The following is a 71,879-nucleotide window of genomic DNA, read 5'->3' on the forward strand; positions in this document are numbered from 1 at the left end:
CATTGTCCATTTTATCAGCTCCACTTACTATATAGGTGCACTTTGTAGTTCTACAGTTACAGACTGTAGTCCATCTGTTTCTCTGATACTTTGTTAGCCCCCTTTTACCCTGTTCTTCAGTGGTCAGGACCCCCAAGGACCCTCACAGAGCAGGTGGTGGATCATTCTCAGCCCTGCAGTAACACTGACGTGGTGTTGTTGGTGGTAGTGTGTTAGTTTGTGTTGTGCCGGTACGAGTGGATCAGACAAAGCAGCACAGCAGCAGCATATTCTGGCCCATAGGTCCACCATATAAGTGTACAGTGACAGAGTGTAGCCTGCATCTGTTGTTGTACCCAAATTATCAGCCATCCTCTCATGGTGATCTCAAGGCTCTAATACTATACTGAATATGTACACATTCAAATGCCTTTATCAGTCAGCCAACTATTCAGTTATTCCTTTGTGGCTTGTCATTACCGATATCTGATTAAACCTGGCAATAAAAGGTGGACACTGGCGAGGGTGTCTTTTGAGAGGAACTGCGACGAGGAGAGGTGAGTGAAACTGATCCCTACTCTTTCATATCCATAGTGCACAAGCTATTAGAAGAGTTATATTTCTTTTCTTAAAAAGAGTACAACTTGTTTTACGTTTGATTTTAACATGCAAGTCATACACGAGTGATTTCTTGAGGACTGGGACAAAATACATCTGGCAGAAAACTGTCATTATCATATGGTTTGATATGATAAAAGAGTTGTGTGACAATAAAACAGTGATGAACAATAAAACATTATGACATTCAAACAATAAGACAATAAAATAATAAAACAGGTCTTGGTGGTTGCTGTGGGGGCCAAGGTGGTTTCTAGATTGTCATGCTTGTAGGTTATGTGTTACCATGGTGTGTCTGGTGATTGCTAGGTGGTTATTATGGTATCAAACGCAGTTGCTATGGTGTTGCTAGGGTGTTGGTAGGTGGTTACTGTGGTGTTGCAGGTGATCACTAGACTGTGGTCATTTGGTTGTGTTTGCTATTTTCAAGTGTTTATGCTATCCCAGGTGGCTGCTAGGCGGTTTTAATGATATCCCTTTGGGGGTTGCTAGGTTGTTGTTATGGTCTTCCAGGTGTTTGAAACCCATTCCATGAAGCTCTCTACACTGTTCTTGAGCTAATCTGAAGGCCACATGAAGTTTGGAGGTCTGTAGTGATTGACTCTGCAGAAAGTTGGCGACCTCTGCGCACTATGCGCCTCAGCATCCGCTGACCCCGCTCTGTCATTTTACGTGGCCGACCACTTCGTGGCTGAGTTGCTGTCGTTCCCAATCGCTTCCACTTTGTTATAATACCACTGACAGTCGACTGTGGAATATTTAGTAGTGAGGAAATTTCACGATTGGACTTGTTGCACAGGTGGCATCCTATCACGGTACCACGCTGGAACTCACTGAGCTCCTGAGAGCGACACATTCTTTCACTAATGTCTGTAGAAGCAGTCTGCAGGCCTAGGGTGCTCGGTTTTATACACCTGTGGCCATGGAAGTGATTGGAACACCTGAATTCAATGATTTGGATGGTTGAGTGAATACTTTTGGAAATATAGTGTATGTGTGACAATGATAACACACTGAACAATTGCTGATTTAAAAACTTACAAAAATTTTCTCCAAATGACCAAAGATGCACAAGTGGTGTACAAAATAATGGAAACGCCACATAACACACTTATTTGCCATTTTTATCAGAAACAGTTGCAAACTGTACAATTCAACAAAATGCACAATTCATCAGTCTCTCAATGCCTCGTTCGTCACTGGAATAGAACTATCATGGGACCACCTGATATCATTTGGTTGGTGGATCATTCTCAGCACATCAGGGACACCAAAACGGTCATGGTGTGTTGGAGTGTGTGGTGCTTGTATGAGTGTATCAGACACGTCGGTTTTGGATGGTGGTCCATTCTCAAGCAAAGCAAGTTAATTTAAATAGCACGTTTCATTCATAATTCAAACCGCTAAATAAAAAACATAAAGACAAAGTACTTAAATGTTATTAGAATAAAATCTTAATAAACATAATAATAGCAACGACACTGACGTGTGTAAACACTGCTTGTACCAGCAACACACATACTACCACGTCAGTGTCACTGCTGGGCTGAGAATAATCCACCACCCAAATAACATCTGGACAACATTGGTCGTGTGGTCAGAAACTGACCAATGATGGATAGAGCAGAGGGGGCTGATGTGCACCCATATTGTTGCCATCGAAACAAAACCTTGTATCTCCAAAATGGTAACTTTAAAAAAGAAGGAAATATTACAAAAACAGTATAACCTGGTTTCTGTTGATCTATTAATCACAAAATTCAAAATTGTACATTTTTTAAGAGGTTTTTTTTTTGTGAAGAATGATTTGTCAGTTCAAAAATACCTTCATGTGGTAACAAGGAACTGAACTAGTTTTATTCAACTCAAAGAAATACTTTTGTTTTGAAACAACTGTTCATTCAAAGTATTTATTTAGCTTTTGTGAGTTCAGACCATTCCTTCAACATGATGGTGGTGGTGGTGGTAGTATGAGGGCAGACTGATTGAGGGCAGGGGGAAGACCTGACAACTTGGGCTGGAGTTCTGGGCAGCTTCTGCCTATAGTTAGAAGGCTGGACCCCCTCATAGCTGTAGTAGGACTGATGTAGGACCGAGGAACGGGGAGGAGATGGGGTGGCGGAGGGGATTGTGAACACGTCGTCACGGGAATGGAAGGTGAGGATGTGAATTTATAGGGCGTTAGATTGTAAGAAGGAGGGGTTTCAGCCATGCTCCTCCCCCCAAACTTCAGTTATAACATAACTACATTAAATAAAACTAGTTAGTCTAATTGTTACCACATTTTTTTTTACCTACCGGCCTGTCAGCTTTGTCAGCTTTATTCTGTTCCAATAGTGTTTTACATTTAAAATATTGCATTTTTTCTCACATACATCTTGTTGAATGGACTTTATGTATACATTATTTCATTGCTAGGTTTAAATACAAAAGTGGACAAAAAATACATATTGTGGTCAATATAAAGACATTTAAGTTACAAAGATAACTGACTAAAGAGATATCTGACAATGTTGCTAAAGAACACATTTCATTTATTATGGAGACTATTCTAAAACCAATGTTATAATTGGGAAGTTGAAGTGACTTGATAGCCAAAACCTTGCATTACAAAAGATTTTTTTGGAAATTGATCCATTGTAGTTGGATAACTGATCTTAACATTTTTCTGCAACAACATCACACTAAAATAATTTTAGCAAACAAAGTAAGCCGGATGAAGTTAAGCTTACCTTAAATTCAGGGTGAGTCTGTCAATAGTTTCTTAATAGCCATGGGGTCTTCCGCAGAATTGAATTCAAAACTTGTTCAGGTTCAAGAACGAAATAAAAACAGCTCCATCCTCCAGGTAATCACGACAGCATGTGTCAGCCATTATACACCTTTCCACCTTTTCTTACTCTTAATAATTCTGACTAATTTACTGCCACCGCTGTTTTCACAGAAGGCTTGTTCTGAGGAGTCCTTCCTGCACCTGACAGAAGAAGAAACACACTGAGACGATTGTGACTGGCTGAGAGGTGTGTTTAATCACAAATAATAAAGTCCACATGCTTGTTAATATTGAGTAAATACATTTTGTTTCTAGATCAGACAGAATATTTGCAGTGTGGTTAGGGGGAAGAAAACATAATACATTGTGAAGGGCAGGGGTATTCCAGCAGCAGTGCTGGAAAACAACAGCAGATGGCAACAATGAGCAGGTCAGTTTAGCAGAAAATGTTTATCATTTAAAAAAATCCATTAACATACACTATATGGCCAAAAGTGTGTGGACAACTGATGATCACCCCTTTATGAACCCCCCACCTTTGTGGCTCTAACAGCATCCACTCTTCTAGGAATGCTAGGAAGATCAAGCTTGTCTATGGGAATTTGTGCCCATTCAGTCAAAAGAGCATTTCTGAGGTCAGGCACTGATGTTGGACGAGAGGGCCTGGCTCACAATCTCCGTTCTAGTTCATCCCAAAGGTGTTTAGCGGGGTTGTGGTCAGGGCTCTGTGCAGGCCACTGGAGTTCCTCCACACCAAACTGGTCACTCCATGAATGGGCTCATTCATGCTGGAACAGGAAAGGGTCTTCCCCAAACTGCTGACAAAGCTGGAAGCATATAACAGTCTAAAATGTCTTTGTGTGCTGTAGCATCAACATCACCCTTCAGTGGAACTAAGAGGCCCAAACCCTGAAAAACAGCCTCAATCCATTTTCCCTATGATCCATCACTCCAGAGAACACGTCTCCACAGTCCATTGGCGCAGCAATCTGAGTGGCTGCTCTGTCATGGAAACCCATTTTATGAAGCTCCAGATGCACAGATCTTGTGCTGATGTTGCCTCCAGAATAGCAGCTTGGAGCTCTGTAGTGAGTGATGAAACAGAGGAACAGCATTTTTTATGCGCTACACCCTTCAGCACTCAGTGAGTTTGTATCGTCTACCTCTTCATGGCTGAGCTGTTGTTGCGCTGAGACACTTCCATTTCACAATCATAGCATTTACAGTTGTCTGGGGCAGATTTAGCAGGACAGAAACTTCACAAACTGACTTGTGGCAGAGATGACATCCTATGACAGTGTCACAATTTAAAGTCACTGAGCTCTTCAATCTGATCCAGTCTACTGCCAGTGGTTGTCTATCAGTGTTTTGATGATTTTATATACCTGTTATCAATGAGTGTGGCTGAAACACCTGAACTCAATAATTAGGAAGGGTGTCCCAATACTTTTGGCCATATTGTGTGTCGAACGTTAGTGATGTTCTGCTTTATTCATATATACATATATATAATAATGCCAAATTTTCAATTGGCTTTATTTCGTCTTAAACCAATAAATTTTTTTTTGTGTGGTTTCGATTAAGTGTTCAAACTTGGATTCAGTCTGGCAGTCGTCCACTAGCAAATCAAACCAGCTGCTAAAGACTCCTGTCGCACTGCACAAAATTCGACTAAATAAAGTCATGAGTATTATTTAGTGAAACTGTTCAAGCAATTTGTTTATTTTAACAAGTTGTGTAATTTTACAGGACTCACCATGAAATGGAAAACCATCCTCTGCTGCTTTTTCCTCTGTTTCACCTGGGACGAGAACGTCGCATCTCCCAGAATATTTAAGAGTATTGCAGAGTTGAAGAATGTTGCTGATTCCTTTTGCTATCCACGACATGGATGCAAACTCCTGTACTTTGCAGCCCATAAAATCTTCGAGAAAAATCTCCACTTGTACAAGAATGTCGACCCTCGCCGAGGTGATTATGGCTTTCATTCCTTTAAAAATCATGAGAAGATTCTCCCTGATCCCAGCAGTGGTTATTTCTCTATGGGTAATTTAAATTCAAAAGGGAGTTCTCAGCTGGATCCATATGTGATGCATGATTTTTACCAGATAACTGATCCACGCAGAAATATGGACAGGCTCATTGTCTCTCTCTCTAGAGACAGTGAACTAAGCCGCATGTTTCTTACTGCACACCATTTAAAGAAAAACACCTTTGATCCTGATCAGACCATTGAGATTGCTCCTAAACTGATACAGGAGATCCAGGAGATTCATGATCTTCTACAATATCTAACAGAGCTTGGCTATAAATTTGGTGATGGAGAAATTGACTGTATAATCCGTAACTTTTCAGGCAGACCCAAGCGCACGGCTGTTAATCTTGAAACCAAATGTAATTTATACACAGAGGTAAAACTAGACATAAAATCGACAGAAAAAGGTTATGCAAAAATAACCTGGGAGGGAATACCTGATAAAATCTTGAACACAATTGCCTACATAGGTCTTTATAAAAACGCTGACTCGGAGAATGCTCTTGTGAAGGTAAATTCACCGGTTCCTAAATCCGGAGCATCGCCGACTACAATTCCTCTGAATCCCGGGCTTCAGCTTCGGCTCGTAAAGTACGATACCGTTAATGGCATTAATCGCCACACTCCCTTCTTAAATGGCTCGGAGTTCGATGAGGCCAACAGAGTTCTACCCACTGAAATAAAGGGCTACAGTGCTAGTCTGCAACTTTATACCAAAGATGGTTACGCTTGTGCTCGGCTCTACATTGAAAAGTCTTTCACGGGTTGGAAAAAAGAGTTTGGCGCCTCATGGGTGGGATTCTACACCAGTAACCAAGATAACTTTGACAAGCACAAGCAACGTGAGTTGTGTACAAAATTCACCCTGATTTTAAACAAAGAAGAAGATTATGCCATAGATTATGATATTTATGAGTACCAGTCAAAACTGTCCATTGGTCCTGGAGTACAGGCTCGATTCATGCTAAATGATGACAAAGGTAGCGAGAAAGCTCGCACTGTGTCTTGGGAAGCACCCTAAACTGAAAAAGTTACTCATGTTAAATCACATTAGTACAACTATGCTGAAAAAGGTCTCAATCAGAATCTGACATTAAGAATTACGAATTAGGAATTGCATTGTATGACAACATACATGTTGTTGTTGTTGTTGTTGTTGTTGTTGTTGTTGTTGTTGTTGTTATTACATACATGGAAAGAGATACTGTTGCAAATATAAGCTTATTAATGTAACTGGATATCAGCTGTTCAATAAAATTTTGGCAAACTGGTCTGCTTCTTCCCGTTTCCCATGCATTTCTTTCTGTAGCATAAAGAACGGAATAAATATGTGCATGTATGTATGTATGTATGTATGCATGTAAGGGTTTTTTCACGATTATGTAGGGTGAAGCATAGGTCTCCTCTTTCATTCTGTGTCAAAATATATTGTATTATTATTATAATTATTATTATTATATATTAGGAAAAAAAACACATTGCAAGTCCTGCAGCTATTTAAGTGTCAGACATCTGCTTCCATTTTTAGTTGAAAATCTCATAAGAAGTTGGTGTGTGTGTGGTGTGTGATAGAGATGGATTGAAGCGTTAGTCAAAACAGTTGAATAATATATATATATATATATATATATATATATATATATATATATATATATATATATATATAATGTATATATAACCATAGATATCTGTACTTTCTATTGGAAGATGTCTCAAATTCCAACCTCTAACGAAATTCAATATTGTTTTCACAAAGATCTTTTTGATTTCTTTTAAAGTGAAGTTGAAAGATTCCAATTTGTCATGAGTTTTAATTTAATTCCATTTAATAAACTTAGATTACATTTGAAACTTTTTCCTCCATGTCACTACTGAAATACAAAGTGTTTTAGTCAGTAGGCAGTGCCTTATTTTAGCCACACCCCTACATTTTAGAGCAGGAAGTGAGGCTGGATCCCTGTCCCTCATGGCCACATGGTGAGCAGTTAGATCTCATTGTTTTGAAGTAAATGTGTCCCAAAATCTGAAAATCAGTGTGGAACATTAAGAATTGTCACTACCGAAACACAGATTTTCTGCAATTAGGTAATATTTTTTGTGTTTTAATAAAAAGATTATTTTATGTGTGTTTTGACTGTTCAAAACTGGTCCTGTACTGGCTAGCGTTCTTGACTTCAACACTCACTACTGAAACATTTGATGAAGTTTCGGTAGCGTTATGATTGTTAGTGACAAAATGGAATGTTCAATCAATCATTTCCATTAACATAATTAAGGAATAGGGTCACTCAAAGCAAAAGGATTTTAGGAGCTGGGTGACATCACAGCTGTCCTGGAGAGGGGGAGCAGAGCCGGCGTAAACCTGGAGAGAGAAAAGAAAAGCTATAGTTAAATGTGAATGTTCTTATTGTATTGAAATGGAAAATGACCATGTAAATATTGCTGATATTGCTTGTGCATATATTATTGGTTAATAGTAACTCAGTGGTGTATTGTTAGGCCTATCATCTGTATTGGTATGTTCCAGCCTCAGTAAGGGCAGGGCTTAGAGTATAAAGCCAGACCATAGGGGTTACTTGGGGGGAGTCAAGGAGTACTCACTTAGTGCGGAAGGCAGCTGTCTAAGTAGGCAGCATTCTAAGGCAGCATTTGCCTGCTCCCGAGACAAGTGCTGTCCCATTCAGGAGGGCAGCATAAGGCAGCTGCCTTCTAAGTTGCCTTATTTTGACCAAATCTGAAGGCAGCATCGCATGTATCCTTCTCAGCGAAGGCAATCCCACAATACCGTTCACCTGCTGAGAGTTCCATCACGCCGGTCTGATAAACATGGCGGACCTTTTGAGTTTAGAAATGTAAGTTATTTCTTCACTTCTGTCCGTACTGTTTTGAATGGTTGTTGTATTTGTGTGAAGTAGTTAACATATTTGTGTTTGTAGGTCTCTAGATATTGTTCCTGTGGTGAAGTTCTGGCAGTTCGCGTGTCTAAGGCGAATTGACCGGCTGCGTTTGTAGCTCGGTAAAGCCAGCATTAATTAGCTTAGCTACCGGGCTAACTGAGTAAACGCGCCAGCTCTTCAAAACGAGAGAGTCCAGTTTAAAATAGTGGCTGTTCACTGTTTAGTAGCGTTCAGTTTAGTTTAGCGTCAGTGCTTAAGGATTTTTTTCTGTCCTCAGGAATGACCGTTACAGTGGCGGAGAGATGCTGTCTGAGGGGCTGAGGAAGAGGAGCGGTCACTGGCAGAAAACTGCGCTGAATGACCGAAAGCAGCTGGACTTCCGAGCGTATTTGGGGGAAACACAGCGGGACCAGCGCTACAGACTGACGATCTCCCTGAATGACGAAAAATACTTTAACTGATGTAGAAGCTCAGAAATAAAATGTTTTTTAAATAAATTCTACAGATGCTTATTTTTGCTGCTCCGCTTGTCTTGTATTGCTATACTTACCACAGTCACAGAAGTGTGAGGTGAATGTTGACGGCTAAATTTCAGACTCGGAGCTCATAAATCAGATGAGAATGTATAAAATAAAATGCATATTAGCTGCTTATCAGATTGCGTGGGATCCCTTTTTCTGAGTGCATTTTGTACAAAATGAAATGTAACAAATGGCCATGAGTCTGATTGGTGTTTGTGCTGCTTACTGTGAGCTAATGTACAATGTATAATCTCATGCACATAAGCACAAGAACACTCAGGCAAGCTATAAATGTTACATGCATGTGTATATCTGTAGTAATTTAGGGGTTAAACCAGTGGCCCCCACCTCTAGTGGATCAGAATAAGGCCTTTCCTGGATGCTCAACTTTGTTGCAGGCTGCAATTTCAGAATGAGCCAATGTTTATAATATAACGATGTTGATAAGGTTAAACATTGCATCTCATCATTGTGCTGTTTGATTTCATACAAGTCAAAATAGATTAACAAATCACTGCACTGCTTTCTGTTTTTATTTGCATTGTACCTACTGTCGAAACTTTTTTGAAATTGGGATTATCATTTATCAGTTTTCCCATTTGCCTTGTTTTAAAGACGTCTTACCATAAACCTTTTAAGAGGTGATACTGATAGTGATCCCAATGCAGAACGATGGATATATATACACAGCAGGCAGCTTATACTCACTTCAGTTACCGCTGAACCCCCAAGTCCCAAGTTTAATTTTGGAGGTCTCAGAAAATAGAGTAGACTGATAAATCATTGTGATCAGTTATTAATCTCAGTGAGATCCGAGCTCTGCTAAAGCCTGAGGTTTACTGAAGTTATCTTTCTACTAAAATGCAAGTCAGTCGGTATGTCCAGTTAAGGTGTACTGGCCATTTGCTATGAGTGATGTGTAATTTAGTAAGAATCACAATTTAATTGATTGAGTTAGCTTTAATACTCAAGTGCTAATACATGTGATAGACAAGCACAGGATAATGCAATATAAATTAAATTTTATTGACTGATTTCATTTGTTACAAGCATCATGATACAGCTTTCTAAATGTTATATAAATTGCATGTCTAGATATATATGCAAAAAAGCAATTTCAGCTAATTTACACTTATACATGTGTGTGGACGCCCATCCTGATTGGATTCGGGTGTTTCAGCCACGGCTATCGCTAACAGGTGTACAAAATCAAGTGCTCAGCCATGCAGTCTCCATAGACAAACACTGGCAGTAGAATGGGTCATACTGAAGAGCTCAGTGACTTTAAACTTGGCTCTATCTTAAGATGGATGACACCTTTTGTGAGTTCATTAAATTTCTGTCCTGCTAGATCTGCCCTAGACAACTGTAAGTGCTATTATTGTTAAATAGAAGCATCTAGGAGCAACAGCAACCCAGCCACAAAGAGGTAGACCAAGAAAACGCACAGACAGGGCCACCGATATCGGTGCCTCACCAGGAGGCCCTATGTTAATGCAAAAGTGTATTTTATCTTCACCAGCAAGCCTTAATGTTGAAACTGTTTGAGGGAAAATCTGGCAGGAATTATTTGTGCTCTTCTTGACTGAAATGGCACCAAAAACAAGCTTGATCAGATTTCTGACAGCTGCCATAATTTCATTTTTAATACAGCTCAGCTACATTTTGGTAAGCAAGTTAGCTACATGCAATAATTCATCTAACGTATCATCTAAAATATTAATAGAATTAAAATATTAATACAATTAATACTGTGGTTAAAAGTAAATGATATGAAAGGCAACAAATACTTTGATAGTCTACCTGATTTTCGTCTTGTTTGTTAAATAGGTGAAACTTCCTGGACAGAGATGAGACTTCAGAGATCTATAAATCAAGGTTCTGCAACCTAAAGGGTCAGTTTTCTGGACCTTTCCTGGAAGGCCTGAGTTCTGTACCAAATCTGCTAATTACACTAATAAAGATCTTAAGCCAACTGTGATCAATGCAAGAAATATTTATGAAAAAATGAGTCCTAATCTACAGTCTGATAGATTCAGAGAATAGCTGTTAAATGACAGCTGGGGATTCATTGTGCCTTGAATAACTTCATCACTGAGACTCTTATGATGCAGTGTTTGCTAACAAGGATAACAGCAGTGTTTTCATGGTATGCAGAGGAAAGAATTCTAGCAAACAAGTCCAGTGTGCATGGCTGTTTGTTCAGGCAGCTGTTTTCTATTTGGTTTTACTCCTGCCAAGTGAACCAGCCTAAAACCCTGTCCCTGCAACAGAAACTCTCAAAGCAATGTTTAGAATAAGCATACATTTAAAGCACAACCCCAAGTTTGGATTAGTGTACAAAGTGAAAAAGTTTTTTAAATATGCCAGTTAGAAAATTACGTGCTTCAATATCACAGGGCATGTACTGCATTTCAAAACTGTGTATAAAACAATCATATTTTGTCATGAAGGTTTGCCCTAGCAGGTTCTATATTATATTTTAAGTACTGAAGTTAACTGTGTATGGAACAATTAACCTTTTTAAACCAGGTACAAATATGACCTACTTTAAGATTTTAAAAAGTCAAAAATACATCTGCAAATACATACATTTTTTTTTTTAGTCAGTTTTCAAAATGTAGGTTTCATATATTCCTAATTAATGATCAATCCAATGGTAGCACTTTACAGCACAGCAATAAGTAGGAAATGATGTGGTAACATTATGGTACCAAGTTGTACTAACCTAAAAATGACATTTTCTAGTTGTTAATAAATAATAAGTTACTGAATGTAGCAATAACAAGTCCACTAAATTGGTAATGTTATGGTAAAAATGTGTACTAACCAAGAAATCAGATGATCATTTTGTAGTTATTAAAAAAGAAGTTGTTATTTGCAGCAGTAACTAGTTGGTAAAAAAGGTAAAATAATGGTAACAAACTCTAATTACTACCATAAATATAATGTTCTTCTTGGACTCCAGACAATGGCTGGGATGACTGTAGCATCATCAGGGATTGAACTCATGATCTCCTGATGCTCCAACGTTTAGACAGTGGTGACACTCTGGAGCCCACAAGTCGGCCATCTTTTACGCAATGAAACTTCATATTTATCCTGGCAATCAGAACCTGCTGGGCCAAACTGTACAACACCATAGCTAAAAACTATTCAGGGCCCAGCTCTGAAGTTGTATAAAGATGTTTTAGGGAAAACCATAATGGGACCTGCCAGGCCCTCAGTGAGCTGGTGTGGAATAACCTTCACTTTCTTTACACAGCTTATTGACGGACAGTTGTATGACCAAGGACCATCAAGTTTCCCAATAGTAAATCCTAGACCAGTGGTCACCAACCCTGGTCCTGGAGATCTACCTGCCTGTAGAGCCTACTTAAACCCACACCTGCTCCAACTAATTAACTTCTTCAGAAGTCATTGACTGCATGGATCAGATGCATTAGTGGTAGGTGAGGAGGTGCAGCATGTTAGAAGCAGATTGGAACTAAACTCTGCAGTAAAGTAGATCTCCAGGACCAGGTTGGTGATCACTGGTTTAGACTAAAGATTTTTAAATTGTAAATTGTTGATGTGTACCATTTAGTCCAAGAGCAGGCCTGAGGTTGAAGGAAATAACATAAGGTGAAGCAAGAGAAGCACGCTAACCAAGGATTTTAAGACAAAACATGAAGACATGGAGTATATCTATCCCTAGACACATAGTAAAATGTGATGTAAGGCATAGGCATCTAAGAAATCTAGTCACTTTGAGAATAAAGCCATATAGACTGAGATCTAGAGAAAGTTGTCCTAAAGTTGTCCTAGGACAATCTAGCTACTGTTTGAAGGTTGAACGTTCCTCCCAGGGGACAGTACGGGCTTTCTCACTGGCAATATGGTTTGTCAGCATGAGTCGAGCCTGGACTCCAGGACCAATATCTAGACTGGACTCACTCTCGTAGATGTCGAAATCCGAAGGGCAGTCTTCTTCTGACCTCTTCTCAAAGTTTACAACCCACTCGTACTTGCTGTACTTGTCATTATCATCTGATGACCTAGCGTAGAATCCCACCCATGAGTTGTCGAAGACATTTCTCCAATTGATGAAGGACTTCTTAACGTAGAGTCGAGCACATGCGTAGCCATCTTTAGTGTAAAGCTGCAGACTCATATCATAACCTCGGACTCTAGTTGGAAGAATCCCATTGGCTTCGTCAAACTCTGGGCCTTTCCAGATGCTTGTGTAGTGTGTGGTGCTGAAAAGAAGGTAGTGCAAAGTCTTTTCGCTCCGTAGTAGATGTACCTGAAGGCCAGGGTTCAGGGGAACCGTAGTGTCTATGGATCCAAATGTTCTTCCATTCAGTGGACACTCTTTCAAAGGTTCCTCTTTGGTACCATCTTCATAAAGACCTACGTTTATGTCTATCCTGGCGATACTTTCCGGTATTCCGCTCCATGTGATCCTTGCAAACCCTGTTGATGTGGATTTCACCTCTAGCTTTATCCTGTGGTGCACAAAACACTGTCTTTCATTGTCTTCAGTTGAAAGTGGGTAGTAGTTGCTATTGGAGATGTTTGTTGAGCAGAAGAGAGTTGAAAATTTATCAGACCTTTGGTCGATGTTGTAACCAGCCAGAGTCAGAAACCAGGCGAGACCTGGTGCCTTGGGATACATCATCTCTATTTTTGCAGCTTTTTGTTGATGATTCAAGAATTCACATGGGCTAAAGTCCAGTCTAGGGTCATCTGCATTACATGCAATGTTCTTCCGAAGCGCTCGAATTTGGATCAGGAGTTGAGCGCTAATCTCATAGGTCTTGCTTGGGTCAAAGCCGGTTCCTTGGCTTTTCTGAGTTATGTACACTTTGTCGACTCTTTGTGGACTGTCGTTCTGGACTTTGATCAGAACCCTGTCTATGTTTCCGTATTGAGATCCCTTCGAATTATGGAAATCCTGCATTACATAAAACGGCAACATTCGAGCTCTTCCACAGCTGAGATCACCCAAAGAGTAATAACGACTTTCAGACCTAGAAGGTGCTCTTCCTTTAACATTTTGATCAGGCATCATATTTCTGTAGAGATGTAGTCCATAGCTGCCCTGTCCTGGATCAAAGCTAAGCTGTATCGCACCATTTCCATCAATTACTACAATGTTGGCGAACCAGTGTAGGAGCATGAGACCATGTCGTGGCAATTCCTTGACAAAGTTTGTGTGTTTCTTCAGGTACTTAATGTTTTTCAGCGTCTTGATGGCACCAACACTGGTCAAGACCAGAGAGAAGGAGAGACAGAAAAGGAGTGCTGTCCTCGCCATCTTAAAACCTGAGGAAAAAGGAAAGGCAAATATTTACTTGCAGAAAATCTAATACATTTTGTATACAGATTATCTTCATCTTTCAACTGTGAAATTAGCAACAGCGTTGTTAACTAGTGCTTGATTTTAGGTTTTTAGATGCTTAAGTGAACCTATTTTGAACCTAAATCTGATTTAATTAAAGAAAATCAGATTTTGACAGTAATCTGATCAACTACTACATCTACATGCACCTGAGTAATCAGATAATGGGGAAACTCCAGGTCTACATGAGTCAGGCAGTAATCAGAGTTCTGCTTTGAAACCAACCAATAAACTCACAGCAGAAGACGTGATGTAAATGCAACTTAAACTCAAAATTCGTGCTGCAGCATCGCACCACTTTACCTGAAAATATGAACATACATCATGTACAAGATGAAGAATATTTAAATACTTCATTTCTTAAAGCATTTAGATGGTTTCAGCATCACTCAAAGTGTTTTGTTGTGTCTCGCGGTGACGCTTCTCGCTTATTACTGGTACCACCGTCTGTTTTCACACATGCGCAGACTGAGAAATCCGAAAGAAATCAGAGTAAGAGTTCACATGCACTGAGAAATCGGATTACTGAGCTAAAATCCAGCCTCTTTATCAGATTTCTTAATCGGAATCAGACCTTACTCTGATTTAAGAAATCAGAGTGTGCTGTTTACATGACCATTTGAATAATCAGATAACTACAGAAATCTGATTATGATCTGATTATTGAGTGCATGTAAACACACTAAATGACTCAGTTGCTTATTATTCTAGGATGTTCCTTAACTTTTCCCATCCCCATTTATAATGTTGCTTATTAAAATGCTCTTGATCTTGTCAAACTCTCCTTTAAAGGCACTTCCATATAACAAGATACTCATATGTTTCCTATCAAAATGCTCTGTTATCTATGTCACTACTTTCCACTACTGCAGCAACATCAGCAGCTGTAAACTCTGCACGCCATTTCACATGTGTCTTCAATGTGGACTGAATGAAGAATGAAGGGTTTCCGGCATGATGGGTCAGTGCTTAGTGATTTTCTGAGTGTCCATTTGTTTACCTCTGACTGTCAGACGCTGGAAATTGGTATATTACCGTAATACAGCTGTCAGTACCTCTTAAACCACAGCATGTTTTGCAAATAAGGCCGCAAGGTGTCCGCTCTGGTGTCCATGCTAAGCTAAGGCTAACCCCAGAAGTCCAGCCATTCCTTTATATGTCCAAAACAAAGTGGACAGCAGGAGGTGATTGAGGGTCTGGTGCGTTTTCATTTGAAACATGACTGAAACACCTCTTACTCAGCCACTCAGCTCAACAAGCTCAACAATTTCAACAGGTATACTGGCAACAACTAGGTTTGTGCCCACTTCAAAAAGCGGCAAGAAAATCAACTAGATGTCGAAATTGGCTGAGACCAAATAAAACACAAGTAAACCGATTAGACCAAATAAGAAACAATGGAGTGGCAGAGTTGCAAGGCTACCTTTCCTATTGCCAGAGAGTCTGATAGATTTCCATGCTCTATGTGAACAAGAACTGCCTACTTTGACAGAAAAAGGGCAACTTGACTGACATGCCAACCACAGTTAGACCACAGGTTGTTGTTTTTTAGTGTGACGTGGAGGGGTAGGTGATTTGTGAAAAAAGTGCTATGAAGACAGAAAGACAGATCTGCCTGATACTGAAAGGCTGACATGAACTTTTGTCAATTGAAATTGTTCTTGCTCTGAAATCCTTACTGTTGTCACATTGTGCAGAGCTGGCAACTGCTTGATATGATGACTGTCTAGCTTTGCACATTCACCCAGTCTCCATGGTAATGACTGTCAGTCATGTTTGGAACATGAAACTCTGCAACCAGTAATAAAAGCAGTGTTATTTGTTATTTGATGATTTATGTGATGTTGTTTTTTTGCTGAAAATTTCAGTCAATGGGTTCAGTTTAAAATGTACTTAATGCAACTTGAATATAAGGTGGTGTAAAAACTTTTACCCAACTATAAGGTGACCTGATTTCTGAAATGAAAACTGGACACGTCCAGTTTGGCAGTCAATAAATCATTAAAATATCCAAGGTTTTATCTATGTAATGAAAAATGGGGGACAGTTCCAGTTTCTTATTTTGACAATGTTAACTGTTTAACTGTAATAAACCGTGGTGAACGTTGACTGATAAAACTGTGTACTAACTAAGTAACTTTGTAAACTTTGTAAACAGTGTCAGAAAATCATACAGTAGCAGCTCAGGCAGGAATGAGGCAGAGATACGTTTACCACAAAAGATTCAGTGGTTGTATTAGCCCATAATGCATATTCATATGAAATATTTTGTCAGTAAAAAGAGACCCGTGGCTGCAGAAGAAAGACCCATGGCTGTAGCCCAGTAGCCGACCCTAAACACACCCCGAAGCAGCCCCAGTTCTGCTTTAATCCATGGGTGACCTTATGTCTTAAAGACATTTGTGATGATGTTGTGGACTCAACATTTGCGAGCTTTTGGTCAAGTTTTGTAGACGGCGGCAGCAGCAGCAGCAACAACATCCTCTGCTACCAGGTCTTTCTTGCGATTTTCTGGTGTGTTTTTAAGTCATAGCTACATGATGGGGACATTTCTGGGGACAGGTCCAGCCAGTGACAGGCCACCAAAAACAGGGACTGTTCTTGAAAAATGGGGACATCTGGTCATCCTACCCAACTAGCTACCCTACTAATATAAGCCATTCATTGTGAATTAGGTACATAAATATGAACATGTCTAATGTAGAAGTAACTGGACAGTGAACGTATAATGATTGTTTTGCCAAGTGTCTGACAATTTGCTTTGTAGTCTCTGCCTTGGTGAAAAGCTTGTTTGCATTCCTGCATGTTGTCACTAGTTAACAGAAGTGTCAACCAAAGTGCTTTTAAATTTTAGGAGCTGTTTTTTATATTGCTAAATGTGTGTGTGGGGTGTTAACGTTGGACCCCAAGTATTGCCAGTTTTACAGTTGAAAGTCCAATAATTAATTAATCAAAACAAACACCAAATGTTATCAGAGTAGTCTGCTAGCCTGTTAGCTGTCTGCCAGGCTGTTCACATTAGATCAACTGCTTCAACAACCTGAGCTATATTTGTCCTGTCTATCTCATTCTGGGGAGGCTCACTTGGACTGTCTCTGGCTCCACCCACTCTCCTCCTGTCTCACACACCTGCTGCTCATTTCAAGGACATAAAGACTCCCATTTAAAGCCCTTTGCTTTTCTGTTGTTGTGAAGTCTCTGTGTTTCTACCTGAGTTACTGAGCCTTTTTCCTTTTGTGTTATTTCCCTATTTTCAAACTTCGCTTTGTGTGTGTGTGTGTGTTGACTTCTGCCTGTTATATGGACAAAAAGATTTGTTACAATATTTAGTCAGGACCCCCATGGACCCCCCTATGTTACAATATTTAGTCTGTTATGAGTCATTTATTTTATATACTTACAGTCTGTAACTGCAAACATACCTGCATTAGTGAGTTCCCGCTGATGTGTTTTTTGTTTTATTTCAGTGATGCACACAAAAGCTACTTGTGTGATAATAGCGCCCCCTTTTGGGAAGAATCTGCACTCTGTCTACCATTGAGTGAGTGTGTGAGTTACAAGCCAGTTCCCTGAGGTGCTTTATATATAGTTTTACTTAGAGAGAAAGAGAACGGTTTTTGTTTTGCACACATTTTTAAACTAAACCACTTCACTTAGAAGTTGAAATATAACCCTGGTTTTTAAAAATGTTGAAAGTGTGGTGCAACAGGACTAACAGTCAAACCTTGATTTAATCCAAGCTTAAGCTAAATCCTTGTTGGGGCAACTTGCCCTAAGTGAAATTAACATTGTAACCCAGTATATTTCAAAAGTATTGTTCAGGTAACCATGAAATGCCATGTAGGCCAACAAATTTAAGCTGATTTTTTACAGTGTGGAGACATCATGAGTTACCATGAAAATACCTAATTCCCTACTCAGTGTATTGTGTGCAAAAATTTGAACACCGCTGGTCACTTTGTGTGTTTTGTCGATTTTCTAAGTGAAAATAAGCTGTAGATCAAGAGTCGCAACCCAAATCTTAAGAAGAGCCATTTTGTCCTTTTAACAAAAATCTAACCACAACATTCTATGTCCATTTTACCATCTTGGCTGTAAATATGTCTCAGTATGTGCAAATCTACTAGTATAGACTAAAATGTATAACATGAACAAAAACGTAGGCTTACTTTGTTCTGCTTTAAGCTTTAGCTCAGCAATCGCTGCTTTTCTCGTATCTCCGGCAGGAAAACTTTCATTACCTACTAGATAGGTGGAATTGTCTGTGCTGCTATGGTGACCAGCAGTCTGCAGTAAAAGAGCCGCATGCTTAAATATTTTAAGTATTAGTGCACAATTACTATTTTTTTGCTGAGTTTAACATAGGAAATTTATTAAATATAAAATATGCCATCACTTTTGCCCAGGCCATAGTTTGTTTTATTTTGCATTAAAGTGGGCAGAAGTGTCAGCAGTCCATTGTTGCTTGGCAGTGATACCATACTCTAAAGAAACTACGTTTCTTGGTGGAATACTTGTTTATGTTGATTATTATTAATAACAACAACTTCAATTTCTTTCTGAAAAAATTTGTTTTTTTTTATCATAATTTTTGTTGGCTGCCATTTTATAATGGCAATAAGCCACTTGAAGCTGTGCATTACAGTGATTTCATCACAGCGAGCATCTAAACATAGGATAGATATAGATAGAACATAGGATATAAACAGCTTCTTCTTATACTCACTTCAGTTACTGTTGAACTCCGTCCCAAGTTTAATTACGGAGGTCTCAGGGAATCTCATCCATGGATTTTGTGTCTCACTTGAAAAACAAATGCTAAAAGTAGCCTAGAAGCAAGACTGTCTTATGCAAGCAGGCTCCAGGAAGCAACGTCACATGATTAGAAAAAAGCTGCAGTCCCACAGTAAATCTAAAAAAAGTGTTCAGAAATGAGATTCACAGTGATTATGTTATGATCTATTTAAACTCAATGCAATGTATTAATAGAGACATTGTGAAAATACTTCTTTGTAGTTTTTTAAAAATATTGTACTAATTTTCCTCGAAAGGTGATTAGATTTATTTATTTAGATTTATAGTTTAAAGTTTTAATATTTTAAATAAAAAAAAACTGTCCAAAAAATGCTGTGCCACATTTTCATGTCTCTACCGAAACATAGAATTTTAGCCTGTAAGTGGAGCCTTATTTTAGCCACGCCCCTGCATTTTTCAGCAGGAAGTGAGGCTGCATCCCTGTCCCTCATGGCCGCATGGTGAACAGTTAGATCCCATTGTTTTGAAGTAAATGTGCCCCAAAGTCTGAAAATCTGTGTGGAACATTAAGAATTTTCCCTACCGAAACACAGATTTTCTGCAAGTAAGTACTTTTTTCTTGTTTAAATAAAAATCATAATAATTTTATGTGTGTACAGCTGTTAAAAGCTGCGTTTGCTAGTCATGTACTGGCTAGAGTTTTTGCTCAAAATGAGCTAAAATTGTCAATACCGAAACAGACACTACTGAAACATTTGGTAAAGTTTCTTTTCAATGTTATTCAACGGTCAGGAGCCCCACAGAGCAGGTATTATTTGGGTGGTGGGTCATTCTCAGCACTGCAGTGACACTGACATGGTGGGTTTGTTGTGCTGGTGTGAGTGGATCAGACACAGCAGTGCTGCTGGAGTTTTTAAACACCTCAGTGTCACTGCTGGACTGAGAATCGTCCACCAACCAAGAATATCCAGGCAACAGCGTCCTGTGACCACTGATGAAGGACTAGAGGATGACCAACACAAACTGTGCAGCAGCAGATGAGCTATCGTCTCTGACTTTACATCTACAAGGTGGACCGACAAGGTAGGAGTGTCTAATAGAGTGAACAGTGAGTGGACACAGTGTTTAAAAACTCCAGCAGCACTGCTGTGTCTGATCCACTCAGACTAACGCAACACACATTAACAGACCACCACCACGTCAGTGTTACTGCAGTGCTGACAATGATCCACCACTCAAATAATACCTACTCTGTGAGGGTCCATGGGGGTCCTGACCACTGAAGAACAGGGTAACAAAGTATCAGAGAAACAGATGGACTACAGTCTGTAACTGTAGAACTACAAAGTGCACCTATATAGTAAGTGGAGCTGATAAAATGGACAATGAGTGTAGAAACAAGGCAGTGGTCATGTTATGATCGGTGTATTTTGCCATCTATTGCTTGATTGTGGCACAATATGACTCATTCTGTTTGATGTAAATTCTAAAAAATTCAAGTCACATGCATGCTGGTTAAAATTTCAGCCTCCCACCTTTCTCATGTCCCTGGCACTTAATATCATAATAATAATTTATTGTTGTTCACGTAGTACTTTGCATGCACTGTATAATTTATGATTGTGTATATAAAAAAAGTAATTTTAGAACCATGTCATGTGCATCATTGGTTTTAGAGCAAAACCTCATTAAAATTACAACTTTAAAGGAGAAAAAAAAACATAACTTTCAAGCTCCAAGTTTTATTACAATCTTCTATAACCTAAGAAGAGCTCAACCAGTGTGCATTGGAGTCCCTGTAGTTACTGAATAATAAGCCTTAGAATGCAATAAGATGGCAATTTTAAGGGGATAAACTATAAATTTTATTCCAAGCAGTTTTGGACTGTTTCTGTTGCTCTGTTCATTATGAAATTTCCACACTGTGTACGTGGCAGCTGGTATTTTCAAATGAGGTGAAAACATAAAGAAATGGATACATAAGGTTTTGTGTATATGACACATACAGTCATGTGTTGACTTGGAATCGATTATTATAGTGAAGTCAACACATCCTCATTTGACCAGGGGTGGTTAAACTATAAATCACATACTTATCAAACACTATAATATAAATTGCATTATATGTAAATGACAATGCAATCAATGCAAAAAGTGAAAGGAGGGAAACCATTTCTCTTTGCAGATTTTTATTGAAAGTCTGTTTGTAGTAGGTCAGAATGCCCAGTTACAGGAAAAACGTTCACGTCTAATTAGGATGCCTCACACAACCACGCTAGGAATTATATCCACATATTTTGTAACATTCAAAACATCTAAAAGCTTCCTTTCCTTACAAAAAACATGATGCAACATAGATTATCAAGTGGTGGTGAAGTTATTTAGTAGCGAACTGCTACTCATTATTTTGCCTAGTTATTGTCTATTATTTTGGGCACCTCTTGCAAATATATAGTATGTTTGGGGAACAAGGCAATCATAACATATCTTATAATAAACCACATTGATTCTTACATTGAAATCAAGTATTTTCTGTCATTTTGAGCCTCTAAAACTATTCAAGATTCAGAAAAAAGGCTTACAAGTGAATCTGCTAAATACACTCTTTAAAAAGGTTCTCAAAGGGTTTTTTAGTAAAGAACATGTTTGTATATAGAGCCATGAACACTCAAAGAACTCTTTGCATGATTAAAGGGTGAAAGCGTTCTCCAGATTGATGGAGGACGTGTTGTAGATGGTTCTATATAAAACCCTTTTCAAAAAGAGTTCTATATAGCACCACAAACGGATCTACTATTGTTCCAGGCCAAAGACCCTTTTTTGCTAATATATAAAACCCTTTTTTGCTAAGAGTGTACTGTATGTATCCCCAAATCCTTCTTTCAGAGTTACCTTTATTTTTTTATTTTTTACCGTAACTAACTCTGAGCGTCAGGATTGATGACACCTTCCCAGGGTTCAGTGCGAGCTTTCTCATTAAGGTAGCCTTTGTTTTTCAGGAATCGTAGCTGTACTCCAGGTTGAATTGCCAGACCCGACTTATATTCAAAGATGTCATAATCGTCCGAGAAATCCTGGCCGGAGTTCTTCTCAAACTTTCTAACCCATTGATATTTTTTATATGAACGATTTTCATCTAGTGAACTTTTGTAGAATCCAACCCAAGAGTTCTCAAAGACAACCTGCCAGTTTTTTACGCAGGACTTCTTAATGAAAAGTCGGGCACAAGCATAGCCGTCTTTGGTAAACAGCTGCAGACTGGCATTATGACCTTGAATATTGGTAGGAAGAACCCCGTTGGCATCGTTAAACTCTGGGCCCATCCAGGCGACTCTGTCATGAATAATGAGCTTTACTTGAAGGCCAGGATTCACAACCCAGTTAGTGTCAATGGCTCCATATGGTCTTCTATCAAGAGGGTAAACATTGTCTTTAGAAAGACCAACACTGCTTTCCATTTTCAGGATGTACTCTGGTATCCCACTCCATGAGATCCTTGCATATCCATTTGAGGTCGATTTCATTTCTAATTTTATCCTATTATGTTGCTTACATTTGGGCTTTGTGTCACGTGAATGACTGTTACCGTGAATCTTACTGGTTGAGCAGAAAAAGGATTGTGAAAACCGAGTGAGTCTATCAGTAACGTTATAACCTGCCAGGCTCATAAACCATCCCAAACCTCTTGTGGGTGGATGTACGCTCTGCAACTCGCTAACTCGTTTTTGGTGCTTCCAGTATTCCAATGCAGAAAGCGATGCTCTAGGATCATTTTGGTTACATGTTTCAGTATGACTGAGGCCCTGAATTTGCTTCAGGAGAAATGGATCGACTCTGAAGGTGTTTTGTGGGTCATACCTAATGCCTAGATTTCTGTCCTTGGAATGCTGCGAAATATAGACTTCATCTACTATATATGGGTCATTCTTGTGAACCCTGATTACAAGCCTGTCTGTGTTTCCTAGAGGATGTCCCTGTGAGTTGTCATGATCCTGTCTGACATACCAGGGCAACTGGGAAGCATGATTGAGGTTGCCCAAAGTATAGTACGATCTGTTCATGTTGTGGGACAATTCGGGAAATGTTGGTTTCCTAGCGTTTGCATTAGAGATGTCATTGACATATTCATGGAAGCCATAATCTCCTCGAGTCAGACTGATCTTTTGATTAAGGTGGATTTCTTCCCTTTGAATTACTGCAGTATGGCTGGCAAACCAGTGCAGAAGCATCAGACCATGTCGTGGGAATTGTTTACCAAAACTGGCAAATTCTTTCAGTTCCTTTATATTTTTCAGGGCCTTGATGGTGGACCCTCTGACCATGACCAGACACAGAGCGAAACAGCAAAGGAGTGCTCCCCTCTTCATCTTAAACCCTGTAGAGAAGAGGAGAAGGTATATTATTAACCATAGAATAAATGTGATGATTTTCAGTTGGGTTCAACGACAAAGGCCCTGTACAGATGGATTACCACAGTACAGTATCCTCATTTTTCTTGTTTTCCATTATTTAAAACAATTGATTATGATCAATGGACCAATAGATACGAACAAATATTTTTTCCATTAACTTCCATAAAAAAATTAACTGTCTTTTTCTATCTCCTGTAAAGTTACCTTTTTGGAGATATTGGAGATACAAGGTTTTGTTTCAACAGCATTTATGTACAAATATTATGTATCATGCACAGGCCAGTGATGCATAAACCAACACACAGTTATGCCTTCTCCTGTAAAGTTACTATTTTGGATATACAGTTAGTATTTTGGCTAGGCACAAACAAATATGAATAGAATATTTTAAACTGTATATACAAGTGTGTATTCACTTGATTAGGTTTCATTATATTTGTATCAATTTGATAAGATTTCATTAGATAATTCCATGGCAAAGTATTTGTACCAATGTATGTAAAAATGTAAAATGTTTGGAATTGCTGTTGAAGAGTTCTAAATCAGCATTTTCAATAAAATAAAACCTGAATGGTTGCAAACAAGTTAATCTCATGAAACCCCAGGCTTATTACATACTGAGGCTTATTATTCAGTAACTACAGAGACTACAATGCAAACTGGCTGAGCTATTCTTAGGTTGTAGAAGAAGAGGAAAAGAGAGAGTAGTATGGAATAGTTGAGATTCAATCTCGGTATTGGATGGTAGCCATGAATTCTGGGCTTCCTTGAAGAGAATTTTTGGAAAACACACTCTTAAAACACAAAATCTTACTGGGTTGTTCATTTGTGTGTTTGTATCTATTCTAACATCTAAAAAAATATTTATTTATATAAAATATAAATAGATAAGTATAAATATATATTACTGCCCAGATTTTGGAATGGGATGTTCAACAAGCTCATGTAGGTGTGATGGTCAGGTGTCCACAGACTTTTGGCCCTATAGTGTAGTTCAAGACTAGGCCTCTTTTTGAACAGGGTTGGGGACAATATAGGATCCATTCAAGTATTTAATTTAGTAAATGGATTCTAATAATAATTCTGCTAGCTACTTGCGCTATATAAATTCTAAATGTTTTAGTTTTTGCATTGCTGGTTGAATGTTTGTATAAACCTTTATGCGCTCTGTGTATAAAAAGGCAGATGTGAGGAAGTTTAGCAGACTTACCAGGTGAGTTTCACAGGAGTTGATGATGGTGAGTTGCTGGTCCTAATAAAGCTGTTAGAACCTGTTGGAGAAACGTACAGCTCCCTTTAATGATAGCAGTAGCACTGACTTCAAGCTTCAATCTAAAATGTCCAATAATGCTCCATTTCCATTGCTCTATTATTCTCCATGTTACTCTAATATGAATGGAAATCTGACAACTCACTGCTTTCTCTTTCTAATCTCATTCTCTTTCCACCAGCTTCAATTCGTTACCAATTCCTCTGTGAAGCAAAACTGAGCTGATAAAAGCAAATCATGGATTGTAAAATGGATAGTTCTGGTCCTAAAGTCTGATTGGCTGAGCCGTGTTCAAAGCCACTGTAAAATCCACGATATAAGCACCGTCATATAAGCATATGACGCTTCAGGGTGACTGAACTCTGTATCACTGCGCCACAGCACGGAAATACCCTTGTGCTGTTAATGGAATAATCTTTGACTTTAAAGATGTGTGCATGGAGCACCGAGTGTACTGATGAAGTAAGAACCTGTTCTTATTTAAACTGAAGGGCTGACAGCTTACTTTCTTCACTAGAACTAGGCTGGTCAGCTAGCTAACAGGCTTAAAGAGCCTAAAAAACTCCATCATTAATATCACAGACTTGAATTAAAGCACTTACAGTACGATTAACTGTGAAACGTAACTATAAAAGTCTAAAAATGTCACTTGAATGTAAAAATGAACTCTCACAATGCATTCTATGCAATACAGGAGAGATAACATAGATGCTCCAGTGCGATGCATCCTGTTTGTGGTGACCTATAGACAGTTGCACCACTCAGGAGCTCTACGTAACATAATTGAAAATTACCATCTCACACAAAAAGGGAGCTATTTTTGCTATGTCTATTCATCATGGAGGCCTCACTATATTTAAGGTTATTCTTTTCAAAATGGAAGTGAGAACAATAACAAAATCAGAAAGCCGAAAACCAGAAGATATCTTTTTTTTTGTACAAAGTTGATGATTCTTTCAATATTTAATAGTTATTTAGTAAAATGACTGTATTAAGATAATAAGAATTAAAACTATACATTGACAAAAATGCATCAAGAATTTATATTCCACAGAGAGTAAAATAACTCATTATACTAATTGTTGCTTACAGTCTGTGTAGTTGGTCAAAATATGTATTTTAATACACAGTCAGTTGACATTTATACAACTGTTATATTGCCCACCCATTGCTTCACCCTTACACCAAAAGATTCCCTCACCCAGTAAGAAACCACCCTGCTGTTCTTACAGTGGTCCTTTAATTCAAGTATGCTACAAATTCTATTAAAAGACTCTAAGTGAACAACATTTTCGCATTGCATTATTTCTTATACTCACGCAGATGTGTTTAAGGCGTCTTGTTGTCTTAGGAAGGTCAGCTGAAGCTCTCTGTGGTCTGTAAAAATGAACTCAGTGTCTGGAAAATCAGCCAGATATTTATATTTGATCTTAGGGGAGGGTTAAGCTCCCCCTCCCTAATATCTGTTTCTGTGTTTTGCTATGAATGCAATTCTAGAGTTCGTAGAAAACATCTTCCTCTTTTTCAGTCTAGTCATTGCTCAAGTCCACTTCTGAGTTTCCAGAAGTGTCATAGCAAGTAATATGTATCAAAAAAAGCCATGGTAATGTAAGTGTTCCTTTATAGGCTTTGTGCATATGCCAGCTTAGAGAAAATGTTAGTGTGGACAACAGGTTGGAGCATTCCTCGTTAAAAATGTAGCAAACTTATCAAGCAGTACAACCATTTTATCATGTATGCTTACTACATGAGTCCACTATGTCGGTGTACAGTTATAGACTGTAGCCCACTGTAGCACGGCATGTGCTACCCTGGGCTCAAGGAGGACGCTGGAGGCAGGGTTCAGTGTCGCAGCAGCCATATTTCTTTTATTCACACCACAAAATAAACACAACTCAAACAACCAAACTATGCTGGCCACTTTTCAGTGGCCTAAGCAGGCTAGACTTTTCAGTCCTTTATCCTCAGCTTTCCAGCTCCTCAGTCTCTTGTTGCTGCTGCTTGTCCCTCTCTCTCTGTTCCCTCTCAGCTCTTTTAAAAGGCGCTCACGCAAGGCGAGCACCTGAGCCGAGAGGGAACGAGAGCTCGCTGCTCCGCCTCCTCGTCATCGCCCCCAGCTGGCAGCTCAGCCGCCCGGGTCGAACGTGAGGTGTAATGTAGCGGCCTCGCTGCGTAACAGGGGGCGGGGCCCAGGCGGCGGAGCTCGGGACTCGCTCCTTCCCCTGGTGCCTCTCGTTGCCGGCACCGTCGTCGTCTTCCTCCTCCCGCCGCCGTCACTCGGGTTACTCGGAGGAGCTCGGGCTTTGCGCTCCGCCCCCTCCACACTCGCGGCTCTCTTCCTGCCGCCCTGGCCGAGGTTCGTCGCCGCTGGGTGTTCGGGCCCCGCCTTCCTGCCGGCTCTCGCGGCCGTCATCGTCGGGGCCCGGGGGGCGGGCGCATGCCACACCCACCTATTGCTGCGTAATTTGTCAGCCCACTCTACTCTGTGCAAAGCTGGAAAGGCACCACTGACTAGAAATCATGAGCTGACGATAATTTTCAACTGTTGCAATTATCAATCGAACTGGATGATTAGATGTCTGAAAACACATCGTTCATGGCCTTAAGATGCACAAAAATTGTATTTGTCTCAGTTATTTTCTTTAACAAGTTTCCTTTTAATCTGTAACATTATTCTTAGTCCTGAATCAGCCCTGATATGTTGTCTAACAACAGAACATTATGTAGAAGTGCTTGTTAAACTGATAAAGCTGTGCAAAAAAACTTTCACACAGAACAGCTTCCCTTACAAAACATGAACAAGAGCATAAAAGAAATTTACCTTGTGATTGCAACATCTATTAAAATGAAATAGAAAACGCATAGCTACGGCAACAGTGGCCTTTAGAAATACTTAACATGCTTTTAGGCATTTTAGTATTTTAACAAGAAAGCAGACAATAGGCTGGTAAGACCAAATTTATTGAATGTATGGCAAAACAACCAAACCAATACCAAAAACAACCCAATCATACAAACAGACATAAATTTACAAAATACAGCCAAACCCTACCCAAAACAGCCAAACCATGCCAAAAATAACCAAACCATACCAAAAATAACCAAACCATTCCAAAACAGTCAAAAATTTACAAAAACCATCCCAAGACTAAACAAATCACACCCAAAGCATAAAACACAAACTGAACCATACCAACAACAACTAAACCATATAAAAATTGCCAAACCATACCAAAAATATAATGAACTATGCCAAGAACTGACAAACCATAAGGAAAAATACTGAAACAATACCAAGAACATCCAAATCATACCAAAATCATATCAAAAACAAACCAATACATACCCAAAACAACCAAACTATAACTAAAACAATCCAACCATTCCCAAAACAACCAAATCAAAAATAAGCAAACGAAATTAAAAGCAGGAAAACATCAAAAAACAGTCAAAACCAGACCAAGAACAGCTAAATATTTACAAAAAACAGTCAAAACCAGACCAAAAACAAATGGAACCATACCTAAAATAATCAATCATACCAAATACTGCCAAACCATACCAAAAATATTCAAGCCATGCCAAGAGAATCCATATCATACCAAAAACTACCAAAACCATAGCAAGAACAGCCAAACCATTCCACAACAGCTTAAAATGTACAAAAAGCAACCAAACATACCAAAAACAACCAAAAATGTATAAAACCTACCAAATCATATCAAAAACTACCAAAGCCATACCAAGCATAACCAAACCACACCAAAAAAGCCATAAATATACAAAAACATTACAAAACCATACCAAAAACAGCTAAAAAATTACAAAAACCACCAAATCATAGCAAAAATAGCCAAACTATACCCAGATTAACCAATCCACATCAAGATCAAACTGAACTGGTAAATCACTAATGACCTGTCTCAAAGTTCAGGGTTTGCGTACCTCTGTACGTTAATGCACTGTAACAAAAAATCTGTAATTTCTACAGTAATGTACTGTGTTTAAGCCAGTACGATACTTTTATATGTGTTTTACCATTTTATACGGCAATTTTATACAGCACTCGTGTTAAATTCTAGAAAACATTACAGTACAAGATCTACAGTATAACTAGGTGCTAAAGGGACTTTTCTGAAGCAGCAAATGATGATTGCCTTCACTGAAATCTATTTCTGTTTTTCACTTTTCCTTTGTTTAAATGTTAAAAGAACTGCATCGATGTCTGAGTAAATGTAACAAGTTTATATTTAACTAGTGGTAAAGTTAGTGAACATCAGCATTAGCTTGCTGGCTATCTAATAATATGCTAAGTTACCAAGCACAACTTGTACCAACATATTCAAGTGCATGTATTTTTTGTCATGTGTGTCTTTAAATAGTAGAATTTAAGATTTCAGTACTCCATGTGTTGCCTATATAACATTCTATTCAGCTTTATCAACTTAAAAACTACAGAACTACTTGGAAAACAACTGAGCCAGTCAGTTTCCTGAAAGTCAGTTTCGTGCAATTTACAGTGTATAAAAAACCAATAGAAATGTGATTGAAAATAAAATGGTGTAGTGAATACAGCTCACGCCAGTTGATGCTGTTGGTCATACATTCTAAGAAAATATTCAGCTGGCATTAATGATCTTTCTTCTATTTTGGGAGAGATGCTGTGAGAATTGCTCCACTGAAACTACCTGTTTCCACTTTTCATTTCACACTTCCCTTTTTCTTTAAAAACTGGGTGTTCCTGAAATCAAGGCAGGATGCTTTATTAGCGTGCACTGGGCTTTGTCCCTGCATGACCTCTCAAGTGGTCAAAAACCACAAAGTTAAAGCATGTGCTGAATATATAATAATGCTATGAAAATGGTGTGATGTGATACAGAAACTTAGAATGAGTCTGTAAGTTAAAACAGTAACGGGTGATAGCAGTGCAGATCATTTCAATGAGGACACACTGTGTAAAAGCCCTGGCCATCGGTACAAAGGAGATTCTTAAATGGCTGAGCGAGCATCACTCTAAAAACTCTCTCTACCAGTTAAAATCATCTTAACACTTTTGGGAAACCCAGATCTGGTCAGTAAAACAGCAACGACTCTATAGCTGTGGTTCTCAAAGCAGCCCTACAGATGGGCCATGTTTTCCTCGAACCTGGCTTCCAGTAAACCTGGACCAGGTATTCAGTGATCTACTGGCTGAACTCAGGTGTGTGTTTCATTTAGAGTTCTAGATATTAACCAGGTAAGTGTGACATACAAGCTCTAAATACTAGTTGTTTTGGACATGATGATGGGGAGTTCAAAGACTGTTAAATAATTACACTGAAATGGCAAAGAGGTTCTGGGTAATACCTGTGTAAGTATTTGAGGTAAAATGGTAGGTAACCAGACACTTTTACCGAATTACTTAATAGGTTCTGGCCATTACGCTGAGCAATAACATAAACAAAATACCTCATGGATTTCATTGGATAATTATTGGGGGTTACAAGGTGGTAAGTACAAACAAACTCAAACTGAAAAACAGACTGAAACCCTATTCGTATGAGATTAGCTGTACCTGAGAAGGTGGGCTACTGTAATTTTTACTGGTGTTTCTCTAAAGTTAGTCATTTGCCCTCTATCATCAATAAAGATTCTGGGACCTTTTATCTTCTTTAAAACAAACAGAAGAAATAAGCTCATGTTACACTGATCATGTATGGTAATGTATGTACGACATGTTGGTAAAAATGCTATCATATTCTGCAGAAAAGAGTTTCTTAAGTGTAGAGACTTGAGACGGCATGAAATTGAAGCCCAATTCTGACATTTAGCCTCTGACTATTGACCCCGACCCAACCAAGCCTGACTGGTACTGCTACATTCCAAAACCTTTCTTGCATACTGCAAAATGCCCACAAGTTGTGTAGTTTGAGGCGGCAACATCACACCAGCAACAATTGGAGATTTTACCATTTGCCTGCTGAAAAAATCTCAAAAAACACCCATGTGCATTTCAAAAAATTCACATCATTTATTCCACTTCTTGAGATTAATATATTTGAGGAGCATTTATGCTCTTTTTATCTATGCTAAAAATGTGCTGCTTACCTAGTACCAGTGCTATCTGCTTAAAAAGTTACAGCTGTAAGATGTACAGCCCAGCTACTTATATAAAAATTAATTAGAACACAAACCCCAGCCTAACAGGAGAGTATATGAAAAAATCAACTCGATCCCAGCTCAAAACCAGATGCCGTTAGGCTCGGGCTGAATAGCAGACTTTTATTTACACTCTCAAAAAAAAGTTGTACTAAACTGTCACTGGTGGCGGTACCACCAAGGGTTCAGTTAGGAAACATAATTGTCCCATTATCCATTGTAGTTATCCTTTTTAAACTGCATTGACATACACCTTGTCTTCCCTCCAAGATTTCTATTTGATTGTTCCATTTTAATATGAAAAGTTACAAATGGATACTTTTCCCTTGGGAAAAACATTAAAGATACACAGTTGGATCGGAAAACCCTTGCTTTACCCACCATAGCAACCAGCCAGCAACACCCTAGCAAGCACCTGGCAACATGCTGCCAACCACCTGGAATACCACAGAAACCACCTAGAAAGACCCTGATGACCATGTAAAATACTTTGCATGTTCTGACTGAGATTCTCTTGTAACCTGCCGACTGCTGACGGTGTGGTTTTACTGAGGAATGAAAGAACCACGCAAAGTAAAAAGTAGAACAGATAGTTTCAGTGGATTAATGCTCACGAGAGGCCTACCAAAATAGAAGAAAGGCCCAGAAATCGAGAACGCTTTCTTAGAATGTATGACCAACATTGTAAACTGGCGTGAGCTGTATTCACAACCACATTTTATCATTTTATTTTGTTCTTCTTCTTCTTTTTTTCTTCCTCTTTTTCTTCTTATTATTATTCGTCGCCTTCTTTTTCTGCTGGATTTTTGTCCACTGACTCATCCTGCAGTTTCTGAGATACTGACACTGGTCCAATCAGGAACGTTGAGGCTGCATACAGCTTTTCAATAAGACTTATGGTTTAGAAACAATGACCGTTAAATGACAGTTCTTCCCTAAGGAATGAATGGAGGGCAAAGGTTTGTGCACCCAACTTGTATTATAATGATACAAGTCCATTAGCAACACCCCATGAACCATATGGGATACTAGCGCAACCACCTAGTAAACTGTCTACCAGCCCACAAGAATCTATCTGGCATATTATTAAAACCACCCTGCAATCATCTGGAATAGCACAAAAAACACCTGAGATGGAATAGCGACCATCCAGCAACACCCTAGCAACCACCTAGCCACAGTCTAGCGACCACCTGGAATATCATAGCAACCACCTAACAACATCCTAGCAACCACCTAGCCACTGTCTAGCACCCACCTGGAATATCATATCAACCTGGGATACCATAGCAACTACCTAGCAACTATGTAAAATGCCATAGTAACCATAATGCAACACCTTAGCAACTGCCTTGGAACTGCTTGACTGTGCAGTCACTCTGCATTTTCTTCAGCAAATGCACATTTCTAGATGTCAGTTACATTTTAGTTTTTCCACATGAAAATGTGCATATCAGCAAATAAGGAACATAAGATGCAAAGAAAGCTTCAATTATTGTGTTTTTTTTTTAATTAAGTTTGGAATAGCATTTAGCACTTAATCACAGTAACTATTTAATTAATAAATAAAACTGACATTGCAAATTATTCTATTTTATTGTCATTTTTTGTCAGACCTCATTATATTTAAGTGGACAAACTGACGGAAGCCTCAGTTTCATTTTAATATATATATATATATATATATATATATATATATATATATATATATATATATATATATATATATTTGTTTGTACTAATTTCTTAAAAATGCAAAAGATAGAAATACTACATAGTTATGTAACTACACAGTTATTAGAGAAAGTTTATATAAGGTGTGATCTAATAAACTTTGAAGACTCTTTATGAACTGAATGAATGCTCAGATACTTGAGTCATTTCTAATTGGAAACACTACAACCTGTTTTCCACATTAACATTTTCGCTAATCCAGCACATGCAGATGTCGCCTTTACAGTAACACCTGCCTCCCCACCATCATTTTATACATATTGCCTGCTACGACAAAGAAGGATGTTGAAACTTCAGAAATAAACTTGAGCAATGGCCGAGATGGAAAACAGAGGAAGTTTCCTTCTATGAACTCTGGAGGAAGTTAATAGCAAAAGAGAGAAACGGATAGTAGGGAGGGGGGCGTCTTTACCCTCCCATAAGATCAAATATAAATATCAGACTTATGGTTTAGAAACAATGACCGTTAAATGACAGTTCTTCCCTAAGGAATGAATGGAGGGCAAAGGTTTGTGCACCCACTTGTATTATAATGATACAAGTCCATTAGCAACACCCCATGAACCATATGGGATACTAGCGCAACCACCTAGTAAACTGTCTACCAGCCCACAAGAATCTATCTGGCATATTATTAAAACCACCCTGCAATCATCTGGAATAGCACAAAAAACACCTGAGATGGAATAGCGACCATCCAGCAACACCCTAGCAACCACCTAGCCACAGTCTAGCGACCACCTGGAATATCATAGCAGCCACCCAACATTACCTGAGCAACCACCTAGCCAGAGTCTAGCACCCACCTGGAATATCATATCAACCTGGGATACCATAGCAACTACCTAGCAACTATGTAAAATGCCATAGTAACCACAATGCAACACCTTAGCAACTGCCTTGGAACTGCTTGACTGTGCAGTCACTCTGCATTTTCTTCAGCAAATGCACATTTCTAGATGTCAGTTACATTTTAGTTTTTCCACATGAAAATGTGCATATCAGCAAATAAGGAACATAAGATGCAAAGAAAGCTTCAATTATTGTGTTTTTTTTTAATTAAGTTTGGAATAGCATTAGCACTTAATCACAGTAACTATTTAATTAATAAATAAAACTGACATTGCAAATTATTCTATTTTATTGTCATTTTTTGTCAGACCTCATTATATTTAAGTGGACAAACTGACGGAAGCCTCAGTTTTCATTTATATATATATATATATATATATATATATTTGTTTGTACTAATTTCTTAAAAATGCAAAAGATAGAAATACTACATAGTTATGTAACTACACAGTTATTAGAGAAAGTTTATATAAGGTGTGATCTAATAAACTTTGAAGACTCTTTATGAACTGAATGAATGCTCAGATACTTGAGTCATTTCTAATTGGAAACACTACAACCTGTTTTCCACATTAACATTTTCGCTAATCCAGCACATGCAGATGTCGCCTTTACAGTAACACCTGCCTCCCCACCATCATTTTATACATATTGCCTGCTACGACAAAGAAGGATGTTGAAACTTCAGAAATAAACTTGAGCAATGGCCGAGATGGAAAACAGAGGAAGTTTCCTTCTATGAACTCTGGAGGAAGTTAATAGCAAAAGAGAGAAACGGATAGTAGGGAGGTGGGCGTCTTTACCCTCCCATAAGATCAAATATAAATATCAGACTTATGGTTTAGAAACAATGACCGTTAAATGACAGTTCTTCCCTAAGGAATGAATGGAGGGCAAAGGTTTGTGCACCCAACTTGTATTATAATGATACAAGTCCATTAGCAACACCCCATGAACCATATGGGATACTAGCGCAACCACCTAGTAAACTGTCTACCAGCCCTCAAGAATCTATCTGGCATATTATTAAAACCACCCTGCAATCATCTGGAATAGCACAAAAAACACCTGAGATGGAATAGCGACCATCCAGCAACACCCTAGCAACCACCTAGCCACAGTCTAGCGACCACCTGGAATATCATAGCAGCCACCCAACATTACCTGAGCAACCACCTAGCCAGAGTCTAGTGACCACCTGGAATATCATAGCAACCACCTAACAACATCCTAGCAACCACCTAGCCACTGTCTAGCACCCACCTGGAATATCATATCAACCTGGGATACCATAGCAACTACCTAGCAACTATGTAAAATGCCATAGTAACCACAATGCAACACCTTAGCAACTGCCTTGGAACTGCTTGACTGTGCAGTCACTCTGCATTTTCTTCAGCAAATGCACATTTCTAGATGTCAGTTACATTTTAGTTTTTCCACATGAAAATGTGCATATCAGCAAATAAGGAACATAAGATGCAAAGAAAGCTTCAATTATTGTGTTTTTTTTTTAATTAAGTTTGGAATAGCATTTAGCACTTAATCACAGTAACTATTTAATTAATAAATAAAACTGACATTGCAAATTATTCTATTTTATTGTCATTTTTTGTCAGACCTCATTATATTTAAGTGGACAAACTGACGGAAGCCTCAGTTTCATTTTAAAATATATATATATATATTTGTTTGTACTAATTTCTTAAAAATGCAAAAGATAGAAATACTACATAGTTATGTAACTACACAGTTATTAGAGAAAGTTTATATAAGGTGTGATCTAATAAACTTTGAAGACTCTTTATGAACTGAATGAATGCTCAGATACTTGAGTCATTTCTAATTGGAAACACTACAACCTGTTTTCCACATTAACATTTTCGCTAATCCAGCACATGCAGATGTCGCCTTTACAGTAACACCTGCCTCCCCACCATCATTTTATACATATTGCCTGCTACGACAAAGAAGGATGTTGAAACTTCAGAAATAAACTTGAGCAATGGCCGAGATGGAAAACAGAGGAAGTTTCCTTCTATGAACTCTGGAGGAAGTTAATAGCAAAAGAGAGAAACGGATAGTAGGGAGGGGGGCGTCTTTACCCTCCCATAAGATCAAATATAAATATCAGGATGATCGTCAGGACATTAAGTTCATTGTGAACCACAGAGAACTTCAACCGCCTGAGACCTCAGAGAACAAGACCCCCGAAACACATCAGTGTGAGTATTAGAAATAACACTTGTCAAAAATATTGTTTATTGAGCGCAGTGTGATGCAGGGTGACCTCTTACTCATAATGGGTGCTACCTTTTTAATTATTAACCATGTTTTTATTGACATCATACTTCATAAGTAGACTTCATACATGTCTTAAATTTACATGTAATAAGTAATATTGAATGAAAAAATTACATAAATTCATTCTTTCACTTTGAACACTTTTGTTTTAAAGCGTGAAGTTCAGGATTTTGTTAGAACCTTAAGTAAGGATTTAGGTTGCAGCTTGGGCTTTGGCTTTCAGGCAGATGGTAGAAGTTTGAGTTTTAGGTTGAAGCTTGATGTTTGGGTTTTTGGATGACGCTTGAAGTTTGAGTCTTAGGTTGAAGCTTGACGTTTCAGTTTTTTCGATTGAAGTTTTAGGTAATTTTATATTTGGGTTTCAGTTTGATGCTCTAAGTTGTTTTAGATTGAAGTTTGAAGTTTGCATCTTAGGTTGAAGCCTGAAGCTTAAAGTTTGGATCTGAATCAGTGATAGTATATTACAAGACACTCTGTGTTTCTCCAACAGGTTCCAACAGATTCATTTTGACCAGCAAGGCACAAACATCATCATCTGTGAAAATCAGCTTGTAAGTGTACTATAGTTCCAACTAATTAGATTTTTGAATTCAGGCTACATTATATTTTCGCTATTTCTGTATGTTTTATTACTTTGCTCAAACTGAATGTAATGCAGTACTGCAGTTGATTCCATTTCAGTTTACTGCTACCACCTGAGATTATCAATACCTACTTGTGGGATAACACCAAATATTATCTAGCATTTCATAAAATGTGTTATCTTCACTTTTCCAGGTCTTAAGATGAAGAGGGGAGTGCTCCTTTGCTGTTTCTCTCTGTGCCTGGTCATGGGCACAGAGATTAGGGTCCTGAAAGACATTAAGGACCTAAAAGAACGCACCAATTTTGGCAAGCAATTCCCACGACATGGTCTCATGCTTCTGCACTGGTTTGCCAGCCAAACTGACATTAATGGAAATGAAGAATTTCTTCATTTTAATCCCACTAGAGGACATTATGGCTTTCATGAATATGGATCTAAGCAAAACTCTATAAGTAAAGTCCTTCCAGAGTTGTCAGCCAAGTTAAACAGATCGTATTATGTTTTGGGCGATCTCAGTAATGCCTGCCAGTTGCCTTTGTATGTCAAACAGGACCATTACAATTCACAGAGACATCCACTGAGAAACATAGAAAGGGTTGTAATTAGACTTAAAAAGGACCATCCAGAAACAGTTGACGAAGTCTATATTACACAGCATTACGAGGATAGAGAACAAGGGACTGAGTATGACCAAGACAGCACTTTCAGGGTCAGTCCATTTCTCCTGAAGCAAATTCAGGCCCTTATGAGATCCCCAATGGAAGACCCACGTAACAGAACTGACCCTAGACTATCACTTATTGCATGTGACAGCTTGAACTACCAAGAAAGAATTGAAGATTTACAGAGTGTATATCCACCCACTCCAGGCTTAACATGGTTTCTGGTCCTGGCAGGTTATAAGACTGATGAAAGGGTCACTCATTTTTCACAGTCCTTATTCTGCTTGACCAATAACCGTAATCGATATGCGCATGACGCAATGTCCACATGTGATGTACACAATAAGATAAAACTAGAAGTGAAAACTACATCAAAAGGATATGCAAGGATCTCATGGAGTGGGATACCAGAGTACATACTGAAAAAGAACAGCAAAGCAGGTCTTTATAAAGACCACAAATTGCTGCAGGCTTACCCTCTTGATGGAATAATGTATGGAACAATAGACACTTCCTGGCCCCTAAATCCTGGCTTTCAAGTAAAGCTCACTGTTCGTGACAAAATTATCTGGGCAGGCCCAAAGCTTAACGAAGCCAATGGGGTTCTTCCTACCAATGTTAGAGGTTACAGTGCACGTCTGCAGCTTTATGCCAAAGACGGCTATGCCTGTGCTCGACTCTTTGTTAAAAAAAGCTGCGAAAAAAACTGGAAAACTGGAATCTTTTCCAACACTTGGGTGGGATTCTATAGAAGTAAATCAGATGGTAATAAAGCATATAAAACATATCAGTGGAGTACAAATTTTGAGAAGATCTCTGATGAAGATTTGTCTGAGGAGTATGTCATCTTTGAATATAAGTCGAGTCTGGCCATTGCTCCTGGAGTACAGCTTAGATTCCAGCAAGACGAAGGCTACATAAATGAGAAAGCTCGCACTGAACCCTGGGAGGATGTAATCAATCCAGATGAGCAGGGTTAGTTACAGGAAAAGGACAGTAAAAATTCCTATACAAACCTCTGAAATAAAAGAATACATAAATAATGCATATGCATGTAAGGAACCATTTGCCTGCACACTTGTTGGACGAGTTTTTAGAACCTTGATTAGTTTTATAATGTTACTTGACTGTGATTGCAATATGTAATTGGGGTTTTTGCTTACTGTTACTTTTGGAAACCAGCAGAGGTCTTGAATTCAATTTCTAGTCCTGGATTTTGGAATCACTGGTAGATAGTTGAACTGTTTATGTAACTATTTAGCCACATAGTGCCATTACTGCAGAATCCAGGAAGCTGGATTAAGTTTCAAGGTTGAACACCTCTCTCCTGAAAGGCCTATAGGCATCCAAACTAAGAATTAAATGGGTTTTAAAAACGGAATAAAAGAATATCATGGTCATTGGAAACAAAAATTATAATTGCAAAAAAAAAGTAATTTTACAGAAAAAGGAAAAAACTTTAGGTGGAAGCTAACCCCTTGTTATGGAATGTGTAAAAAACTTTGGGCCCTCCGGCAAGCCCAGGCCTTTTTTGGGGTTAATGTAAATAGATATTATTCCAAATCATGCTTTACCATTCATCATGTCATGTTTTCAATGTGTGTAAAAACATAAAAACCTGACAATAACAAAGATTTTGTTCTCACAGCGACAAAACATTACAGAATGTGTGTCATTGTAAACTAGATACTATAAAGTTACTATATGACATACACATTATAAACATATTATAATTAAAATGTGATGGATTTGAAGATCGTTCTTGTAACTGAACATTCTGGCTGTTTTTTTTTTTAAACTAAAATCCGAATAAATGTAACAAAACACAATGCAAAGCAATTTTGTCTTCCTGTTTCTTCTACAGCTTTGAAATATATTTTAAGCATGTTCTGGTATAATCTACAACAGTAATGTCAAACTGAGTTCCTTTCAGGCCACCACTCTGCAAATATTAGTGTTCTTCCCTGTCTAATGCTCTGAAAATAACAAAGGGATATTTGATTTAAAACAATGTATGGCACTGGGTAACCATAAATAAGATTTAAGTTACATAACTAAAGGGGTACCAAAAGGCTCAATCCTGGGCCCAGTTTTATTTAACAGATATATTAATGATCTCACTGCCTCCGCCTCAGACTGCAGTGCACTTGTACGCAAATAACATGATTTTACAATTTGTACAAGCACAAATAGGTTTAAATGCCAAGAAAACTAAGTTTACACTGTTCTCCAGATCTTCAAGTACTGTGAATATTACTACCCCGAGAGGACCCAGCATTGAGTGAGCCACAGAGTATAAGTAAAATATGGCTGATGTCTTATATTAATAAACTAGTCCGAAAGTGCAGACAGAGTCTCGGATTTCTTTATCAAAACAAATCCTGTCTGCCTGTGTCCGCCGGAAAAAGAGTCATGGAGGTGACCTTAATATCAGCACTGGACTATAGTGATGTAGCCTATAGACATGCGTCCACCAGTACCCTCAAATCACTGGACTCAGTCAATTAATCTGCCTTGTGATTCATTTCTGGCAAACGTTAAACACTCACCACCTTCTAAATAGAACCATTAGCACTCAAAGAACCTTTTGCATGATTAAATGGTTCTTTGCATCATGAAAGCGTTCTTCAGATTGATGGAGAATGTGTTGTATATGGTTCTGTATAGCACCAAAAGGGTTCTTCTATTGTTATGATGTCAAGCTTGTAACAATAGAAGAACTCTTTTGGGTTCTATATAGAAGGCTTTTCAAAACGCTTCTATACAGAACCATCTGTAGCACATTTTCCATCAATCTGAAGAACACTTTCATGATCCAAAGAACCCTGAAATCTTGCAAAAGGTTGATTTGATTGATTTGGGAGGCCTAGGATTAAACACTATTACAAGAGAATTTTGCCTGCTTTACTTTTTAATTGTAATTACTACGATTACTGCTTAATTAGAATAATTGTAACAGAGATGACTAAACTGTGAGAGACTTAATTTGCAACAACCAGTTCAAAGTTCCTCAACTCAAGCATTTTTTCACTCTGTATTTTCAATATATTGTTGCCATTGCAAAACCTTTTTGTTTTTGTCATTTTTTACTGTGATGCATAATTTGAAAACCAAATTTATCTTATGCTAAATTTCATAAGGAATGGACCAACATAAATGCTCCGTAATTACTTCCAGAAAAATCTGGTTCCATTAACTTCCATTACAGTTTAAGACGGTTTTTCCTTCTCCTGTAAACGTCCATTTCAGAGATGTTTTCTGTTCTTCAGTCCCTATTTATAATGAAACAATTCCATCATACATATCAGCACCATCCTCATTATAGAAAATACAATATTACACAAATGATAAACACACCTTTTGCTTCAGTATTACAAATTCGGTATTTCATCGACCATCTGGAGGTCACAATAATTCTTTAATATGTTTCTTCAGATGGCTTTTTATATTTTGTAGCCATCTACAAGTTTTAATAAAGTCAGGTATAAACATACAGCTCAGTTCTTTACAACAACTCTCACATCTTGAATTACTGGATAGTCATTTGCAGTTAGGCCTCCACTGCCTGATTCCACCAGCATATTATAACACAGTAATGTAATAACCAACCCAGGTGTTTGTAAATAATACTGCTGAGACCGTAGAGGGCACCAAAGTGACACAAATGACATCACACTAGAGGAGAGTAACATCATTTTGTAGTTTCTGATCACCGCCTAGTTAATACAATGTGTTTATCACCTCAACACATCACTACATTTGATACATACTTTAATCATACAAAGGTTTTTTTGAATGTTCATGGTTCGATATAAAACAGTTCTCTTTACTAAAGAACCCTTGAAGAACCATCTTTTTAAAATATTTTAGCCAATAAAGGGAACACTATGATATTACTGGACAAATCTGTTGGAAAAACTCATGGCTCCGTATGATGTCTGTAATTACATGTTTATAGCATGGTTATGTCAATGTTCTATAGTAGGATTTGTGTTACCAAATTAAGTTTAGATCAGATTTTCCATAACAAGCAGAAGCAAAAGACAGTCTGCACTGAAAAGCAAAGAAGATTGTTTATCATTTATTCATGATTTAAGTGTTTATTTGGGCAACAATTAGGTCTACATGAAACAGCCAACCTTTTAAGCATGCAGTAAATTAGTACAATATGTGCATAACTATATGAGCATGAGTTCACTCGCTTGGCATAAAACTTTTCTAAGCATTAAAACAATCAAAACATTGATGATATTTAAGGCTTATATGAAAAAATGCTTCATTAAATGAATGGAACATTTAAAAACATCGACATTTCAATGCATTAGGGTTTCCTTGAGGCATTTTCCTTCATTTGTTCCCCATATGGTTAGGTTTTCACTTTCTCCCAGGGAACAGTGCGGGCTTTCATGGTTGGAGTGTACCATCTGAGAAGAATGTAAGTGCGGACAGTTTCTTCAGAAAACAGAAAGCGAGCTTGGACTCCAGGGACCGATACTCATAGATGACTGATACTGATAGACGAGATACTCTTTAGTGTCATCGTCTTCTTCACCAACCTTCTCAAAGTTGGAGACCCACTGGTAGTGCTGATATGTGTGGTCAGGATCTTGTTCGCTTGCGTAGAATCCCACCCATGAGTTGTAGAACTCATCTTTCCAATTGGTGAAGGAGTTCTTGATGTAGAGGCGAGCGCATGCGTAGCCATCTTTGGTGTAGAGTTGAAGACTTGCATTGTAGCCACTAATTTCAGTAGGAATGACCCTGTTAGCAGCATCAAACTGCGGCCCTCTCCAATAGACCGTGTAATGAAGCCCAATGAAACCGCGTCCACTTCCGAACTTGTACGTAACGAGACGTGGATGAAGTCCATGTTTCAGCACCACAAAAGTGTCTGCAGATCCTGATGTTTGCCTTTGAAGAGATTCGAAAGTCTCAAGACTGGTGGAGGTGTCACTTCCGAAAAGGACAATAATTGGATCCTTTTCTATGATGTTGTTGGGAATCCCACTCCACGTGAGCCTGGCGTAGCCATACGGTGTTGATTTCACCTCTATCTTCACTGGGATGTTGGCTTCGCAAGTCGTCTCAAGATTGGATTCCTTGTGTTGGGCTGGCTCGTCTGTTGAGCAGAGCCAAGTTTGCTTATGGACGTCATATCTGGCCTCTACGTCGTATCCTGCCAGACTCAGAAGCCACCTCACATCTAGTTGCTCAAAAATGCCCTTGAGGTATTTTTCGACGTTTTGCAGGTGAGTCCTGAATTCACCTTTGGTGAGTGCGAGTCTAGGATCATCTGACCGTGTTATACTAGGGTCCCAACTGTCTGATAGTAAAGTTAGTAATATATTAACAGGCTTTTGCAAAGCTTGAACTTGCCTCAAGAGCTTAGAACTGATCTCATGGGTTTTATTTTGGTCATCATCGCAACCTCGTATGCTCGTAATGTACACTTTGTCCGCTATCGTTGGACTGCTCTTTTGTACTCGAACAATAATCAGGTCAAGGTCTCTGTTGGGGTTATCAAGGGAATTGTAGTAGTCTTGGGTCACGTATGGAGGCAGCTGGGTTCGGACTGCCTCCGAACTGAGGCTGCCCAAAGAGTAGTACTCCCTGTCCAGTGTGTCGTTCCAGTGTGGAAGACCAAATTCCTCGGTACATTGGGGATTTTCATAGTGCTGGAAGCCGTAGTCCTGCCGCACAGGGTCGAAATGAAGCAGGTAGTCTTCTGCTTGATTGATGGTGACATGTCTGGCCAACCAGTGCAGCAGCAGAAGACCATGGCGAGGATACTCATGTCCAAATTCAATGCCTTTCAGATCCTTAATGTCATGTAAGGTCTGAATGTCAGCAATACTGGCACCAATGAAAAGGAGAGCGAAGCACCAGAGGAGCTTCCTCAACTCCATCACGACTGTATAGAACACAGTGACAAAAGGTTTTGTGTAGTTAATATGTACCCAAGGGAACACATGCCAATCATATTCATTCCCACTGTTACATTAGTTACAAACATTCAAACTACTATACTTTCGCTGAATCCTGCCATGAATACATTGCACCATCATAAAACAATGGATTGTTTAGAATCAGAAAATGAATGTACTGATCTCAGTCTCTTCTTACCTGAGAGTGTTGAAGCAGTTTATCAAACCTTGGTCAGTCTCGTACGCCTCTCAAACACATCTGTACTGATTTTACGCTGTTCACTAACTCTATCCCCTTCGCCGAATGTTCGTAAATGTTTAACTATGTCCAGCTTCTTTGTTTACTCTCACCTTAGCCCAGATGTTCCTCATACAGAAATCTAGCAAACTCCACAGTCAGGGATTCCAAATAAAAGTTTGGAACAGAGCAAAAACGTGGACTGCCTTGAGCTTCGGAAGGGGCAGGACCAGATTCTGGATTTCTGCCTCAATCTCAGAGGCAGGGTTTGGCTGGCTAGCCCTAGAGGCCATATTGTATAGATTATCTCTAATGGCAAAAAACATGTTTCTCCATAGACTTCCTTTAACAGAGACCTAATAAACAAACTGCTTTTTTTCTTGCCAGTTCACATATATGTGCACTTATCATTGTACAAACTCAATTTCAGAAAAGTTGGGACAGAATGTAAAATGCAAATAAAAACAGAAAGCAGTGATTCATAATCTACTTTGATGCAATGCTTTACCATATCAGCATCATTGTTTTTTTTATAAATATATATCATGACTGTCCTAAGAGAAAAAAGTATCTCCAAAACAGTAACTTTACAGGAGAGGGCAAAACTTTCTTTACTTTCAAAGTAAGTTAATGTAAAGATATTTTGTTCAAAGCAATTTTGGAGCATTTCTATGTCCAATCATCATGAAATTCTCACATAAGGGACAGCTGCTGAGCTCAAATTATGCAGAAAACTAAAACTCCCAAAAAAAGATACTTGTTTTTTTGGACAGTGATGATATGCTCATTCTGAAATTGATGCCTGCAACACATACCGAAAAACAGGGAAAACATCTGATGTATCCCAAAAAAACTAGTCCTTTATGAGCAAGGATGGTCAAGGCTCACTACTTTGCCAAAAATGCATCAGCTAAAAATCCAACAGTTTAAAAATAACATTCCTCTGCTAGGATTCACAAGGATTTTAAGTATTATACCCTCTACAGTACATAATAACATCAAAAGATTCAGGGATTTCTGAGAAATGCCTGTGAGTTTTAACCCATAAGAGCACACTGAACACTGTCTGTCACTGCATCCACAAATGCAAGGTAAGGCTATACTATGCACAGTGGAAGTCAAATGCCAACAGTGTCCAGAAACACTGCCAACTTCTCTGGGCTCGAGCTCATCTGAAATGGTCTGATGCTCAGTGGAAACGTGTATTGTGGTGTGACGAGTCCACCTTTCAGTTTTATTTATGAAAGTAATGGATTTCGTGTTCTCTGAGCCAAAGAGGAAAAGTACCATTGTTACCAGCTTAAATTTCAAAAGCCAGCATCTGTCCTGGTATAGGAGGGTATTAGCAGGTAACCTGCACATCTGTGAAAGCACCTTTAGCGTTAAATACATTTTGGAGCAACATATGCTGCCTTTTAGACACAATCTTTTTCAGGGATGTTCTTGCTTCTTTCAACATGACAAGGCCAAGAAACATTCTGTACATGTTATAATAGCATGGCTGCGTATTTAGAGAGTACAGGTTCTAGACTGGTTACATGGTAAAACATCAAATATTGTATTTTTGTACCATTTTAATACAGGTAATTCAATAATTTATTGACCTTATTCTTTATTTTATTACATAAAATAAAGGGAAAATAAAAATGGAGATGTTTTTCTTTGGACATTTTTTCTTTGGACAGTGATGATATGTTACTTAAATGTCTGTTACCTGCATCATATTTATGCAAGTGATCTAAAAAGCTGCTATAAAATGCCAAAATCCACCACCGTTAGCTTGATGCTAAAATAACAGGCAAATTATTAGGTTATAGCCTGGCTAGTGGAAATTAGCACTATCTTAGCAGGGCAAACAAAAGCTACTTTTAAAGTGTATCACAAGGTTTCTGCTTTAAAACTGTTGCGTAGTGTCATGTTTTGCTGGCATATGCTCATGATATTGTGACTGTATCTGGTCTTGTAGTCTTGTAGTGTAAACAAGCTTATAAATTAAGGTGATATTTTATTTTATACTCATCACAGTTTTCTTGCAAACAGCACTGCGAACTATATTCTTCACAAAGGAATTTAGAAAATGACAGAAGTAGGAGATCAGCTCCATGAGGTGCTGGTTATCTAAAAAGAACCTGTGAATTAACGGTGGCCATTAGTTTTCACACAGTAATGGTCAAGTTAATCTATAACATGTCTTCTAAACTAACTAGCAAATCAATTTCAAATTTAGAAACTCATGTCGAATTTTGATGCTGGGTGAAAGAAAGATGACAGGGTCCAGGACATGTACTTCCAGGGGTACATGCCCTACTGAGCACATAAAAAACAGAAGCAAATTGAAATGAATAGGCTGAATGAATAATGCCTGGAATTGGTTCAGGTACTTTGGCCTTGCGACTGTGTATTTAGTCAAGTGTCCTTTGGGAGGCAAAAGATGAATTCAACATAAAAGTAGACTTTAGGTGTAGAACATCCCAAGAAATCATTGTGATCTTCTTCCTTTTTGCCAATAACTTACTGTATCAAATCGATGACATACAATCATTCAGTTTCCTACAAGCTGGGCTTTATGTAGTAAACTCTATTTGTTTTATGTGTCTGTTGATGTAAGTTTGTTACTTTACTCTGCAAGTTTGTTAGCAATCTAAGGGCTACACCAGAGATGAATACAAAATCTGGGACCTGGAAACTGGATTCAAAGTCTGGAGTTGAAGACCTCTGGGCTACACAGTTAGTACCACAAAAAAGGCCAATACACCATGCTTAAACCAGACAAAGACAGTTATTCACAAAGTTTATATATGCTATGCACTGAGTCCTCAAAACACGGTTGGTGTTACAATGTTGTCAGCTAGCTAATTAGTTCGCCAAGGCTATCCTAGCTAGTGCATTCCTTTTTGAACATCTACTCCTGTATGACCTTAACTGAGCTAGAACCTTATTTATGACTTCAGGAACCCATTCATAGGCATCCTTAATGTATCATATTGAGGTATGATGTATCACGCTGTGGCATTAGAACATGCCTCGGTTCTTGATTTAGTTCCAAAGACTGTTCAAAAAGGTCCTAATGCTAGACGTTTTTTGTAACCCTCCTCATGCATGGTTGTTTGTTCCACTCTTAAGTTGAAGGGTGGGGATTAGTGTTCTTATGAGGGTTGTTGACAGGAATTTTACTGAGCCTGGTGGCTCAAAGGAGCTTTAAGGCTAGGCCCCTGAGAACATAGCTCCCTGGGAACTTAGGACCCTAGCGAAACAGGATTCTGGGAACGCAGGTCTGCTTCCTACTTCAGTTAAATAATCATAAGGCAGTTAACAGTAATGAAGCCATTTCTCATTTTCTTTGCAGACTCTTAAAGTTACATTTTTTACTTTGTAGTAAGTCGCAGACAGTAGAGGGCCGTATGATACAGCGCAAACCCGAACATTTATTTCCAAAAAGTTTCTATTTCTATTTCTGGGAATGACCCTGTCTGCAGTGTCAAACTGTGGCTCTCTCCAGAGCACAGGGCTATGAATGCCAATCAAACTCTGACAATATACACGATTTAGTGCCACATGAGTGTCTGTGGATCCTGATGTCTTGCCTGGAACAGATTCATAAGCGAGATGACTGATAGGTGTGTCACTTCTATAAAGAACAAGCTATTTAAACTTCTTTTTCTCTCGTTTTTGGCCTAAATGTTTAGATCCTGAATTTTCGGTGCATCCACAGTTTTCATTTTCACAGTGTAATGGGCCAGTTTTTCTACTTGTGGTTGAGTTGTGAGTCAGTTCTAGCAGTGATGGTATAAAGGTGACGAGGTTCTGGAAACCACACCCAACCCTTTGTTGTGCATTTCATTCAGTGCAGTATGTGGGCCTTATCAAATTTGCTATAGCAGCTGACTCTGAAACAATTCCAGTGCCAAGCCGTTCCAAGTCTAGACCCTAGCTTCTGGTCAATTTGTTGTCCAGTTGTGTTTCATTTTTGGTTCTAATCTGGTTTTAATGTGGCCTGAGCATGGCAACAAGGAGTGGACCTACAAAGTGCCATCCATTCATGTGGTGAGTGGGCCAGATGAAAATGGGGGATGTGGGCCTGACCAGACCAGAATAACTTTGCTATCTGGGAATGTTTTGATATGAAAAGGTGCATTTTAGAGAAACTTACAGACTCAGATATCTTTACAGTGGTGGTTACAGGAACCAGGGGTCACCGTGAATATAACACAGATATAGTCATTTTATTTACTATGCAAAGTGACCTTGTCTTTTGAGGCTAAACAGGGACCAGGCTAGAAATGTTGGGTACTGTTTGGGCAAAATCTGACTGAGCTGTTGCTCCCTTGCTAAAGTAGATATTTTGAGCTGTGTAATGGTTAACAGGTTTGGTTATTTTCCACATAGTTACCTAAATAAAGAAGTTTGTTACTAACTGTACCTGTTTTGACCACAGCTTCTCTTTTTCTTCTCAGCTGTATCCGTCTCTCCTCTTCATATTAGTTTTGCAAAGTTGTAAACACAAATCTGATGCCGTTTTTTTACGTGTCTGTTATGCACAGGCTTTAAAAAGTCACTATAGGACAACCATCTGATTGACTATAGGGCCGAGGGGCAGGAGAGGGGGGGTTGTTGACATCTGGATGGCTGCACTCTGCTCTAGTTTTATTTATCTTGGCATCCAGCCTGACCAACTGACAGGCCAGACTGCTGGGAAATCTCCCAGTACTCCCAGACTTTTAACTCCCTGGTGTTAAAATGACAAAATAGTTGTAAACCTTGAAAAATAAGTTTTCTTTCAGGCCTATTTTGTCTCATCTAATCTTATCTAAAGAAAACTGTTGTAAAACAATATCTGAGGCATCAGACAACAAATTCATATCCATCTCATGTAATAGCTTTCTGTGAGGTAGATTTTGGAAGTAAATGCTTCTGATGCCTGGTTCCTATCATCACCACTCGACTGAGCTAGTTTTTCTAAAAAGTTAATTTAATTATTTGATAATGATTTCATTTAAATTCCTTTGCATAACTTAGTATCAAATTTCCATGACCTGATAATAAACTACCTAAAACTCTTTCGCTTAATCCACTCATAAATATTTTTACACCACTTGTCAGTATTGCATATAGTCAGATTTAAAGGTGCACTGTGTAAGATTTAGTGGCCTCTAATGGTTGCAGATTGCAACCAACTAAATACTCTCCCTCACCCCTCCCTTTCCAAGTGTGTAGTAGAACCACTTCTTTGATGACCAGGATTCACCCTCCCTCGCTTTTTCTTAAGTATGATCCTCTATTTGTCAAAATTTGGGTTCTCAAAAATCACTAGCCGACATTGGCAGCAATCACTGGTTCTTCTTCTTTCTACATTTTCCAATCGTTGCTATAGTGCCACCAAATTCAAGCTGCTTCTTCAGTATAAAAATGTGGAAGGTGCCCTCTTGAGTCAGTGTTTGGTTTGTCCGTTCTGGGCTACTGTAGAAACATGGCAGTGTATTATGTTGGCCTCTGTTGGAAGAAGACCCATTCCTTGTGTAGATATGAAAGGCTCATTCTAAGCTAAATAAAACACAACAATTCATAGTTACAGGTGATCATACAGTAATGAAAACATGGTTTTGTATACTATATTCCATTTCTGCTAATAGATCCCCCTAAATATTACACACTGCACCTTTAATAAAGACTGTGATATTCTTTAGTCTTAGAAAATGAGTGTACTGCTTTGAACCTGTCCTTTATTAAAACCTGTTGAATCCCACGTGTGTGGGACTGAAGCACAATTGTAGTTTCAATACACTAAAGCAATATTTTACCTCAATTCAAACCTCAAAAATGGTTGGAATCAATTTTGCCTTGTTTTTGCAGTGCAGAAATAAATTTAATGTATATTCATTATACACACACACACACATCTTCTAAGCCGCTTATCCTTCTGGGTCACGGGGGGAAAATAGGTCAATTTTATTTGATGTCATGCTGCTTGTTGTACTTAAACTTTGCAAGCATTGTAGTAAATTCTTTGTTTTATTTAAGTAAAAGTAAAGAAAAACATCTCACAACATTTGTCATTTCCAGGACAGTTGAGATGAAAAACACTTTCCTAAACAAGGTCTACAGGTAAACCTGGTGCTTCATCTTAATCACACCATGAACTCAGCATCACATTACAGCAATTACTGCACCTAAAACCATATATTAAGAAAACAAAAGAAGTCAATAGTGAAATATCTATTCATTTTATTAGTACTTTAACTAGTTAACTGAAACACAGGACACCATCATGGTTAAAATAGCAAAACATGTCACATTGATTCAAATGTATCTTTGCAGAAGAACATGTTAAATCAAAAACCCCTGTGAGATGGACTGTGGATAAAAGAAAGAGAAGTGAATTAACAAAAACTGACAAAATCACAGGGAATAATGGGAAGCCCCGCCACCATCACTACAATATTAAGAGAAAGCCAGCTGAAGACTGCGCAGAGTACCACCCGCTTTCCCAGCATACACTGTAAATCACAGCTGATTACTATGAAATCTGACAGTTTAACTGACTTGGCAAGAAGCATGAACTCTTTCTCCCCAAATGCACCTGATTTTTTTTACAGCAATCTACTGTATTTTAGGAATACAGTCATGATTCCACTGTAAATGTACAGCAGTTATTTACAGTGTAGCATATAATCTCTGACAGAAAACTCAAGATTTTTCGCTAACATTTAGTAAACTTGCTATGTTCTTTCTAGTGCTTCTAGTGATGCATCTTAATTACATTTACATTGAGCAATACTGATTGTTTTGACATCGGTTTACTCTCATGGTCACCCTGGCCCGACGGCGGAAGCTCTCCACAAAGGCGAATCGGACATATCTGTCTGGAACTGTACTGTCCCTAGGTATGAGGACCTGGGACACTGTGGTGCTCTGCCGAGGCCGGCGGTGGACATTAAGCTGTATTTGTAGGTTATAGTATCGTTGACCTCCTATGTACAGCAGCCCCTGTAGATCAATGCGGAGATTGCTTGAGGTGATCAGCTGGGATCTGGCCTGGTCGCCCAAGTACCCATTGTCCCAGCGGGCAATTAAGTCTGTTATCTCATTTCTCCAAGAGCTGCCATCTGCCAATGCTGTAGGGTCTGGCTCAGCGTAGAAAATGGTTTCTACCTGATTTCCCCCATCCTTCCGGGTACAGAACACCACTGCATTATTTGGTTGCCTTTTCTTACGTTGAGTGGAGTAGTAAGTACATTCACCTGGTTTAATAACCCCACAGTAATCCCACTCTGATTCTGTTACCCAGCACCAGTTATAACTGTAGCCATGGTCGCCACAAAAGTGATCTGACCGGCAGGGCACATTCTTGTACGTGACATCAGGCACTGGGGAGCAGTAATCCCAGCCTTCATCAGTGTGGCACCAGAAGTAATTAGAAGACTCATCAAATGAACAGTCATCAATGCACGAACGCCGGTACTTTGAACTTATATGTAAGATTGTCTTGGGTTCCACTGGCCCACAGTAACTCCGGCGTGGAAACCAGCCCTGGTTATTGCACCAGTAGTAATTTTCACCATGCTTTCCACAAGGATGATCATCTTGACAAGCATTGCCTTCATAATCTCTGTTCTCTGATGGAGAGCAGTAATCCCAGCCCTTTCTGGTGTGGCACCAGTAGTAGCTGTTTCCATGCGTTTGGCAGGTGTCATAACAAAGCTCCCCGTAGGTGGAGGTGTAGTAATTTTTTATGACCTCATCTGCAGAGCAACCTAGCCAGCTGAGAATGATGAGGCACACAGAGTGGGAGAAGATCTTACTGGACAGCCAAAGGAACCTTGAAAAAGGGAAGAAAGTAAGGAATGTAGAACACATTGTGAGGTTGAGAGGTGGAAAGAATTAGTTACTCTCATTACATTTTCCCCCATAACTGTACTTTGTTGAATACAAATTAGAGTGCTTACTACTAATAAAGCATTTTTTCAACTTCCAAACTGTGGAAGGATCTTGAGAAGCAAAGAATTGAGGAGTGTTTCAATATCCAACTTATTTACCTTCACTGTTTGCTGGACTGTCCTGCAGGCCCAAACTGAATTTGGCACTTTATTTTGTTTCTTACTCTCATAGGCATTACTTGAATTTCACAATGCTGTAAGGCCATGAGGCAGTGAGGTTATGAGGCTGAGGCTACAAGTCTTTGAGGTTGTGAGGCTGAGAGGCTGCAAGTCAGTGAGGTTGTGAGGCTGAGAGGCTACAAGTCTGTGAGGTGAGGCTGAGGCTGAGAGGCTACAAGTCTATGAGGTGAGGCTGAGAGGCTACAAGTCTGTGAGGTTGTGAGGCTAAGAGGTTGTCAGGCTGAGAGGCTATGAGGTTGTCAGGCTGAGAGGCTATGAGGTTGTCAGGCTGAGAGGCTATGAGGTTGTCAGGTTGTGAAGCTGTGAGTTGTACTTAAACTGACTGCCTCACTTTTTCTGAGTATCCATAATGAAGTTAAGAAAACTGGAGGTGTGACAATAAATTGTTTTAAAGTCATCTAGTAAACGTACTTAAAATATATCTCAAACTTGACTTGTAAACACTAATTTCTTGGTTAACCCCTTAAATGGCCATTAAATGGCAATTTTTTTTACACACACCTCTATAACCTCAGCCAGTTTGCATTGAAGTCCCTGTAGTTACCTAATAATAAGCCTTAGTATGTAAACCTGGGTTTTATCATCAAATTTATCAAATATTATCAAATAGTTGTTGGTTAACTTGAAAAATGTAGATTACCACTGGCCTCTTGATATTTGGATGACCATGACTACATCCAACAACGTCAATTTTAACAGATGTTAAGTTTAAATAAGCTGGGAAACCAATTGCCTCCTTTTTACCCAGCAAATGTATGAGGCAAATTCATGTTAAGTTAACCCAGTAAAATCCCAGGCTTATTACACACTAAGACCTCAGCCTCTTTTCTGTAGATTGGAGTTTGGGATACTGACTCTGAGGCCCAGTTGTGACTGCAAGTAAATCCAGCCACAGCCCTAATCCCACAGACCTCAGCTCTAGAAACCAGGAATAAGATCAAAAGTCCCTTTGTACAAGTCTGAAGACCCATGATTACAGTCTCTCTGTCCCCCCAGGCCCAATCTATGCACTCAGAAAGTGTGTTACATGCTTTAAAAGCTGGTGCAGATACTGCAGATACTGCTGGAGTGCTGGACCCTGGATCTGGGCCTCATACTTTTGATTTGATACTGAAGTATAATTTACTGTAATGCTGCAATAGGTGTTGGTTTTATTTGCCAAACTTTACACTTTAATTCAACCGTCAGTTACTTGTAGTTACGTTGTCCCTTAGTTTGTAATACGTGCACTGTACAATAGAGTGTTACTGATTTATTATTCAACATTAAGGAATACAGCTTTATCCTTGTGCCTGTTGATGAAATACAGTTTACTGTATATAATTCCTGTAACAGAAGTTAGTTTCACAGTTTGTACTCACATAGTTGTTGCCAGCTGGATGAAGACCTGCAATAACGCGGTGAATAAGACTGAGTGAATAAAGACTTCAGAGCTCTTCTGCTGCCTTTCCATGACCAAAAGTCAGATTTCACTGGTTATGCTTTCATGAGGCGGGGCTTACTCACCCAATCCCCAGTCCAAACTGTGTAGACTGTGTATGTTTGTGTGTGTAACGTGCCAACCAGATTCAGACGCTTGCAGATGTAAAACACAAATGAGGCTTTACTGAAAGAGTCACAGTCCAGATTTGTTGTCACAAAACAGGCAGGGGTCAAATCCAAAGGCATAGAAAATACAAACAGATATACATAACACAGTGCATACAGTGCAAAAAGGATAGGTCAAAGGCGTAGTCGAGGATGTGGGCAAAAAGGTCAAAAAATAGGAGTCAGAAGAAATGGCAAACAATCCAGAGGGCAGAGGAAAAAGGCAGAGTCAAACAAACGAAAGACAAAGGTCATACACAAAATACAAACAATGGAATGACCACTCAGTAGATCGCAAATGGATACAATACCTTGCAACCATCCTATGCTAAAGCCTGGGCTTATAAACTAAACTAAATAGGTCATATGACCAGCAACACAGGTGACTACGGAGCCCTGCAGGTGACATCCTGTGTAAATAAAAATAATCCGCGGCCACGCCTAATTAATGCGTGGGAACGAGATCCTGATGCGTGGCCATGACTTAGTAAGGCGTGGGAACGAGATCACGGCTTACTAAGTCGTGGCCATGCATTAGGATCCCGTTCCCATGCTTTACTAAGCCGTGGCCACAACTTAATCGTCTCATTCCCACGCATTACTAAGTCACAGCCACGCATAATTTTTTTTATACAGGATGTCACCAGCGGGGCTCCGTAGGTGACAAACATTAGTACTCCGGAGATCTAGAGCGCTGATAGGAGCAAGAAGTCACGTGAGTAATCAGGTGATCTCCCGGAGGATTCTAGGAGATCGAGTCCGAATCCAAACTAGGACTCAGTGGATGCTCAGTGTGTTAGGAAAATATGCAGTAATTGTGAAGCAGACATGAAAAATTCCAGCATGGTGGCCTTTATTTGGGAATAAACTCTTAAAGAGAAACTGTCGATTGTTTTCTTAATTGGTGACATTGGTATTGTGGGAAAGTAGCTTTTTCTGCAGACCCCCCTACTGGTCATTCTGCCAGTGGAATGGAAATCGACTCGGATATTTTAATGTGATCAAATCAAATATTTTCCCCGTAACTGTTGTCAGATTAACTGGGACTCTCTTGGCTCTCTATGTGTGATGCTGTGTTGAGCTGCTGGTGAGCAATGAGGGGTGAAATGGGAGGAGTGCGAACCCCCTGCTGAGAGAACAATTCACACCTCTCCACAAAGATGACCCCATCGCCCCCAGATAAAACAGATGACGCAACTGCAGCTTTCTTCGTATCAATCATAGACACAATATAGTAATATCATTTAAACACATTGCAAACACTTTTATGAATGCTGAGCTGCTGAGCTGCAGAGATGAAAATCCAGTTCGCTTCCAAAACAAATTGGCTCAAAGTCAGAGCTGAAACACATTTCATACTTTTAACTGACTTGGACTAAAATTATTTTGCTTTGGGTGACCCTGTATCTTAGTTATGTTTATTTTGCTAAAATAAATCATTGAACATTTCATTTTTTCAGCACCAAAACAGCCAAAACACTACCGAAATGTTACCAAATGTTTCAGTAGTGACTGTTTCAGTGACAATTTTAGCTAATTTTGACTCAAGAAGGCTGGCCAGTACATGACCAGCAAACACATATTTGAACAGCTGTTCACACAGAAAATCATCATATTTTTCATTAAAACACTAAAAAAGTACTGAACTGCAAAAAATATGTGTTTCGGTAGTGACGATTCTTAATGTTCCACACTGATTTTCAGGCATTGGGACACATTTACTTCAAAACAATGGGATCTAACTGTCACCATGTGGCCATGAGGGACAGGGATGCAGCCTCACTTCCTGCTCTAAAATACAGGGGCGTGGCTAAAATAAGTCTCCGCCCACACATTTAAGGTGCTGCCAAAGCATCTCAATGGGGTTCAAGTTCACAGTTCCTTAGATGTTCACCTGGGTTCTTTTTGTGACTTCCTGGATGAGTCGTAACAGGGCTCTTGGAGGGTTTTTGGTAGACCAGCCTCATCTGGGAAGATTCACAGATGTTCCAGATTTTCTCCATTTGTGGTCCCAGAGCCATAGAAATGTCTTTGTAACCCTTTCCAGACCGATATATTCAAATAACGTCATTTCTTTCAATAATGTGCTGCTTGTTAAGACCACTTTTAGCCCACTTCACATTGCTGGAAAGGTTCTATTTAAGTGATGTTTAGTTAGTGACTGTTTCAGTAATGACAATTTTAGCTCATTTTGAGGAGAACTCAAAAACGCTAGCCAGTACACACAGCTTTGAACAGCTGTACACACAGAAAATCATCATATTTTTCAAACACAAAAATGTTTACTTGATTACAGAAAGTATGTTTCAATAGCGACAATTATTAATGTTCCACACTGATTTTCAGACATTGGGACACATTTAGTTCAAATCAATGGATCAAACTGTTCACCATGTGGCCATGAGGGACAGGGATGCAGCCTCACTTCCTGCTCCAAAATGCAGGGGCGTGGCTAAAATAAAGCTCCGCCTGCAGACTTAAAGTCTATGTCCTGTGTTAGCTTTCACCCTCCTAGCATTGATAGCATCGTGTGATTGGGGGAGTCCTAACTAGCGGGGTGGAATTGGCTACGACTAAATTGGGTAGAAAATCGGGGTAAAAATATCAAAAGTAAGTTATTTTCACAGGTGTAAATGTAGGGATGAGGGACATTTTACATGTCGCTGTTGTCAGAACAAAACCTTGTATTTTCAGTTTTTGACATAATTTGAAAATGCATGTTGGCCTTTATATTGTGTGTAAATTTCATGAAGCATGGACCAAAATAAATGGCCAAAAATGACTTGGAAAAAAGTCTGGTCCCATTGACTTACATTAAAAGTAATGTATGTTTTTTCCTCCTCCTGTAAAGTTACCGTTTTGGAGATATGAGGTTTTGTTCCGACAGCAGCGATTATATATTTAGCTTATTAAATCTGAACGAGTACTTTGGGTTGAAATAGATCATAACATACTCATTGTAAACATCAAAACTCTGAATACTTAATCATTAATGTTTAAAGCGATGTCCACAGGTCGAGGAATGTTAATCATTACACATGAACCTCTCTTCCCGTAAGAGTGACTGAACATTAACAAGGCCCCCCTCTCGATTACTGAGTGGGGAGCTGTTTGCACCCCTAGATGGACGACTGTGTGAGTGTGCTTTGAACTCAAACGTGCAAACTCAAGTTTGTAAGTGTACGTGAGAGTTGACTCCTCCATATTTAGAGGATCATGAGAACATCCTGCACAGTGAATCTGTGAATACCTTGTGAACACCCCCACTGCAGAAAGTAGCCTATTAGCCTGTCACATAGTAAATTAGCTTTGTACAAATGAATGAATGACACAGGAAAAAAGTGCTGAACTTCTTAACTGAAATGTGTTTAATACTCGGTGGAGAAGCCTTTGTTTCCCATGGCTGCTTCAAGATGCTTCCTGTCTTGGGGGCAATCGTGGGCTGGAGGTTAGGGAACCAGCCGTGTGACCTGAAGGTCGCTGGTTTGATCTCCCTGAGCTGACACTACATGAATGAAGTGCCCCTGGGTGCTGTGGATAGGGCTGCCCACTGCTCTGGGCAAGTGTGCTCACTGCCCCCTAGTGTGTGTGTTAACTAGTGTGTATGTGGTGTTTCACTGCACGGATGGCTTAAATGCGGAGGTGAAATCTCCACGTTGTGGGACTAATAAGGGTCACTTAATCTTAATCTGTCTGAAGAAACTAACCTCTCACAGCGTTTCAGGTGGGATTTTACAGTCTTTGAAATCTTGAAGATTTCTGGGGGACATGCTGGTGAATCTTGATTTTCTATTGGGTTTAAGTCTGGTGCTTTAGTGGACCATTCCAACACCTTTATTTTCACCCTGTGGAGCCCACTGAGCGCATGTTTTGGATCATTGTCCTGCTGGAAGTTCCACCCATATCTCACCTTCATTGTCCTGGTGGATGGCAACTGATTGTTCTCAAGAATCTCCTGCTACATGACTCCAGTCATCTTCTCTTCGACAATTTGGATTGCATGGTACTATGAGAAGAGAAACAGCCCCATAGCATGATGCTTCCATCTCTTACCTGCACTGTATGTATTATTAGGTTCAAATGCAGAATTTCTCCTTCAAATATAGCACAATTGTTGCTGAAAAAATAGATTTTTGTCTCACGTGACCACATTACGTTCTTCCAGTCATCTATAGGCTTCCCTAAATGTTCTGTAGCCATTTAACATGTACACCGATCAGGCATAACATTATGACCACTGTCCTTGTTTCTCTGCTCATTGTCCATTTTATCAGCTCCACTTACTATATAGGTGCACTTTGTAGTTCTACAGTTACAGACTGTAGTCCATCTGTTTCTCTGCATACTTTGTTAGCCCCCTTTTACCCTGTTCTTCAGTGGTCAGGACGCCCATGGACCCTCACAGAGCAGGTACTATTTGGGTGGTGGATCATTCTCAGCACTGCAGTAACACTGATGTGTTGGTGGTGTGTTAGTGTGTGTTGTGCTGGTCCGAGTGGATCAGACACAGCAGTGCTGCTGGAGTTTTTAAACACCTCAGTGTCACTGCTGGACTGAGAATAGTCCACCAACCAAATACATCCAGCCAAAAGCGTCCTGTGGGCAGCGTCCTGTGACCACTGAGGAAGGACTAGAGGATGACCAACACAAACTGTGCAGCAGCAGATGAGCTATCGTCTCTGACTTCACATCTACAAGGTGGACTGACAAGGTAGGAGTGTCTAATAGAGTGGACAGTGAGTGGACACAGTGTTTTATATGTAGAACTTAGGGGACTGAAAGAAAGCTTTTTTGTTAATGAGATGTGTGACTAAAAGTTTAAGGAAGCTCCACATAATTCTAAGGTTGAGCTGAGGGACCTCCGAAACAGACTGAAATTGCATGTATGTTTACTGTGAAAAGGGGTTAAAGTCACTGTGAAATGGAAATCGCAATTTTCTTCCTCAAAGTGACGGATTTCAGAGTGAAACAGGATACCTGGGAAGGAAATAACTGTGGGTGAGACGTGATTTTACTCCTCAGGATTTGAGTGTTTTGTAAAAAGCGGGCTTTCTGAAATGAGCACAGAGTCAGACTCTGTCTTTTTTGCAGAAAATAAATCAATTTTGTCAAAAATGGAGTGCTAAATATGTAAATAGGTATTCTTTTTCCTCAGTTCTTTTTTTCCTCTTATTGTTTTCTTTGTGTTATAGCTTTCAGCCTGTTTATTATCACCCATTTTAAATGGTCTTTTGTATTAAAGTTCATTAAAATAAATGGTAACACTTTCTGTGAATGTCACCTTTTGCAAGCATCTATAAACACATTTATAACATGTTATAATGTATTCCTAAGGCATTATAAACATGGTTATAAATATTTATAAAAAAGAATTACACTGAATTACACTTTATAGCCATTATACTTTATTATACATTATGAATTGTTAATATAATGCATTATAAATAGTGTTAATAACATGTTATAATGTCAGTGCCAAAGAAGTCAGTCCTAACTCGGAGACTGCAAAGTAAAGACAAATACCAAGCTAACGGTGGTGTACATTACCTTTCCCACATTGGGTAAAACACTGATGGCAGCTCTAGTTTAAACTCTGACATTTGAAGCCTGTAATGTGCTTTACTGTGAATGTTTTAGTGTTTCAGTAAATCCGTCAGTAAATACTTCAACTTGAAGCCTCACTCTGAACACTGGAGGAGGCTTCAGTACAGTACGCTTCACTTTACTTACAGCGGACAAATACGACTTATGAGCTCTTATAATTTGTTATGATCAGTACTTATAATGTATTATGTTAACAGTTCATAATACACAATAAACATGGCTATAATGTGTAATGCATTTTTATAAATATTTATAGCTATGTTTATAATGTCTTATGCATGCATTATAACGTTATGAATGCATTTATAGATGCTTACAAAGGTGACATTCATAGAAAGTGTTACCAAATAAATATTAAAAAATGGAGTGCTGCAGTATTTTGATTGTGAATTATCTTGAGTTTCTAAACCATTATTTGTTCAAAGCATGATAACATGTATTCAGGTTATCGTTACCGTGTACGAGTGTCAGTGAGTTGCCAGTGTGGTCATCCACAGCAGGCTCACCAGCTTGAGTTGATGTTACAAAGTGAAGGTTTCTAGTGGTTAATTTAGAAACAGTGAGGGAACAAACTACAATGATTGATATCACTGTATTATCTCACTCTCACTCCACACTGACCTCATGCTCAGTGTGATGTCAAAGAGGGGTTTGGGGAGGGGTCTGATGGGTAATTGCTTTTCTGTGATGTAATTTTTAAAGTGAGAGTGCTGATTAAAGAAAGCGCATAGTAGTAATAATGGTAGGCTAGACAGCCTGTTTGGGGCATCTGAATATTCAGGACTGAAGCCCCAAAGCTGCAGCCCTAACAACACCAGCAGTGAGAAATAAAATACTGGAAATGTCATGGTGTAAATAAACTTATATTTTGGATTTGTCTTGACTTTATACTCTGCAACCTGGGACTGACTGACATGTTATTAACACTACTTATAATACATTATGTTGGCAATTTATAATGCATAATAAATGTGGCTATAAAATGTAATTATTTTTTAGAAATACTTATTGCCATGTTTATAATGCCTTATAAATGCATTATGACTTGTAATAAGTGTGCTTATAGATGCACATGGACATGACATTCATAGAAAGTATTACCATAAATGCAATCACTGATAAAACGTATTACAACATATTGTAATGCTAGTGAGCGATAAGGGCAGGGCTGAAGCAAACATCTCTCTGCCTGTTAAAAAAGCGCAAAGCCATTTATAACCTCAATTGCAGTGTTCCAGTCATCAGACTGGAACAGAAATCAGTTTTCAGATCCATAATATGATTATATTCTCTCACCCCTTCATTCTTTTGAAGTAACAGATCACATTTGATACATGAGCAGATGCACTTTTATGAAATAACTAAATATTATGAAATAAAAAAGATATACTAGCTTTGTGTTATATTCTAGATTTTCAGCAAAGGCCTAATGACTTCTCTGAAAAAAATATTTGATGCGATGCTGCATGTTGTACTTAAACTCTGCTAATATTGTAGTATTTTTTAGTTTTAGTTACTTAAAAGTAAAGAAAAACATGCCGCGAAAATCCATCCATCCGTTTCCTAAGCCGCTTATCTTTCTGGGTGCTGGAGCCTATCCCAGCATTCACCGGGTGGAAGGCAGGAAACACCCTGGACAGGTCACCAGTCCATCACAGGGCAGACAGACAGACATACACAGTCACACCTAGGGGCAATTTAGCATGTCCAGTTGGCCTGTATTTGGACTGTGGGACACAGGTAAAACATGCAAACTCCACAGAGAAAGTCACCCTAGTCACCTGGCCGGGGAATCGAACCCAGGTGCTTCTTGAGCAGGGAGGCTGAAGTTTTCCTAAATAGCATCTACAATAAGACCTGGTGCTGCATATTAATCACACCATGAACTCAACATCACATTAGAGCAGTTACTGCACCTAATACCTTGTATTAAGACTACAAAGAGGGCAATAGTGAAATATACATTCATTTTAATATTGCACAAACTAGTTAACCAAAACACAAAACCCCATCATGATTAAACATAACATGTCAAACTAATTCAAATATATCTTCAAGGAATAACAAGATAAATAAAAAAACAGACAAAATCACAGGGAATACTGGGAAGCCCCGCCACCATCTCTACAATATTTAGGAGACAGGCTGCTCAAGACTGCACAAAGTACCACCCACTTTCACAGCTTACACTGCAAATTACAATTAATTATTAAGAAATCTGAATTTTAAATGATCTGATAAGAAGAATGTAATCTCCCAAGTGCACCTGCATTCTTTACGACAATCTACTGTATGTAAGGAATAAAGCTGTGACTGTAAATTTACAGCTGTTATTTACAGTGTACCTGCAATTCTGCAACATTCAATCTCTGACAGAGAACTCAATCCTTAATACATTTACTTTGAACAGTACTCGTTTTTGATCTCGCCTTGGTTTACTCTCACGGTCACCCTGGCCCGACGGCGGAAGCTCTCCACAAAGGCAAATCGGACATATCTGTCTGGAACTGTACTGTCCCTAGGTATGAGGATCTGGGAGACCGTGGTGCTCTGCCCAGGCCGGCGGGGGACATTCAGCTGGATTTGTAGGTTATAGTATTGCTGACCGTCTTTGTACGGCAGCGCCTGTAGATCAATGCGGAGATTCGTTGAGGTGATCAGGTTGGATCTGGCCTGGTTGCCCAAGTACCCATTGTCCCAGCGGGCAATTAAGTCTGTTATCTCATTTCTCCAAGGGCTGCCATCTGCCAATGCTGTAGGGTCTGGCTCAGCGTAGAAAGTGGTTACTACATTATTTCCCCTGTCTATCCGGGTACAGAACGCCACTGCGTTATTAGACTGACTGTTCTTAGTTTGAGTGGAGCAGTACGTACATTCGCCGGGTTTAATAATCCCACAGTAATCCCACTCTGATGTTGTTGTCCAGCACCAGATGTATCTATAGCCATGGGCACCACAGAAGTGGTCTGACCGGCAGGGAACGTTTTTGTACGTGACATTCTGTTTTGGGGAGCAGTAATCCCAGCCTTCGTCAGTGTGGCACCAGTAGTACTCCGAAGACTCATCATATGAACAGTCATCATTGCACACAAGCTGGTACTCTGAACTTACATATAAGATTGTCTTGGGTTCCACTCGCCCACAGTAACCCCAGCCTGCAAACCAGCCCTCCTTATAGCACCAGTAGTAACTTTCACCATACTTTCCACAGGGATGATCATCTCGACAAGCTTTGTCTGTATAATCTCTGTTCTGTATTGGAGAGCAGTAATCCCAGCCCTGTCTGGTGTTGCACCAGTAGTAGTTTTGTCCATGCAGTCCACAGGTGTCACCACAAAGCTTCCCGTAGTAGGAGGTGTAGTGATTGAATACGACCCCAAACGCACAGCTGACATGACCGATCAGGATGATGGACAGTGTGACGAGGGGCAGTCTTTGTCTCATTCTGGCGGCTTTCTAGAAAACAAAAGGCAAGAAACCAGAATGAAAAGAAGAAAGGGAACACAAAACACTTTGTTGAAATAAAACAATATGCCCAGTATTCACTGTCTTGTGTGAGGGGAATCCATGGATCTTCCATTCAACTCATATCTGTTTTTTAAAAAATTAAGAAATAATTTATTTGTTTCATTATTTTTCATGTTAATCCCTTAATATAAACAGGAATGCTTAACAGTGAGAGTCAATAGGTTTTACGAAAACCACAGATTTCAGAACACATAGTTGACAAGCCCCTAGAAATGGCACTTTATTGAGGCCACAGTTTCTTTGTATTTAGTAGACATGTGCCAGGAAAGATTAGGCTGCAGAACGTAAAAAACAATGGGCAGGTTTTCTGGACTACCGCAAATATTCCCCATAAATCCACCCAAATAGTGTACATTACCATCAGACTATTAAAATCATAGCAAAATATTATTATCATTATTATTATTATTATTATTATTATTATTAAAATACGACCCACACTTCAGGCTCAGTCCTCTTAGAAGGCTGAAAAATCTCCAGAGTTTCCTCTGACACATAACAAACCCATGTTGCGTGTTGCGCTTGCGCCTGCCTCTGGGAGACTGCTGCTAACTTTGGCTGGTGCTGCACAGTGTTTAATATGCATTTTTCAAAGTGCTGTAATTGACTATGGTTTTAATGATAATTAAAATTTGAAATGGCGACACTAATGGTCAGGGGTTTTACCATGGTTTACTGTGAAACCAGTAACTGTTTCATCCCTTTTACCATTTCATCCTACCCATATACTCCAGCACCCAACCCCCCTGCTCAAATCTGTCTTTTACAACAGCCCAGGTGAGAAATGTGCTCAGGAAGATCAAGGCGAGGACACGCTGTGGGTCCGCGTGGCATCAGTGCCAGGCTCCTTAAATCCTGCACAGATGAGCTGTGTGGAATAGTTGGGCACATGTTCAGCATGAGCCTGAAGCTGGCAAGAGTACAACAATTGTGGAAAACATCTTGTGTGGCACCGGTACCGAAGACGCAGCATCCAAAGGACCTCAGCAGCTACAGGCCAGTGGTACTGGTGTCGCACCTGATGAAGACCCTAGAGAGGCTGGTTCTTGGCCATCTCTGCCTTCTGGTGAGCTTATCCACAGACCCACTTCAGTTCGCCTACTAACCTGGCATTGGAGTGGATGACGCTGCCATCTACCTCCTACACAGAGCTCTTTCTTACCTGGAGAAGCCTGGGAGCACTGTGAGAATCATTTTCTTTGATTTCTCCAGTGCTTTTGACACCATACAGCCTGGGCTCCTGAGGGACAAGCTGGAGAACACTGGGGTGGATCACCACCTATCAAATTGGATTCTGGACTATCTCATCAACTGACCACAGTATGTGAGGGCACGGGACCGTGTGTCTGACATGGTGATCAGTGTTACAAGGGCCCCACAGGGAACAGTCCTGGCACCGTTCCTCTTCACCCTGTACATGGCAGTCTTCATGTACAGCTCATCGAACTGTCATCTACAGAAGTTGTCTGATGACTCTGATGACTGCAATCGTCGACCTCATCACAGACGAGGACGACAGAGAGTACAGAGAACTGACCCAGGACTTTGTTGACTGGTGTCTGAGGAACCACCTCCTGATCAATGCGGGGAAAACCAAAGAGATGGTGGTGGACTTCCGCAGGCGCAGTCACCTCCCTCCACCAGTGAACATCCAAGGAACAGACATTGAGAGAGTGGACTCTTATAAGTACCTGGGTTTTCACCTCAACAATAGACTGGACTGGTCAGATAACATTAGGTCAGATAACACTTTATAGGAAAGGCCAGAGCAGACTCTACCTGCTCAGGAGACTGAGGTCATTTGGAGTGCAGGGGGCGCTCCTGAGGACCTTCTTTAACACCATTGTGGCATCAGCCATCTTTTATGGAGTGGTCTGCTGGGGTAGCAGCATCTCAACTGCGGACAGGAAGAAACTTGACAGACTCATTAAGAGGGCCAGCTCTGTCCTGGGTAGCCCCCTAGACCCAGTGCAAGTGGTGGGAGACAGGAGGATGTTAGCCAGACTAGCATCCATGCTGGAGAACAGCTCCCACCCCATGCATGAGACTCTGACAGCACTGGGCAGCTCCTTCAGTCACAGCCTGCTTCACCCCAAGTGTGTGAAGGAGCACCATCACAGGTCCTTCCTGCTTGCTGCTGTTAGACTGCACAACCAGCACTGCTCCCAGTAGAACCTCCTCCACCCCCCATTAGACCTCACACGCCTACAGAACATAAACTGTGAATTCATCACCATATCCATGTGAAACATAATCATACCTCATGTGCAATACTTCTTGTGCAATTTTCCATGTGCAATACGTGTAAAATGTCCCTATAGTGTAAAAGTTCTTTTGCTCTTTTATATATAATGTTTATAATGTTCATTTTTGTGAAGGAAAGACTTTATACACTATATTGCCAAAAGTATTCGCTCGTCTGCCTTCACACACATATGAACTTGAGTGACATCCCGTTCTTAATCCATAGGGTTTAATATGATATCGGCCCACCCTTTGCAGCTATAACAGCTTCAACTCTTCTGGGAAGACTTTCCACAAGGGTTAGGAGTGTTTATGGAATTTTTGACCATCTTCCAGAAGCTCATTTGTGAGGTCAGACACTGATGTTGGACGAGAAGGTCTGGCTCGCAGTCTCCGCGAAGGTGGATTCATCCCAAAGGTGTTCTGTCGTGTTGAGGTCAGGACTCTGTGCAGGCCAGTCAAGTTCTTCCACACCAAACTTGCTCATCCATGTCTTTATGGACCTTGCTTTGTGCACTGGTGCACAGTCACGTTGGAACAGGAAGGGGCCGTCCCCAAACTGTTCCCACAAAGTTTGGAGCATGAAATTGTCCAGAATCTCTTGGTCTGCTGAAGCACTAAGAGTTCCTTTCACTAGAACTAAGGGTCCGAGTCCAACACCTGAAAAACAACCCCACACCATAATCCCCCCTCCACCAAACTTTACACTTGGCACAATGCAGTCAGACAAGTACCGTTCTCCCAGAACCCAGACTCATCCATCGGATTGCCAGACGGAGAAGCGTGATTGGTCAGTCCAGAGAACACGTCTCCATTGCTCTAGAGTCCAGTGGCGGCGCTTTACACCACTGCATTCGACGCTTTGCATTGTGCTTGGTGATGTGAGGCTTGGATGCAGCTGCTCGGACATGGAAACCCATTCCATGAAGCTCTCTACGCTGTTCTTGAGCTGATCTGAAGGCCACATGAAGTTTGAAGGTCTGTAGCGACTGACTGCAGAAAGTTGGCGACCTCTGTGCACTATGCGCCTCAGCATCCGCCGACCCCGCTCTGTCATTTTACGTGGCCGACCACTTCGTGGCTGAGTTGCTGTCGTTCACAATCGCTTCTACTTTGTTATAATACCACTGACAGTTGACTGTGGAATATTTAGTAGGGAGGAAATTTCACGACTGGACTTGTTGCACAGGTGGCATCCTATCATGGTGTCATGCTTGGTTTTATACACCCGTGGCCATAGAAGTGATTGGAACACCTGAATTCAATGATCTGGATGGGTGAGTGAATACTTTTGGCAATATAGTGTATTTTTTATCTTTGGTTCATATTTTTTATCTTTAGTGTTATATATATTGAATATATGGCAATAAATGACAAACTGTAACCTTGTTAAATAAATAATAAGGTTAATACCTTGTTTGTCTACTTCTTCTTACTCTTTTCTTGAGTGCTTTGCTATCCCTTTGCTGCTGTAGCACTGTGAATTCCCCCTGTTGTGGGACAAATAAAGGATTATCTTATCTTGTCTTATATAATTAAGTAATAGCACTAATAACAGTAACTGTAACAATACATAAACAATACTGACAATGACAGTAGCAGAAACAGCAATGGTAACAATGACAATAGTGACAATAACAATCTTGCTAAGATTGCTTAATTATGTAAAAAGTAATTTCCTGAAATTACTATAAAGAGGTGATGAGAGGCATTCAAGTGAACTCAAACTCTGTGTTTTGATTTTTTTTTACTTTTCCCCCTATGCAGGTATTCATTTCAGGACTGGTTCCAGTAGTTCCAGTAGTAGTCCCGCTCCCGCCTGCAGTGGGCTGGTGTCCCGCCCGCTCCTGGGCACAACACTGAAAATTAGTCCCATGCGGCAAAATACTGTGGCGGGTGTAGAGGTCCACCTGGACCCACGGTAGTGCAGACCTCTACAGTGCAAAAACAATATATAAGTAATAAACTATAAGTGTTGAGTTAATTAAAAAAAAACATAAGTATACTTGCAGTATAAAAACTATTAGAGTAATAGTTTACTTTAAAAGACTGGCTCCCTCCAGCGTGGAGGGGGGAGAGAGAGAGCCTGGTCTAAAAAGTTAAAGAGCTTGAAAAAATGAGAGGTTTAGTTTGGTTTATGTTTTTGTCGTATATCTATAAGTTTAATTTTAGTGTAGTTCACAATACAGTTGCAGTACAAATTAAAACTTAGATGTAAACTAGTTATGTACTCAAAGTTTACTACTCTTACACCTAAAGTATACTTAAAAATATACTTTAACTTAGTAAAAAGTGCCCTAATTTTCTGTCCTACCACTGCTAGCAGTTATTGTTTTGATGGTTTAGCTTTCACTGCGTGATGAATGTTACCCTGGAAGCTAAATTTTGCGTTTATCTCCATGTTAATGTAACATGTTTAGGTGCCATCAGATTAAGTGCCTTTTCTGCTAAGTATGCTGTGTCTTCGCCCTAATGGGCTGAACGACATTAGAGCAATCAGCTCAAAAAGTGGAAAAAAGGACACTTGTACTGTTTTTGTTTTCTCACTTAGTTTTATTTTACAAAGTTTTGCTTAAACCAGAATCAAATTTGTTTCTCTCCGTGGGAGAAACAGGAGCTCCCCCTTGCTCCACTGTACTGGGGTAATATTTGGGGCATATACACTAGTGTGCAAAAATGTGTGTGCCCCTGATCAAATGACATGTTTTTAAGTGAAAAGAAGTGAACACATCCTCTACAGAGAACACACTTTAAATGAAAACATTTTAATGCACATTTACTGTTTATTTACTGAATTCAATATATTGAGGGAAAAACAAGAACACATAATGGGTCCTGTCGCCACATGGAAGCCACTAGAGCTGCTATAGTCACCAGAGCTCCATCTCTGTTGGCTGATCTGCACCGTTTTGACCACCATGGAGTTTCATGCTGTACAAAGCTGTTCAAACCTCACCTGCATGAACTGACCCTCCTGATGCTGCTGCTGCTGCATAAACTCAGACTATCTGATTAACCGTTGCTCCACCTGTTTTTTTCCCATTTTGTATTCTAATATTTTATTCTAAAGCTGTTTGCTATCTGGTGTCGACCAGAGGAGGATGGGTTCCCCTTTTGAGTCTTGGTTCCTCTCAAGGTTTTTTCCTCTTGCTCTTAGGGAGTTTTTCCTTGCCACTGTCGCCATTGGCGACGCTCATGGGGGCTCGGACCCGGATTTTTCTGTAAAGCTGCTTTGTGACAACACCTGTTGTAAAAAGCGCTACATAAATAAACTTTGACTTGACTCGATTTGGCCTGTGCAAAAGTTATGGTACATTTTATATTATTCTCTTTAAAACATGTTAAATTCAGCAAATAAATAGATATTTTGTAATAAAATTAGCAGAAAATGCCATATTTCAGTGTGTTCTCTGTAGAGAGTGTGTTAACTTATTTTCACCTAGAAAATCAACAGAACATAATTTGGCCAGGGGTGTCCAAACATTTGCTTTGGGATATTTTATTCATAAGACTAGTTTTATTGTGTTACTGGAAAATACTGTAACAGGAAACTGCATACAATCTTTTTTTCCCTTGTAAATATGACTATTTGTGGAATTCAGCCATGTAGTTACACAGATGTAAAACCTCCTAGTCCAGACAATGTAACCACTCTTTATTCAAATAAATATGATTTGTGGATTTGCTAAATTATCTGGTTTAAGCCTGTAATTAATGAATGTACAGTTTAAATAAAGCTGCTGACATATTTATTCACATTTGCGTGATCCTTGGATAAAAATAGCTAAAATATCATGTAGCCTAAATTCTGAAATCTAAGTGGACTTAAGTGTAGTAGACTTACACGCTAATGTCCACAGAAGTTGACATTGGTGGTTTTCTGGGCCCAATAAAACGCTGGTTTACTGGTCCAAACGTCAAACTTCAACCTAGAAATGCCAGATAACGCTTTTCATTCTCTGGGACCCCGAATAAATTATGTTTCACCTAAGTTAAGATAAGTGAACATGTCCTCTACAGAGACACACTTAAATATGGCATTTTTTAACAAAATTTAGTGCACAATTTCTATTTTCTACTTAGTGCACAATTTTGCTGAGTTTAACATACTGGAAAAACATACTGGTGTGCAGTGAGACCTGGCAGAGGCCACGATTTCCACCACAAGTAGCGCTCCAGGCAGAAAGGCACAAGCCCCTTTTACAGAGTGCCGCTCTGCATGGCCACGCCCACCGCACTTCTCAGTGGCACCGTGGCCAGTAGCTGGTCACTACAGTATAAAATGTGCCATAACTTTTGCACAAGCCATAAAACCATTTTTATAATGTTTTTTCAAATATGTTAAATTCAGCAAATAACAAATAATTGTGTATTAAAGTGTGCAGAAGTGTGTTCTCTGTGGAGGATGTGTTCAGAAAATCAGCAACACACAGTAAAAAAACAGCTCGTCAGTTCAATGTAAAAAAAAATTATTATTATTATTATTATTATTATTATTTATTTATTTATTTAACCGAAATAAATACTTGAATGAACGATTCTTTCAGTCAAAGTATTTTTTGCGTTGAATAAAACTGGTTCAGTTGCTTGGCTCTACATCAAGTCATTGTTTTAGGTTGAGCTGATGAGCAGTGCATGTCATTTGACCTCTGTTTAAATTGTGCAACTGGAGTGCTTTGTTTACCATTTTGTAAGAGCACTTTAAAGTAATGTTCATTTCATTCATCGTCTTTTTACTGCAGTCATTATTTCATTGTAGTAACAATAATTTTACTTCTCAAGTTCAACCTGATACCAAAGGACTCCCTCACTGTTAGAGATCACCCTGCTAGTTTTACATTGGCTCTGTAATTTGGGCAGAATTCTCCTCTAGACCTCTACTCCATAGAGCCAATGTGTCAAACACAGGGCCCGCGGGCCAAGTCAGGCCTGTAGCACGATCCTGCCTCACCCATTTTCCTTTAATAGCCCATTTCACAGTGTGCTGCACTACAATCCCCAACATGCACTGCAACGTGAAAAGCACTCCAACCCGCCTCCCCCCAAGAGCAATCTATGGCACCTCAATCCTACCACATCAGTCACATCACCAGACACACTAGCTGAGTTTCAGTATCAGTCCAACCAATATAAACACTAAGCCAGCTAGAAAAAAACACACCTAGTTCTCTAAAAGTGAGAAGTGGACAGTAAACGCTGGGAATTTCAAGATGGGTCGGAGCTCAAATACCTTTACTTCCAATATCTGTCTCGTTTGCAGAGATGGTGTGGCCATAATGAAGGAATACTGCATTAATTACCATTATGAAACAAAACACGGAGAGTTGGATAGACAGCAGTGGCACCCGAACAGTGACGGAGATGAAGGTCATCCTCTGACCGAAGGATCTGTTGAGATTTTTTTAATATGGCCCTTTTAGCGGTTGAGTTTGACACCCCTGCCTTAGATGATCTCATTTAACAATACTTTTGTATTGTGTTTTTCTGACACTCACCGTGTTTCAGGGGGTCTCGTCCTCTGAGGTCTTGGGCAGGTCAGCTGAAGGTTCTCTGCGGTTCGCAAAAACAAATGAAATGCCTTGAACATCAGCCTGATGTTTATATTTGACCTTATGGGAGGATTAAGATCCTCCTCCCTGATATCTGTTTTTCTCTTGCTATGAGCTCTTGAACTTTTGCTTTCTAGTAGAGTTGGTAGAAAAACACTTCCTTTTTGGACTTTTAGGCATTGCTCAAGTCCATTTCTGAAGTTTCAAAATCAATCACTTCCTTTATGAAGATGTCAAGTGTCATAACAGGCAATGTGTATGAAATTGAATGTGTATGAGATTTCAGTCTTCCTATAAAGGTGCTGTTTGCAGGTGCTGGACTAAAGAAAATGTTAATGTAGAAAACAGATTGTGGAGTTCCTCATTAAACATTAATCAAACTTACCAAGTGACTGGGCATTCATTCTGTTAGTGAAAGTGTTAGAAGTTCCTTAAATCTGTCTACTGTTTAGTGTTCCTCTCTCTCTAGGTTTCACCTCTAGGTTTGTAGCTCCGTCTGTCTTGGGTTCATTTTGTGAACATATGGAAATAAAGCCTGGAATATATACTGTATTGCCAGGGGTGGCGGCAGGATTTTTACAGGGGTGCTGAAACATTTGACGGGGGTGCTGTACCTACAGCCAGGGGAGGGTGACCAGTCACTGACCCATTCTGACCCACAGTGACCCATACTGGCTCATAGTCTTGCTCCAAGAAGATTAAATATGTGGTAATATCAGGCTATAATTTATTGCTAACAGCAGTGCAGTTAAAAACTCCAGCAGCACTGCTGTGTCTGATCCACTCGTACCAGCGCAACACACACTAACACACCACCACCACGTCAGTGTTACTGCAGTGCTGAGGATGATCCACCACCCAAATAATACCTGCTCTGTGAGGGTCCATGGGGGTCCTGACCACTGAAGAACAGGGTAAAAGGGGGCTAACAAAGTATCAGAGAAACAGATGGACTACAGTCTGTAACTGTAGAACTACAAAGTGCACCTATATAGTAAGTGGAGCTGATAAAATCAATGTACATCACATGTCCAAAAGCATGTGGATGCTCAAACATCTCAGTAGCGCAATCATGTGCTGCTTGGGAGAAAGAAGGAAGCTCAAGACAGGGTTGACAGCGGTGGCAGCAGATCTATTACTTCATTTTCAAAACAAACAAAACCAAAACAATCGTTCATTCGTTTCTGTTCTGACTTTTTAGTCCTTCAGGCTTCACTTCCCACACAAGCTTTCCAGCTCTCTATCTGTCTGTCTACTCACTGTGTCCTCTCTGCTCCTCATAATTTGGCTGCCTCTGCCAAATCAGCGTCAGCACCAGGCAGCACGAAGGAGTCGGGCAACTTTCTACAAAGTCGAAAGCACAGAATGTCACAGTATACTGAAGCACAGAGGTGCCCAGTCTAATCTGCAAAGGGCCGGTGAGGCTGCAGGTCTTCACTAAAAAAACCTGATTCCTGATTCCTGATTGGTTAATTAATTGGTCAGTCTTTAAACAATTGATCAGGTGTGTTCCTGCTTTGTTGGAGTGAAAACCTGCAGCATTATTCCTCCTCTGCCTAACTTTACAGTAGACACCCTGCATTCGGACAGGTAGGGTTCGGGCAACATTTTCTCAGCTGATTGCAATGCTCTGTTTTTTTTTCTTGTCTTTTTGACCAAATTTTGAAATTTATGGCCTGAACTAAAAGCCTAATTCTAATAATCGTGGTTCACCACTACTCCCTTTTAGTAGTATGACTGAATGCAGCTAATTTGTAAGTGCAAGCACAATCTGCTATTTTGTTACTCACTGTACATGGGCAAATTGCTTCAGAAACCTACTTTGCTTTATATATTTTATATTTTTTATGTGATTGTATTGCTTATATTTTTCAGATGTATGTATGTATGTATGTATGTATATATATATATATATATATATATATATATATATATATATATATATATATTACAGTTTTAATCTTCATAAAAATATCTAAAAAACTGTAAAAAGTAAGGAATCACAATCAAAACATACATAGCCAAAAAATAAGGAACTACAGTAACATAGAAACAAGGCTAAAGAAGGACTTGGATCAGTGCTCAGAACTGTAATATAAAACAAGAACAGATAGTTCTGCAGGTGATAAACAGCAGGGCTTTTATCTGAGGTAGATGGTCCAGTTTTTTTGT

At 39.4% G+C, this 71,879-nt stretch overlaps 7 protein-coding genes and 1 long non-coding RNA gene across 12 annotated transcripts in view; 2 read left to right on the forward strand and 6 right to left on the reverse strand.

The window, feature by feature from the left end:
- The first annotated feature begins 513 nt into the window (after positions 1–513).
- Positions 514–6,584, forward strand: LOC118816898. The gene is made up of 3 exons (XM_036583505.1): positions 514–536; positions 3,542–3,617; positions 5,120–6,584. The coding sequence occupies exon 3, from the start codon at positions 5,128–5,130 to the stop codon at positions 6,424–6,426; it is 1,299 nt and encodes a 432-aa protein (XP_036439398.1). The 5' UTR covers positions 514–536; positions 3,542–3,617; positions 5,120–5,127; the 3' UTR covers positions 6,427–6,584.
- Positions 6,585–12,257: 5,673 nt separating this feature from the next.
- LOC118817027 lies at positions 12,258–14,124 on the reverse strand. Its single transcript, XM_036583671.1, has one exon. It carries the CDS (start codon positions 14,120–14,122, stop codon positions 12,641–12,643), a length of 1,482 nt encoding a protein of 493 aa, XP_036439564.1. The 5' UTR covers positions 14,123–14,124; the 3' UTR covers positions 12,258–12,640.
- Positions 14,125–21,879: 7,755 nt separating this feature from the next.
- Positions 21,880–23,194, reverse strand: LOC118817133. Its single transcript, XM_036583842.1, has one exon. It carries the CDS (start codon positions 23,188–23,190, stop codon positions 21,880–21,882), a length of 1,311 nt encoding a protein of 436 aa, XP_036439735.1. The 5' UTR covers positions 23,191–23,194.
- A 51-nt stretch (positions 23,195–23,245) lies between these two features.
- On the reverse strand, positions 23,246–26,030 carry LOC118817088. Its single transcript, XR_005007937.1, has 3 exons — positions 25,963–26,030; positions 24,584–24,644; positions 23,246–23,336 (listed from the first exon to the last, which is right to left on the reverse strand). It is a non-coding gene; the product is annotated as an uncharacterized LOC118817088 (long non-coding RNA).
- A 9,474-nt stretch (positions 26,031–35,504) lies between these two features.
- Positions 35,505–37,899, forward strand: LOC118817134. The gene is made up of 3 exons (XM_036583843.1): positions 35,505–35,592; positions 36,162–36,222; positions 36,449–37,899. The coding sequence occupies exon 3, from the start codon at positions 36,457–36,459 to the stop codon at positions 37,897–37,899; it is 1,443 nt and encodes a 480-aa protein (XP_036439736.1). The 5' UTR covers positions 35,505–35,592; positions 36,162–36,222; positions 36,449–36,456.
- A 2,406-nt stretch (positions 37,900–40,305) lies between these two features.
- On the reverse strand, positions 40,306–43,246 carry LOC118816996. The gene is made up of 2 exons (XM_036583634.1): positions 43,043–43,246; positions 40,306–42,830 (listed from the first exon to the last, which is right to left on the reverse strand). The coding sequence occupies exon 2, from the start codon at positions 42,823–42,825 to the stop codon at positions 41,374–41,376; it is 1,452 nt and encodes a 483-aa protein (XP_036439527.1). The 5' UTR covers positions 42,826–42,830; positions 43,043–43,246; the 3' UTR covers positions 40,306–41,373.
- A 5,825-nt stretch (positions 43,247–49,071) lies between these two features.
- LOC118816997 lies at positions 49,072–52,725 on the reverse strand. Its single transcript, XM_036583635.1, has 2 exons — positions 52,557–52,725; positions 49,072–50,897 (listed from the first exon to the last, which is right to left on the reverse strand). The coding sequence occupies exons 1-2, from the start codon at positions 52,646–52,648 to the stop codon at positions 49,841–49,843; spliced, it is 1,149 nt and encodes a 382-aa protein (XP_036439528.1). The 5' UTR covers positions 52,649–52,725; the 3' UTR covers positions 49,072–49,840.
- Positions 52,726–60,328: 7,603 nt separating this feature from the next.
- The window catches only part of LOC118816998, a 16,628-nt gene continuing 5,077 nt past the window's right edge, over positions 60,329–71,879 (reverse strand). Inside the window, exons 2-5 of one of the 5 annotated variants that reach the window (XM_036583639.1) lie at positions 69,654–69,708; positions 68,003–68,087; positions 65,572–65,648; positions 60,329–61,842 (exon numbers count right to left, since the gene is read on the reverse strand). In XM_036583639.1, the coding sequence (XP_036439532.1) occupies positions 60,784–61,830 (1,047 nt within the window). In that variant the 5' untranslated portion in view covers positions 61,831–61,842; positions 65,572–65,648; positions 68,003–68,087; positions 69,654–69,708 and the 3' untranslated portion in view covers positions 60,329–60,783. Of the gene's footprint in view, positions 61,843–65,571; positions 65,649–65,909; positions 66,450–68,002; positions 68,088–69,653; positions 69,709–71,879 lie in introns of those variants that run through there. The other 4 variants (XM_036583638.1, XM_036583641.1, XM_036583640.1 and 1 more) reach the window with 4 other exon arrangements.

The sequence above is a fragment of the Colossoma macropomum genome, unplaced genomic scaffold, assembly GCF_904425465.1.
Source record: "Colossoma macropomum unplaced genomic scaffold, Colossoma_macropomum, whole genome shotgun sequence".
Lineage (NCBI taxonomy): Eukaryota > Metazoa > Chordata > Actinopteri > Characiformes > Serrasalmidae > Colossoma > Colossoma macropomum.

Bases quoted from the DNA above. Each gene is read 5' to 3' on its own strand.
- LOC118816898 (XM_036583505.1), top strand. From the start codon at position 5,128: ATGAAATGGAAAACCATCCTCTGCTGCTTTTTCCTCTGTTTCACCTGG.
- LOC118817027 (XM_036583671.1), bottom strand. From the start codon at position 14,122: ATGGCGAGGACAGCACTCCTTTTCTGTCTCTCCTTCTCTCTGGTCTTG.
- LOC118817133 (XM_036583842.1), bottom strand. From the start codon at position 23,190: ATGCTTCTGCACTGGTTTGCCAGCCATACTGCAGTAATTCAAAGGGAA.
- LOC118817134 (XM_036583843.1), top strand. From the start codon at position 36,457: ATGAAGAGGGGAGTGCTCCTTTGCTGTTTCTCTCTGTGCCTGGTCATG.
- LOC118816996 (XM_036583634.1), bottom strand. From the start codon at position 42,825: ATGGAGTTGAGGAAGCTCCTCTGGTGCTTCGCTCTCCTTTTCATTGGT.
- LOC118816997 (XM_036583635.1), bottom strand. From the start codon at position 52,648: ATGGAAAGGCAGCAGAAGAGCTCTGAAGTCTTTATTCACTCAGTCTTA. The intron at 50,898-52,556 runs GTGAGTACAAAC...CCCTTTTTCAAG, and splicing joins ATCCAGCTGGCAACAACTAT to GTTCCTTTGGCTGTCCAGTA.